This window comes from Taudactylus pleione, unplaced genomic scaffold, assembly GCF_031769625.1.
Source record: "Taudactylus pleione unplaced genomic scaffold, aTauple2 ptg001150l, whole genome shotgun sequence".
Classification (NCBI taxonomy): domain Eukaryota; kingdom Metazoa; phylum Chordata; class Amphibia; order Anura; family Myobatrachidae; genus Taudactylus; species Taudactylus pleione.
This window is the reverse complement of record NW_028285551.1, coordinates 1,030,916-1,103,004: the sequence shown is the minus strand read 5'-3', so window position 1 is coordinate 1,103,004 and position 72,089 is coordinate 1,030,916. Positions and strand designations below refer to the sequence as shown.

Genomic DNA, 72,089 nt, shown 5'->3' with positions numbered 1-72,089 from the left:
ATCATTTCAGCGCCAGGGTCTGCCACACAACTGTGGCTGAAATGATTGGTTCGCTTGGGCCCCCACAAAACAAGCTGGCAATTAATCTGTCCCTGCACAAACTGGCTCTACGGAGGCAAGATGTCATCCTCATCCTCCTCATCCACCGATTCCTCACCCTCTTCAGTGTGTACATCCTCATCCTCACAAAGTATTAACTCGTCCCCACTTGAATCCACCACCACAGGTCCCTCTGTACGTTCTGGAGGCTGGTCTCCCTGGAAGAGCTGATAATTCATTTTGATGAACATCATCTTCTCCACATTCTGTGGAAGCAACCTCCTACGCCTTTCGCTGACAAGGTTCCCGGCTGCACTAAACAGTCTTTCGGAGTACACACTGGAGGGGGGGCAACTCAGGTAAAATAGAGCCAGTTTGTACAGGGGCCTCAAAATTGCCTCTTTTTCCTGCCAGTACAGGTATGGACTGTCTGACATGCCTACTTGGATGCTGTCACCGATGTAATCCTCCACCATTCTGTCAATGGTGACAGTATCATATGCAGTGACAGTAGACATGTCAGAAATTGTTGCCAGGTCCTTCAGTCCGGACCAGATGTCCAAACCTGGTCCTGCCTGCCCTGCATCACCGCCAGCGGGTTGCTTAGGATACCTAAGTTTTTTCCTGGCAGCCCCAGTTGCGGGAGAAAATGAAGAAGGAGCTGTTGACGTGTCACGTTCCGCTTCAGCTGACAGTGTGTTCACCAGCAGGTCTTTGCACCTCTGCAGGCTTGTGTCGGCCGGAAAGAGAGACACCACATAGGCTTTAAACCTAGGATCGAGCATGGTGGCCAAAATGTAGTGGTCTGATTTCAACAGATTGACCACCCTGGAATCCTGGCAAAGCGAATGAAGGGCTTCATCCACAAGTCCCACAAGCCGAGCGGAATCGCTCCGTCTTAGCTCCTCCTTCACTTTCTCCAGCTGCTTCTGCAAAAGCCTGATGAGGGGAATGACCTGACTCAAGCTGGCAGTGTCTGAACTGACTTCACGTGTGGCAAGTTCGAAGGGCTGGAGAACCTTGCACAACACGGAAATCATTCTCCACTGCGCTTGAGTCAGGTGCATACCCCCTCCTTTGCCTATGTCATAGGTGGATGTATAGGCTTGTATGGCCTTTTGCTGCTCCTCCATCCTCTGAAGCATATAGAGGGTTGAGTTCCACCGCGTCACAACCTCTTGCTTCAGGTGATGGTGGGGCAGGTTTCAAGAGCGTTTGCTGGTGCTCCAGTCTTTGGCAAAGCGTCTCCTGCACTCCCCTGTCGCTTTTCAGAAAATTCTGCACCACCAAGTTTATTGTGTGAGCAAAACATGGGACGTGCTGGAATTTGCCCAGATGTAATGCCCGCACAATATTGGTGGCGTTGTCAGATATCACAAATCCCCAGGAGTCTAAGTGGGGTAAGCCACTGGGCGATGATTTCCCTCAGTTTCTCTAAGAGGTTGTCGGCGGTGTGCCTCTTACTGAAACCGGTGATACACAGCGTAGCCTGCCTTGGAACGAGCTGGCGTTTCTGAAATGCTGCTACTGGTGACGCTGCTGCTGTTGCTGCATAAGGTGATACATCTACCCAGTGGGCTGTCACAGTCATATAGTCCTTAGTCTGCCCTGTTCCACTTGTCCACATGTCCGTGGTTAAGTGGACATTGTGTACAATGGCATTTTTCAGGACACTGAGGACACTTTTTCTGACGTTTCTGTACAGTCTCGGTATAGCCTGCCTAGTGAAGTGGAATCTAGATGGGATTTGGAACCGGGGACACACTACCTCCATCAATTGTCTAAATCCCACAGCACTAATGGCGGATACCGGATGCACGTCTTACACCAACATAGCAGTCAAGGCCTCAGTTATACGTTTTGCTTCAGGATGACTGCTGTCGTACTTCATCCTCCTCGCTAAGGACTGTTAGAGGGTCAATTGTTTAGTAAAAGTAGTGGTGTTCCTACTTCCTCTCTGGGATGATGAACGACTCCCAGCAGCAGCAACAGCAGCAGCGGCAGCAGTAGGCGTAGCAATGCAGGATCCTCCGGAGGAACCCCGGATAGGAGAGTCAGTCATGCCAGTGACATGGCCTGCAGGACTACTTCCGATCCTGACTAAGGAGGAAATTGACGAGGAGGGAGTTGACGGTGTGGTTTGCAGGTGCTTGGATACAACAGGACAACGGGATTTAGGTGTCCCTGGACTGCTTACGGTCTTAGCCAAAGTTTCTGAACTTGACAGTAACTTTTTATGAACGCGCTGCAGGTGGCATATAAGGGAGGATGTTCCTAGGTGGTTGACGTCCCTACCCCTACTTATTTCACCTTTACATATGGTACATATGGCATGATAGTTGTTGTCCGGATTTGGATAGAAATATTGCCAGACCAAAGAGGTGGAATGTTTGGTCTTCTGCCCAGGCATGACCGTGATGGGCTTTTTCATCCCACGGACAACAACTGTCTCCCCCGGAGCCTGATTTAAACAAACCACATCACCATCAGAATCCTCCTCGCCAACTTCCTCCTCAGCACCAGCTACACCAGTATCCTCATCCTGTTGTACTTCAACAGTGACATCTTCAATTTGCATATCAGCAAGTGGACTGTGGGTGCTCCTTTCAGCACTTGCAGGGGGCGTGCAAATGGTGGAAAGAGCCACCTCTTCCCGTCCAGTGCTGGGAAGGTCAGGCATCGCAACCACCACCACACTTGGACTCTCCTTGGGGATTTGTGATATCTTCTTAGAAAGCACAGTTCTTCGCTGTGCTTTTGCCAGCTTAACTCTTTTGATTTTTTTAGTGGGAGGAGGGCTTCCATCGTCATGTGAAGCTGAACCGCTAGTCATGAACATACTAGGGATCGACCTTAGCCGTTCCTTGCCACTCCGTGTCGTAAATGGCATATTGGCAAGTTTACGTTTCTCTTCAGCTGATTTAAATGTTTTTTTCAAGGTCATTTTCCTGAACTTTGTCATTTGGGATTGAATGTGCCCTCTATTATGACATTGGGCATCGGCCTTGGCAGACGACGTTGATGGCATGTTATCGTCTATGTCATGACTAGTGGCAGCAGCTTCAGCACTAGGAGGAAGTGGTTCTTGATCTTTCTCTATTTTATTTTTATCTGAGAAAGTTTGGTCCTCCATTTATGTTATATCGATTTGATATATACGTGCGGCTAAACACAGAAAATATTTTTTTATTTTTGCTGGAGAGTAGTGCACTTTGAGGGTTACACCAGCCTTTAAGAAATGAGCCAGCCGGCTCTTTACTTATGGGACACAGGCGCACGCTTGGCGCTGCTCCTTTGTTGATGCACGTGCGGCTACTGCGCACACAATTCACAAACACAGAAAATATTTTTTTTTTGGTTTGGACTGGAGTGTACTTTGGGGGTTACAGCACCCATTAACGGTCAAGCCAGCCGGCCCTTTACTTATGACACAGGCGCACGCTTGGCACTACTTTGTTGATGCACGTGCGGCTACTGCGCACACAATTCACAAACACAGAAAAAATATTTTGTTATTTGGACTGGAGTGTACTTTGGGGGTTACAGCACCCTTTAACGGTCAAGCCAGCCGGCCCTTTACTTATGACACAGGCGCACGCTTGGCACTACTTTGTTGATGCACGTGCGGCTACTGCGCACACAATTCACAAACACAGAAAAAATATTTTGTTATTTGGTTTGGAGTGTACTTTGGGGGTTACAGCACCCTTTAACGGTCAAGCCAGCTGGCCCTTTACTTATGACACAGGCGCACGCTTGGCACTACTTTGTTGATGCACGTGCGGCTACTGCGCACACAATTCACAAACACAGAAAATAATTTTTTTTTTGGTTTGGACTGGTGTCCACAGTCAAGTGAGAAAATGGCGCCGACGCGGGTACCTTATATAGGACCCAAAACCCGTGAGACCCGGAAGGCGGGATGATGACGTTTTGCCTCGATTTCAGATCCGAGTCAGGCGGGAAAAGTCGAGCCTGACTCGGATCGGCCTCGGATCGGGGGGGCTCGAGGGGGTTCGGATTCCAGAAATCCGAACCCGCTCACCCCTAGTTTCAATATGTGCCTCCCACTTTTTAAGGGGCCAATAGTAATGGGACTATCAACTCAAAAGCTATTTCATGGACAGGTGTGGGCTATTCCCTCGTTATTTCATTATCAATTAAGCAGGTAAAAGGTCTGGAGTTGATTCTAGGTGTGGCATTTGCAATCAGTTGCTGTCGACTCTCAATATGAGATCCAAAGAGCTGTCACTATCAGTGAAGCAAGCCATCATTAGGCTGAAAAATCAAAACAAACCCATCAGAGAGACAGCAAAAACATTAGGTGTGGCCAAATCAACTGTTTGGAACATTCTTAAAAAGAAAGAACGCACCGGAGAGCTCAGCAACACCAAAAGACCCGGAAGACCATGAAAAACAACTGTGGTGGATGACAGAAGAATTATTTCTCTGGTGAAGAAAAACCCCTTCACGACAGTTGGCCAAATCAAGAACACTCTCCAGGAGGTAGATGTATAGGTGTCAAAGTCAACAATGAAGAGAAGAGTTCACAAGAGTGAATATAGAGGGTTCACCACAAGATGTAAACCATTGGTGAGCCACAAAAACAGGAAGACCAGATTAGAGTTTGCCAAACAACATCTAAAAAAGCCATTACAGTTCTGGAACAACATCCTATGGACAGATGAGACAAAGATCAACTTGTACCAGAGTGATGGGAAGAGAAGAGAAGGAAAGGAACTGCTCATGATCCAAAACATACCACCTCATCAGTGAAGCATGGTGTTGGTAGTGTCATGGCGTGGGCATGTATGGCTGCCAATGGAACTGGTTCCCTTGTATTTATTAATGATGTGACTGCTGACAAAAGCAGCAGAATGAATTCTGAAGTGTTTCGGGCAATATTATATGCTCATATTCAGTCAAATGCCTCAGAACTCATTGGATGGCGCTTCACAGTGCAGATGGACAATGACCCGAAGCATACTGCAAAAGCAACCAAAGCGTTTTTTAAGGCTAAAAAGTGGGATGTTATGCAATGGCCAAGTCAATCCCCTGACCTGAATCCGATTGAGCATGCATTTCACTTGATGAAGACAAAACTGAAGGGAAAATGCCCCAAGAACAAGCAGGAACTGAAGACATTTGCAGTAGAGGCCTGGCAGAGCATCACCAAGGATGAAACCCAGCATCTGGTGATGTCTATGCGTTCCAGACTTCAGGCTGTAATTGCCTGCAAAGGATTTGCAACAAAGTATTAAAAAGTGAAAGTTAGATTTAGGATTGTTTAGTTTGTCCCATTACTTTTGGCCCCTTTAAAAATTGGGAGGCACATATAGAAACCGTTGTAATTCCTACACCGTTCACCTGATTTGGATGTAATTACCCTCAAATGAAATCTGAAAGTCTGCAGTTAAAGCACATCTTGTTTGTTTCATTTCAAAGCCATTGTGGGGGTGAATAGAAGCCAAAATCTGAAAATTCTGTTAATGTCCCAATATTTATGGACCTGACTGTATCTATGTAATGTTTATGCTCACCTCAGCATAGCCCTCACTTGTGTCTGACATGCCCTCAGTATACTCTGCCTATGGTTGTCACCCAGCTACACCCAATCAGCCACAAGTGGAGATGTGACTGACTTGCCTACTACTTGTGTTGTCTGCAAAATGTCCTTCAGTGCAACGTTGCATCGGCCCAGCTGTGTTTGTGTGGGTGAGGGGATACATACGGGAGTGAGGGCCTGATTCAGCAAGTGTATGCATACTCGGCCGCTGTGAATAAATGCTAATCAATTCATACGCACGGCAACCGCAGCATAAGATGCAGACGCCCAGCACTATATACTGCCGCCCACTTCCCTTTACTCAAAGCCTGAGTAGTCCGCAAGATATCGGTAACATCGGAAACATACGCACAGTAGAGGATGACCTGATCTCGTGCAGGATTTTGGCCACTTCCTGCGCGCAGCGTGTTGTCTGGCTGTGTATGCCACCGCACTGCCTTAATTATGCACGCCCCTATAACGGCGTCCCAACGCACAGGCATGCCTGCATTTGCCCGACCGCCCCCCTGTCACCACCCGCAAACGGCACTTCCTATCGATCAATATCGGTTGGGTCTGTGTACCCTTACCTGATCGCACTGGCTAGTTCGCGCATGCGCAGTGCGATGCATGGTGGAGGAAATATCTACAGCTGCCGAACCAGTGACACCACCCCCCAGTATAATACAGTATGTCTCCTGGAATGCTGGCTACGACTCCTGTGCATGCAAGCCATACCCGTTGCATAGTTACCGCAGGCTTGCCTACCCTCCCGATTTTCGGGTGCCGCTCCTGGCCCCCGGAAAGGCAGGCAAGCCTCCCGGAGGCCACCAACCCTCCTGACCTCCCCCTCCCCCCCCAGATTAAACTAGAAACCCCTGCAGCAGGGGGGCCAGTGACGCGATTCGCGCTGAATCGTGTCATCATGGCCCCGCCCCCTGCTTCACAATGCCGAAAATAACAGCATTATGAAGAGGGGATGGGGGCCACGATGACGTGCTCGTGTGGCCCCGCCCCTGGAAGGAGGGAGCTGATTGTCGGCAAGTATGTGTTACTGTCAGGGCTGTAACTAGACTTTTTGGTGCCCTGTGCCAGAAAGAGCATTAGCGCCCCCCCCTATTTTTTAAATCAGGAGATAACGCACCAGAAAAAGGGCCAGGGAAGAGACAGGGGATGCCAGGAGAAGCTGGGGATAAAATAAGAGGAAGCTACAAGTAAGAATGATAATAAACAGAAAATTGAAAGGCCCAAACAGCACCCTCAGCCCTGTGGTGCCCTGTGCCATGGCACAGGTTGCGCCACCCTAGTTATGGCCCTGGTTACCGTGTCCTTCTCCTCCGGTGACCATACCGTGTGCCCTCTCCAGTCACCATATCCTCCTGTCACACAGATGTCCAAGACAGAAATAAGGACTTTTTTTCTCTGACAATAAAAGAAATGAAAAAATGGTGCAATTCACACTCCTTTATCAATTATGTTGTCACAATTACAGTAATTGCATTAAGACCTTTTGTTTACACACCGCTTCCCATGTTGAGCTAATTAGTTCCTTTGTCCTTCAATGCAACCTGTATGCCAATGATGCCCAATTTTATTTCTCTTTCCCCGATCTATCTCCTTCTGTCCTCTCCCATCTCACCTCCTGTCTGTCAGCCATCTCATACTGGCTATATGTGAGTCGCACACAAAATGGCTGTGGCTGTGGACAACCGGGTAAACCTGGTTTACTACCTTATGCTACTTTGAGCATCCATAGGACTAATGCGGGGTTTATGGATCTGCAAGCGGGAAACCTTGCCACCCATTGATTTTTATACCGGTTGCCACAGCTACCATTATTAGTATCTGCACTTTCTTCTTCAAGGTCCATAGGGGTCCACAGTGATACCATGGGGTGTAGGTGGTGTATAAGGACTGGACAAGAAACAGTTAAGCTTTTATCTACCAGGATGCAATGGTCCCTCCCCTGAGGCAAATCAGTTTGCTTGGTGTCTGGCAGGAGCTCGGATCACCTTGTATAACAGTGGCCTTATGCAGCCCAAAACTTTATTTTTATGATTTCTATTTTTTTTTTATTTATCTTTATTACTGAGTGCTCAGCATCAGACTGTCCTTAGGACGTCTGTGCTACCACTCCATCACCCCTCCGGATGCCACAACTCCATAGCATTACTTGGTACTTTCGGCAGAGCTCACGGGGACCTTGCTCGCCAACCCTGTAGAGGACCCCAGGCTGCAACTCGGACACAGGGGACAGGTAAGGCGTGTTACCGATTGCGGAAGGCTGGGGAGTGTTACCTCCGGTCTCGGGACAGACCAGAGGTGCTGAGAGTGAACACCGGCCTTGACCGCATGATCCACTAGACCACCATGGTACATATGGTGCAGGAATCCAGCGTCCCGATGGTCAAAAATCAGCCTGGGGAGGTCAGCTTTCCTTATTACAGCGGCCCCTCCCCCACCTCAAGGCGCCATTCCACCGCAGTCTGGACGCTCTGCTCCTAGGACCCCGCCCCCTCAGAGGTCTCCAGCAGCCATTTTCTACAGCTCAGCCACAGCTCTCTGGAAAACGCCGGGTCCGGTCTCCATACATGCCTCTCCCAGGAGTCAGGTTATGTAGCGCTATAGCCTACCAAACACTGCGTCTGAGTAGTTGAATGTAGCGCACTTTTGCAGTTAGTGTTTTTCTGCATAGTATGTGACTTTTGCTAGCGCTGTCTGTATGTATGATTTTTCTAATCTGCCAGCCTATGCCTTTCCCTTTCCTCTCACTATAACCCTATCATACCGGTGTATTCAGGGTCTACTATACTTCACTTTTACTTATAAATGTGAAGGCTGTCACATACCGTTTAGTTGCACTCTACACAGTACCATATTATGTGCTGTGCTCTCCTGCAGCTTATTTAAGCATAGGCAGGATCACTATAATGCATATCCATTTGTATACACTGTTGCATATTAGCGTCTGCATACCCATTTGTATTTGGTGTATTCTGTCGCATATTAGTGTATACATTGCATTTTTGCTGCTCAGTTGCCGCCCTAAAACGCCCAATTTCCCTGAAAGAAAGATCCGGCCAAGTTCTGTCCAACTCGGAATAGGATGGGCATAGGCAAAGATCTAACAGAGCCGGAATCTCTCCACTGACATCACTCGTGATGTCAGTTGGGCCGCCCCCAAATGGTAGGCGTTCTCATGGGAATGCCTCCGTTTGGGCAGCCACCCCCCCGGCCCGCCCACCAAAGGGGGCGAGCTGTCACTCAACATCGACAGCTCGCCCCCTTTGGTGCGAGACCCGGCGCGATGGATTGCCCGTCGCTAGCCAGGTCTCGTGCAGGCGCACGACGGAGCCGGCTCCGTCGTGCACATGCGCTGTGGGCTACCATCGACCCAGTTGCGAGCGATCAGCGCTTGCGACCGGGTCAGAATCAGGCCCAATGATCCATCTGATTCAAACAGCCCCGTTGCCCCCTGAAACTCAATATTTAAGAAAGTCTTTCACCCAGCCAATGCCCCTCTACTCCCGTCCTCTCCCTCTCTGCTGACCATATCTTACTATCCTCCATTCCCCAAGTCCAATGTCTGGGTGTCACTCTTCACTTCTCCCCTCACACCCACTCTTTCCCAATCTTTCCATATCCACCTTCACGATATTTGCAGAATCAGGGCCTTCCTCACCCTGAAAGCTATTAGAACTCTCATTCATGCCCTTATTTCCTGTCTTGATTACAGTAATCTGCTTCTCTATGGCCTTCCAAACACTAAGAGCCGGCCCAGGCCCCATTACTGTCAGGGGGCGTGGCCTGACTGTAGAAGGTGTGACCACGCCCCCTTAAAAAATAAAAATAAAAAACCCTATTTGCAGCACTGCACACTGGGGAGGCGGCTCTATTATCCCCTCAGCCTGGTGCAAATCCAGGGGGGGGGGGTGATCCTGCCAAAATTTTCTCTCTCATTCATCTACCATGACTGCCCCCCCTGCCAGTCACTCCACCAGCTGCTCATACCACTCAGCAGAATAAAATTCACACTTCTTTCTCTCACCATCACCACTCCTCCCTGTGTCTCTAGACTGATTTCCACACATACTCTCTCCTGCACTCTTACCTCTGCTAATGGTGGCCGCCTCACCACCTCCTCCCTGATCACCACTTCCCACTCTTCCTGCGCTACTCCTAACCACAGGAACGCCCTACCTCGCTCCATTAGACTTTCATCCAGCCTCACAGCCTTCAAGGCTGCCCTTTAAAACTATTTTTTTCTTTTCATTCTAGCTTACCATCCCTCCTCCTAACTCTGCAGTCTCTCCCCTCCACTGCCGCCTTCTTACTATTGTAATCCCATACCGATTGTAACCTCTCCCCTTTGTCATGTTTACATAATTATGCTAGTTGCACATTGTATTTATGTATCGATGTGAATTTGGGTACTTGTCTGTATTAGTCTGTACTAACCTTTGCAGCACCTTATAAATAATAATAATAATGATAAACCGTGGTCTTAGGGCCTGATTCAGCACGGATCGCACTGATGTATTCGAACGCACCCGCTAGCTGCAAAAATATGGTAATGAATGCAATCACATGGCAACCGCAGCACTATACCAAAACGCCCATCACTGTATAAAGCCACCCACTTCCCATGACATGCATCCGCAAGTCAGCCAAAACATCGGTAACATCGGAACCATTCGCACAGTTGTGGTTGACCTGATCCTACCTCACAAACCGCTAAACTTCCTGTCACCATCTAGACCTCTGCCAGCGTAAACAATTGCAGGGGCTAAATTATGCACGCCCCCTGTAACGGCGTTCAAATGCACAGGCACGCCTGCATTCCACCGACCACCACCCTCCACCGCTAAATGGTTACTTCATGTCAATCACTGTGCTATTGGACTGCGTGCTCACTGCTGCACTGCGATGCATGCGCAGAGCACAAACATCGACCGGCTGCCTGCGAACACCGCCGTGCGATCCAACCTGTATAAGGCCCTTAATACCACCGGCAGCAATTTTTCCAAATAAGCGCATGGCTCCAGAAGTCTAGTTAACTTGTGTCTTTCAATTGTTTTTTTGTTTTTTTTATTTTCCACTGAAATCAATTCTGTAGTTATTCAAATACATTTATACCAGCGGCTCCCAAAATGATTTTCCCAGATTTCATTCATATAAATATCAAAGCAGCTGCAGTACAAAAAGAAAGAAATTAACTTTTTAACTGCACCGGAAAATTATCTTTCTTGCAAAACAAACAAACTTTATTGACACAAACAGAAAACAGAGTATGGAGTTCAAATTGATCTAAATAGATCAACATTGATGTGTTTCTGTCTGTTAGTAAATGTGTGATTTAGCCCCAAAAACATAACATCATTGTTGATCTATTCAGACCACAGGTTCTCAAACTCTGGGGTCAATTCAGAGCCGGACACTAAGCTGCGCTCTCTCGCTGCCAAAAGGAGCCGGGTATGTAAATTCCGCCATCGCACTGTCTGGTGTAAGGACACCCTCTATGTCTTTGAGAGCGACGGCAGAGCGCATGTCATCTCCAGGAAGTGTATGATTAATCAGAACCATCGATAGTCATCGGAGCTGCACGCAGCGCTTGAGGTAGACCCTACCCCGCCGCAAGCACTGCGATCACTGCAGGCTGAAATACAACTGAGTGACGTGTACAAAGACGCTTCCATGCTAATTATGCACACCCATAAGACGCCATTTTGACGCCCAGACACGCCTGCATTCGCGGCACCACTCCCCCGTTTACACAAGCACCTTCCCCTGTTACTACCCACAAACAGCGCTGTCACTCAAAGTAGCGTCCAGTCTTTGTACTACGAGCGCACGATTCCCGATCGCAATGACTGGTGCGCACACTGCGATACAGAGAGTGCTCCTGGGGTGTGGTAGTTACTGGCTGGTCCCTGCCACTTTCTAGCCCTGGGACCTGGGGGACAAATTCTCTCTCCCTCCCTCTCCCTTGTGAGGCAGTGGGTCTTAGGTGACCACAAATGACCCCTTGGTTTGTTGGATCATGCCTGTCCCCTGGATGTGATCTCTACATCTTACAATATTTTGCAGCACCTGCCCTTATCACTCTTGCTGCGCTATTATTAACCCCAGATATTGGGCAGGCATTAACCACTGCTATATACATTGTATATTTTTCCCCTTATGGGAGACCTGGTTTAATAGAGCTGTAAGCTTTCTTTTTTTGTGCTCCAGGCTCCCTCTTGTGGTTGGTCATTGTAACCACTCTGCGTTGTAAAAACCATGGCTTCAATTCTATGAATGAGCTGGCTTAATACTATTTTTAACTATAATTCCTAAGACCCAAGCTCCCTCTTGTGGCTGTCCTCTGACACTACACTACACAAAAGACGGTGATTATTACAACTAATTTTCAAGACAGTTATTCAACATTTTTCTCATTTATCGCACTTCTACCTATAAAGCTATACGGCGATATGTGAACCCAACAAGCCCTCTTGCTACAATATTATGTTTCTATAATTTGCCTCGCTATGATCTGACTGCTTCCCTGATGACTGCCAGAGTTCACAAGGGGGATGGTGGAGGGTGTGAGGTGTGGGCCTCCCTGGACCCAGGGGCCCGTGTGCACCGCTCACCCTGCACCCATTATAGGTACGCCCCTGGATTAGTGAAATCCTTGCTCATGTTGGATCACTTCCTACAAAACAAAACTTTCAGACTCTGGAAAACTAGCTTCAGTCTACTATTCGCCAAGAAGTGGCTACCATGCAATCTGACATGGCAGACCTTGCAAATCGGATAGATAGTCTAGAGCAGGGGTCTTCACCCTTGGCCTTCGAGCTGCTTTGGAACTATACATCTCAGCATGCACTGCCATAGTTTTAGCATGCTGTTATATCAAAAAGGTGGCAGTGCATGCTGGGATGTGTAGTTCCACAGCAGCTGGAGGGCCAAGGTTGAAGACCCCTGGTCTAGAGGATCACAGAGAGGCGTCTGCCGATACCTTTCTTCAATTCTTTAAAATCACACATGGATGACTTAGATAATCGGGGTCGACGCAAGAACTTCAGAGTTTGAGTCCTCCCTGAAGACCTTTCCCAAACCAATCTCACAGATGTTCTCATGAAGATTTTTGGTGAAATGCTTGACCTAGACCCCAGTAGTAAAACCCTATTTGATAGAGCCCATTGTGCCCTCCGTCCTAGAGGTGTACCTACTGACAAGCCTCATTATGTCATCTGCCATCTACATTATCACACCAAAAAAGAAGCTATCCTACGGAAAGTCCGAAATTGACTTTAATGGCAAAAAGTTAAACTTTTCCTGGACTTATAATAACAAAGGAAAACCTTGAGACCATGAACAGACGAGCTTCGCAAGCACTCCCTATGATACTGCTGGGGTTTTCCATTCTACTTACAAGTTACCCACAATGGGAAAAATGTACCTCCTTATACGACCACAGACCTCCCTTCTTTCTTTACAGCTCTAGGTATACAACCAGTGGCTCTTCCTGACTGGGAGGCTATTCACTGCCCACCAACGTTGTCTTCCTTGGCCCCAGAAGGAGAGCGGTGGCAATGTTTATCCAGTACAAAGTAGGGATGTGCAGGCTCGGATAGGTTCGAGTTTGCACGTGGAGTTCGGATTTTTCCCTCCAAAAAAACGGAACTCAGAACGAGGCAAAACGTCATCTTACATGGACGAACATCATCATTCCTGGTCTTTTGTCCAGGAATGATGATGTTCGTCCATGTAAGATGACGTTTTGCCTCGTTCTGAGTTCCGTTTTTTTGGAGGGAAAAATCCGAACTCCACGTGCAAACTCGAACCTATCCGAGCCTGCACATCCCTAGTACAAAGCGGAAGGCGAGACGTCTGTCTATCCCGGCTCCTTCAGAAGTGACTTGAACGTTTCAGCCAGTGTCAGAGACTGGTGAGATTGTTCCTGTTACTTCCCTTTTTTGCTAGGGCCAAGGACTTATTCCTACTACATGCTGAAAAGTTGGCTTTTTCCTTTTTCTCCCACCATAGGTGACTAATCACTGTAGTTTCCATAGTGGAATTTGCTCTCTTGTACCTGTTAAAATTAGGAGTGTGCACCGGCCACTTTTCGTGTTTTGGTTTTGGATCTGGATCTTTCTTCGTGTTTTGGATCTGGATTGGTTTTGCCAAAACCACCCTTCCGTGTTTTGGGTTCTGGGTTTTGTGTTTTGGATCTGGATTTTTTTTTTAAAAAGCATAAAAACAGCTAAAATCAAAGAATTTGTGGGGTTTTCTGCTCCTATGCTATTATTAACCTCAATAACCTTAATTTCCACTCATTTCCAGTCTATTCTGAACACCTCACACCTCACAATAGTGTTTTTATGTCCAAAAAGTTGCACCGAGTTAGCTGGATGACTATGCGAAGCGATACGAGTGGGCGGCACAAACACGTGGCCCATCTAGGAGTGACACTGCAGTGGCAGACAGGATGGCAGTTTGAAAAACTAGACCCCAAACAGTACATAATGCAAAGAGAAAAAAGAGGTGCAAGATGGAATTGTCCTTGGGCCCTCCCACCCACCCTTATGTTGTATAAACAGGACATGCACACTTTAACAAACCAATAATTTCAGCGCCAGGGTCTGCCAGACGACTGTGGCTGAAATTATTGGTTCGTTTGGGCCCCCACAAAACAAGCTGGCAATTAATCTGTCCCTGCACAAACTGGCTCTATGGAGGCAAGATGTCGTCCTCATCCTCCTCATCCACCGATTCTTCACCCTCTTCAGTGTTGTGTACATCCTCATCCTCACAGAGTATTAATTTGTCCCTGCTGGAATCCACCACCACAGGTCCCTCTGTACGTTCTGGAGGCTGGTCTCCCTGGAAGAGTTGATAATTCATTTTTATGAACATCATCATTTTGTTGAAGCAACCTCCTACGCCTTTCGCTGACAAGGTTCCTGGCTGCACTAAACATTCTTTCGGAGTACACACTGGAGGGGGGGCAACTCAGGTAAAATAGAGCCAGTTTGTACAGGGGCCTCCATATTGCCTCTTTTTCCTGCCAGTACAGGTACGGACTGTCTGACATCCCTACTTGGATGCTGTCACCAATGTAATCCTCCACCATTCTGTCAGTGGTGACAGTATCATATGCAGTGACAGTAGACATGTCAGAAATTGTTGGCACGTCCTTCAGTCCGGACCAGATGGCCGAACCGGCCCTTGACTTATGACACAGGCGCACACTTGGCGCTGCTACTGTGTTGATGCACGTGTGGCTACAGTGCACACAAGTCACAAACGCAGAAAAAAAATAGTTTTTTATTTTTGGAGCACTTTGGGGTTATACCACCCTTCAACAGACGAGCCAGCTGGCCCTTGATTTATGACACAGGCGCATGCTTGGCACTGCTACTTAGTTGATGCACGTGCGGCTACAGCGCACACAATTCACAACACAGAAAAGAAGAATTGTTTATTTTTTGTGGAGCGCACTTTGGGGGTTACACCACCCTTTAACAGACAGACGCACGCTTGGCGCTGCTGCTTTGAGGATGCATGTACAGAGCACACAATTCACAAACACAGAAGAAAAAATATATTTTTTTTGGAGTGCACTTTGGGGGTTACAGCACCCTTTAACGGATGAGCCAGCTGGCCCTTTACTTATGACACAGGCGCACACTTGGCGCTACTTTGTTGATGCACATGTGGCTACTGTGCGCACAATTCACAAACACAGAAAAAAATATATTTTTTTTTGCTCTTGGGGGGAGCACCCCTGATGGACAGAGCACCCCCTGGACAACACTACAGCACCCTTTTAGGACTGGGACACTGCACAACACAGCCCAGCCAGCCCCTATAGACTTTGGAGTGGACACAGCCCCTATGAAAAACTGACTGCACAACACAGCCCAGCCAGCCCCTGTGGACTATGGAGGAGTGGACACAGCCCCTATGGACAACAGCAGCACAGCACAACACAGCCAGCCCCTATGGACTTTGGGGGAGTGGACACAGCCCCTATGGACAACAGCAGCACAGCACAGCACAGCACAGCACAACACTACATTGCACTACACTACACTACACTATACAGCCCAGCCAGCCCCTGTGGACTTTGGAGGAGTGGACACAGCCCCTATGGACAACAGCAGCACAGCACAACACAGCACAGCACAACACTACTCTGCACTACACTACACTACACTACACAGGCCAGCCAGCCCTAACTCCCACCCTCCCTCTTCACTGTCCACAGCCGAGTGAGAAAATGGCGCCGACGCGGGTACCTTTTATAGAATCCAAAACCCGCGAGATCCGACAGCGTGATGAGGACGTTTTGCCTCGATTTCAGATCTGAGTCAGGCGGGAAAAGTCGAGCCTGACTCGGATACGATTCGGATCGGGGGGGCTCGGGGGGATTCGGATTTCAGAAATCCGAATCCGCTCACCCCTAGTTAAAATCGAAGTTAGTAAAAGCGATTTTGCTACTCCTTCAGATGGAGCTTATTCAACCTAATATTGAGTTTTCTATGGGTTGTTACTGTTACCGTTCCCCTGACCTCCTCCCCCCTTCAGTACTGCATACCCTAATACCCTGATATGGAGCAGACCTGGCTGTTCAGATGCAGCTCTTAGTTATTTACATTTTTATTGTTATTTTCTGTTCACTAAACTTTATGTATGTTATGTGTTTATAATTTAGTTTTTTTGCTTCCTCTTCCCTTTCCCCTCCTTCCTCCCTCTTCCCTTCCCACTCCTCCCCTGCTCTCTCAGTGGAAGTCGCCTTTGGTGGATGGCTTCAAGCTTGTTTGGTTGGGTTGATTTTCCGGGATGTAGTTATGAGACCGGCGTCCCCATGGCTGCCGGTCTCAATCCCGACACAGGTATCCAGGCAAGGGACTGAACATAGGCGTGGAAATACCGACGCCTATGTTAATCCCGGTGCTGGAATGCCGAGAGGATGCCAGACCGATCATCCTCAGCCGGGGGTAAGTATAAACTTAGCTGGGGATGGGGGGGTAGGTTTAGGGACCCCTGGGGGAACTTAGGGTTAGGCACCCCCCCTCTCGGGGAAGGTTAGGGTTAGGCTAGAGGAAAGGGGGTTAGGTTTAGGCACTAGGGGGAGAAGTTAGGGTCCGGCAACCCCCCGGTAGGGTTAGATTTAGGGTGCGGGGAGGGGGGTTAGGTTTAGGCACTAACGGGGGGAGTTAAGGGATAGGCACTGTGAAGGAGGTTAAGGTTAGGCACCCCTAAGGGAGGGTTAGGGGGAGGAGAGGGGTAGGGATAGTATACTTACCTGTGCTGCCGGGATTTTGAACCATCGAGCTGCCGTCATCGGGATTTGAACCGCCGCGCTGTAGTCCGGCGGTCATTCATACCGATTTTCATTTTCCTGCACATATCTACATGTTTGGTCGGAATCTTGTCTTACGGATTGTAACCAACATACCTCTATCTTCTATCAGTGGAAATATCAGTAATCGTAGGTGTCGTACAAACAAAATAGCTACACCTAAAGTCTTAGCGGCAGAGTTGTCACAAGAAAATGCGTGTTGGCAGTAGTCATTCTCTAAAAAGGGGTGTGCATAATTTAAAATTGTGTTTCCTGTAGTAGGGCTATATCTACTTTATCTCTGCGGAAAGACCTAAGCATTTGAGATCTTTTTTCCGATATGTTCAACCCTTTAGCATTTATTGTGACAATCCATAAGACAGGATTCCAAATTCCTCCTTATTGACAAACCCGTAGTACTGGCCATATACATACTTCCAAAGGTACAGAAGTGTCAGGACTGATGTTGATTGACCTCGGTTGTGGGTGCAGTGGCCAGTGGGCTTGGGTGAGTTGATGGTAATAAACAAGGCAATATGTAAGTCTTCCTCATAGGCTACTCTAAGATGTTGATGAGACCTACTCTGAGGTGCGGAGTCTAATCCACTTGATGGTATTCACCAGTGGCCCCTCCAAGCGGGATATGGGTTTCGCTGCACCAAGTGAACAGGTTGCAGCCCCCAGAGTAGGTATCTGAGAGAAGTGAGAAGACAAGGGGCAGAACTAGGAATGTACTAGAGTACTGTATCTACTATGATGAATCAGACACTGATTAGCGATGGGGACAACTCCGGAGATCCAGACACTGTTTGTCACAAGTAGATGTACTGGGAACTTAGATGCTGCTTCGGTGATCCTGAAGCTGTATAGTAAAGGATAGGTAACTAGGTATCCAAATGCTAAAAAAGGATGGGTAACAGCGCCGATGATCCTGATACCGTATAGCAAAGGATAGGCAACTGGGTATCCAGATGCTGAAAAGCGATGGGTAACACAAGGAATGATTTCTGATAGAGAACACTGAAGAATAGTGTGGAGCCTAGGACATACTGTAGTCTCAGCAAATAGTCACTAGAGAAGCAAAGTTGCACAAGCGATTTCCTGTTCACAAAGCTGGACTTAAATACCCTTAGGTAGCTGGTCATTGGATGCAGAGATTAGCTGAGTGACTGCAAAACTACCTTTGGATAGGCCTAATCAGATGACACAGACTAACATAGCTGCACCCATGAATGTGATAGCAACACAGAGACGCAGTATGGAAGTCCTAGCAGACCCTGGGTAGAATACTCAGTCCACTACTCTCCCACACACCTGGTGTCTGACTGCCTTAGAGATCAAAGATGCCGGTACATAAGTGAGAGGCAGATGATCACAAGCTGCAACCTGACAATAAGGATTCTATCCATCCCATGGGTAGACCTATTGTGCCGGGCATCAAATCCATAATGGTGAACCTGTCCAAATTCATTGATTTTTATCTCCAACTGTTAGTCCTTCTAAATAAATCACACCTTAAAGATACTAGAGATATTTTAAACAAACTTAAAGGCCTACAATGGGAAGATGACTACATTATGATAAGTGCTGATGTAAGTTCACTCTACACCATAATTGAATATGAACAGGGTGTAGAGGATGTTAGATCTACCTTACACAAGTCAACCCTAGACCTAAGATTACAGGAATTTTTATTACAAGGGATTGATTTTATTTTATGGCATAATTATATTAATTTTAAAGAGGATTTTTACTTGCTGCACATTGGGACCGCTATGGACACTAGGTTTGCCCCAATCTATGCCAATATTATTATGGGGATGTGGGAGGATTAAATGGTTTGGAATAATAACCCCCATGGGGTAAACCTAGTACCCTGGTCCAGATATATACAGTAGATGACATATTTTTTACCTGGAAGGGGGAGAGGGCATCTTTAGATTTCTATTTATCCCTAAACACCAATACAAGGAAGATGAAGTCAAGAAGGGTTTGAAAATAGCAGAAGAAACATACTGAGATGATTTACTTATCTCTAAGCCCAAATGACTAAAGAACGAGAAGTTTCAGTGGGTGTTTGTCAGACTTCAACTTCGAGCAGATTTTTAAGAGATATTGGTTCATATTACGGAGAGACCCTATTTTAGGAAAAATCATTCCGTCCAAACCTACATGTACTGTATACCATGGGTCTTCAACCTTTGGCCCTCCAGCTGCTGTGGAACTACAGATCCCAGGATGCCCTGCCACAGTTTTAGCATGCTGTTATATCAAAATGCTGGCAGGGCATGCTGGGATGTGTAGTTCCACAGCAGCTGGAGGGCCAAAGGTTGAAGACCCCTGCTGTATACATAGGAAGGCAGCTAATCTTAACACCAAATTAATAAGAAGCACACATCTGGGCTCCGGGCACAACTCTATGACAACTAGATCTATTGGGTTTTTAGATGTGGACTGTGCCTGGGATGTAGAAACATAAATAATTCAAATAACAGGAAAAATTACTGAAAATTAATTTTAATGGGAAATAACATAAAATACAAGACTTTATAACGTGCAATACAAAGAATGTTATTTATGCCATCGAATGTAATTGCAATAAGTTTTCCATTGGCCGTACTGCAAGGAATTTGAAAACCCGAATTGGGGAACATCTTTAGAACATTGAAAAGGTTTTGGACTCACATTCCCTATCCGCACACTTCAAAAGTACTCATAATTGCTCTACGGCGGATGAGTTAAAAAAAATTTCTTTGGTATAAAGTTGTTAGGGACTCAGTAAGATGCAATTACAATACATCAGCACCTTTAGGACTTAATAAGGACTTTGAAATTAAGTGGTTCCTATAAGCGTCCCTATTGATTTCATATATATATATATATATATATATATATATATATATATATATAGACCAGTGGTAAAACAGGCGGCACTCACAGGACTCCAAAAAGACGTTTAAAGACTGTTTTTATTCCAACGTTTCAATCTCCTATATTGGAGATTTTCCTCAGGGATACAATACATACAAACAAACACATATAAATAGGTACCTTAACACACCCAAGTGATTGATTATCTGTTGCAGCTGTCGAAGGGGGTGATCGTCATCCACACGCGCCGATATACAAGCAGCATGTCCAGCCTGCGTTACATAGCGGTAACCATAGGAACCGCAAAGCCGGCATCAGGGGATGACGTCGATGGAGAACATGCGTCTCCAAACCACCCCTCCCACATACACACCAGCTGAGTTGCCATAGTGACAAGACCCCGCACCATAATTAAAAACAAAGATTCTGCATAGCTAATAATTGAATAATGGAGAAACAAAAATTGAATGATGGCGCTGCTTACTTTATAAAGTAAGCAGCGCCATCCTTCAATTTTTGTTTCTCCACTATTTATTTAGATCTTTTAGGGAAGATTGTTTTGAAGGGGCTGCAGCTTACATAGAAGCGCCAACAGTTTATCTGATCACTCGATTTGTTTAAAATAATTGAATAATGGTTTAGGGTAGATATTGTGTATCTATATGAACTGTCCCATACGCCTTGAAAAAGATCTGAGGTTTCTTTTTGATTTTATTTAACTTTTTTTATTACAAATAGTCACACAATTATTCTTTGTTTCATCTTTTAACCCTTATTTCACTGGATTATGTTCCTGCTGGAACTTTTTAATGTATACGTAATAAAGAAATATTTTTATCATCATTTCCAGTTTGTGCGCCATATAGAAAGTCAAAACTTTTCTTTCTCTCTTCTTATGAATATTAAAAGATCTGAGGTAGCAGATTGAAACGCGTTGGTGATAGGACCTGGAACCCATATAGACTTTCTTACTGCTGCAATTTGATACTGCCTATTGTGGATGGTGGGATTCCCGGACCTCATTATCACATAAACAGGTTGTTTTTTCCATCTCATTTCTCATGTAGCAGTAGTAGCCATTGAAGTCTGTAGTCTACTTATATGTTTAATAAAATTCACCATATTTATACAAGTTCCATTCCTGTTATATGTGATTTCAAATCACACATGGGGAGGATGTTTATATGAATGTATTGGTGAGACACTAAATAAACCTTAGAGACCCTGCATGTAAGTAGGGTACGTATTGTTCATCTTCTGTTCCCTTTCTCTTTGTTGGGTAGAATTTTTTACGATTACTGGAGGAGGATAAAGATACCTTTTTAGAAGTTTGATTACACTTATTATATTGTGAGTCAGGTACGCCTCCCTTTTATCAACTAGGAACATCACAGCTTTATAGTGTGTCTCTTTCAACAATGTTTTGTACAGAGCATCCACCAAGAATTGTTTTTGTTTTATGTGTTTATCTTATATGTAATGTGGAGGATATCTGGATGAATTGAATTTCACACAGAGGACTTCATTTACCTTGACTCAGCATACACTTTGAAGCACCATAAAGGACTGAGGGGTCTATTTACTAAGCCTTGGATAGCGATGAAATGAATGGGGATAAGGTACCAGCCAATCAGCTCCTAACTGCCATGTCACATGCTGTGTTTGAAAAATGGCAGTTAGCTGATTGGCTGGCACCTTGTTGATGTTATCTCCATCAAAGGCTTAGCAAATAGACCTCTGAGTATTCTATTGTATTTTAACATGTGTTACACTCATTATACCCAGCGCCATCTCATGTCAGAGTTTTTTTGTAGTATTTGACTTGTAAGTATCGTGACGCTTTTTTACTGAACAGTGGGTAAGCAGCAGGTTTAGCCCACCAATTTGGTCTTTTTCCTTTGTTTGGCACCCTACTAGACTTAAATACTTGGGAGTATATTTAGCTAAGAATCTTTTCCAATTGTTCTTGAGTAATTTCACTCCTTTATTACAGTCCATTCGTAATGACTATAACAGGTGGTTCTCCAAACGTTTATCCTGTATTGGCAGAATAAACATGGTTAAGATTAATTCTCTACTTCAAATTTTGTACTTAATGCAAACGCTCCCAATCCATATTCCCCCAACATGGTTATCTGAAATTCAATGCCTCATTCAACGATTGGTTTGGGGTTGTTCCACATCGCGTTTTAAGCATGATATCCTATTTCGATAAAAACATGATGGTGGTTTACAGCTCCCTCACATCACCAGCTGTTATCATGCTCTAATACTAAATCACGTCCTTTAATGGACTCGAGCAAAGGATTCCAAACAATGGATTGCGGTAGAGGAAAGTGGTTTAGATCATGATATAAGAATCATTCCATGGATACCCAACCTTCTTAAAGTAAACCATCCCACTTTTACCACCACCTTATGTTGCTGGAAGAAATTAAGACTGCTCCCTCACATCTCATCTATTGCTTCCCCCCTTACATCCTTCCTTTGCAATCCTGAATTTTCACCGGGCCTCCAGGATTCCTCCTCCAAAAAATGGTCAGCAACAGGACTTTTCCGGTTGGGCCAGTTGGCGTGTACATCTGGGATCCGCCCATTCACAGAGCTTCAGTTATCAGTCAGAATTTTGGAAATACAGGTTGAGTCTCCCATATCCAAATATTCTGAAATACAGAATTTTGTTTAGCATGACTGAGATAATGAAAACTTTTGCTTTTTGATGGTTCAATGTACACAAACTTTGTTTAAGGCACAAAATTATTAAAAATATTGTATAAAATGACCTTCAGGCTGTGTGTATAAGGTGTATATAAAACATAAATGCATTCTCTGTTTTATATTTGGGTCCCATTCCCAAGATATTTCAGTATAATATGCAAATATTCCAAAATACGGAATATTCCGATATCCAAAATAACCCTGGTGCCAAGCATTTTAGATATGGGAGACTCAGCCTGTACCTCCAAATTTTGACATTTCATTACCTCCTCCTGTAAACTAACTGACCTCCTCTAGGGTCCCCACCTTATTTGCATCTTTATGTTCTGCCTCTCAGACACCACCTCACACTACATCCACTTTATACTCTTTAATTTTTTTAAATGTTTTTGATTCGCCTCCTTCTTTTAGAAAAGCTTGGGAAAAAGAACTACACGATAAGGTACAAGATATTGACTGGGAGATCGTTTTTCACAATACCGTTGCCAGTTCATCATGTTCGGCTAGCTACATAGTTATCTCCCGCTGGTTTAGATACCAGTTACTTTTAAACCAAATATACCCAGGAGTTACAAAGGATTGCTGGAGATGTAACATGACTCCCGGTACTCTCCTCCACATTTGGTGGCATTGTCCTTCCCTCATTCCTTTCTGGTTAAACATTTTGAAGTCCTCCGAATCAATCCTTGGAGTGGTAGTTCCTAGAGATCCAGCCTAAATATCACATCAACTTCCTATAAAAATCTCTTTTAAGGCTTCTAAATAATGCAGCTAAGGCTGTCATAGCAGTCTTATTGAAATCTACTCCCCCTCCCCTCCACTAAGTATTGGTTCAGGAAGATTGACTATTACATGGATATGGAAGATATCATATCCTCTTCTAGAAGCACACTTACTGATTTTACTGCCATCTGGTTCCCATGATTGGCTTTCAAAGAATTTCCATTGTGGTCTTAAGGAGTTACACACTTCTCCTGATACTCTCCCACCTTAACTGCTCAACCTTAGAGCAAATGAACACTATAAGATATCGATGTCGACCTCTTTTTACGACAACATAGCAGTGTTCCTCCCTACCTAAATCTTCCTTTCTTTCCTTCTGACTTCCCCTCCTCTTTCTTATTTTTCATATATGTGCTTTCTTTGATCTCCTGCTTAATGTCTTATTGTTCAAAATTCATACGATATGTTTTTACTCTAATGTGTTTGTATTATGCCCTCCTGGAATACTATATAGCGTTGTTCTTATTTACGCTTCTTTTGTATGTATTCCCTCTTGTGCTCCCCTTCAGTAAAGGGTGTGCTGATCTCACCCTACTGAGGTCAGCAGGTCCACCTGACCAGGTGAGCTTTGTGTGTGTTTTTTGTATAAGGGTCGGAGACGTCTCACCTCTGCTTTTGTTGTTACAACAATTGGCCCATGTTGTTGTTGTCGTTCAAAGAGAACTTGCCTCCAATTCAATACAGGTGGCTACAGCATTGTTGCCCCATAGCTCCACAGGCAGGTGCTATGGGGTAACAATAGTACCACCTCCAGGGCCCTGCACTCTGTGCAATGGCTCTGCTGACACACACCTAGTTACGGCCCTAAATGGCTCCACTGATCAGATAAAAGTAATGTGGTACAGCGCTACTTCTAGGGAGGTGTAGGATGAAAATATCCCAGCACACAGTTAAATTTTTTCTTTCTTGTATGACCTTTGACAAGATCAGAGAGGAGAGAAAAAACACACTTTCTGTGTAGTAATCGCTGAAAAGGTTGTTAGGTGATGTATTTGGTCCTACTCTCAAAGTAATGACTTGTCTCACTGCATATTCCTCACCAGAAAAAGACGGCTTCAAATAAAATAAATACTACTTCTCATAGCATAGCCGTTTCAATTTATTAAATACATAAAACAATAGAAAATCCATCATCATTGGCTGGGGTCCTTGCCAGATCCATGTGACCATTGGAGCCTTGCAATGCATTCCATTGCTTCGATCCCGGTGGGTAACTCAATCTTCAGGTGGTGTTACTCAATAGAAGCCTTTGGGCTTCTTATCAGGACGCCCCCTGAGAGGGACCCGATCAGATCACTCCCATCTCCCCCCCCCCCCTCGATGGCGCTAGCGTCCTCCTGAGCATGCGCAGAAGGACGCCAAAGGGGCTTCTGGGTGTTTAAACCTGGAAATCCTCTATCCAAGGGTATCGCAAAGGACAGATCTTATCAGGAGAGCTGTCCTTTGTGGTTTTATTTGCATTTCTAAGTACACACCGTGGTTGATTAGAGGCGGGATGTATCATATGCTTAGTACATCCCGGTGTTAGTCCCAGTTGTAAATTAGACCCTCCTTCATGGGCAAGATCAGGTAGGCCTCTGGATTCCAGCTCCTGTTCACCTAATCACAGTCCAAGTCACCAGCTACTCCCGCAAATGCGTAATACTATTTTATTTAAATAATAAAGCTGACCAATTTTCACGTCTCTCGTGTCATTATTTATATTGATATATTGTATTTATATAATGTTTAGGCCTAATGGTTCTTCATTATGCATTTGGAGCAGAAGCTGCCATCATCCGCTAGGGGTGGAACATAAAATAAATATGCCAGCACTCAAAACTACCTATCTTGCAGTATACCCAGTAGCAGCTGAATGGCAATAATGCCATATGTAAATACAAAATAGAAAAACAATTGATGCCCGCGCTAGTCACCACTACAAATCTGTGGCTATGTAGCAAAGTGAAAGCATGAGGAATTAGTTCATTTTAGGGCCAAATACAATTAGCCGCAGTAGTTATGGGTTCCATATCGAGCACTTCTCTGGCACTCCTGCCAATTGTGTAATGCTATTGTAAAAGCTATTTGAAGCACTCATGGCAATGTCGTGCGGTAAATCTACATGGTGCGACCTGGGGAAGTGCACGAAAAAGTGGGGAGATCACACTGAACCCCACAACGCTGCCTAAAGTGATTGGATAACAGTACAGAAGACTATTAGTGACCACAAGCACAGTGTTTGAGGTGCTAATCCCGTCGCGACCTGCATCTTTTTATGCAGATACTGCGAGATTATACGCGAATGTCACAGCTGTTAGGATATGAATTGAGACGTCCACCGGCAGCTTTGCATATTCAAGCAACTGCGTAAAAAGTCTCAGCATCTGAGCGATCAGACAATCATTGGCCTTCTGAGTAACCATATGGCCGAAGGAACTAAGACACCGGCAAAAAAGATGCAATCGCTGTATCCGACACGCCTATAAAACAGTTGCGACACACCCGCGCTTTTCAAACCAACCCTCCACTACCATCCATTATAACCCACAAATGGTTCCTAACGGTCAATTACTCTCTGTCTAATTTCTCCCTGTGAGCGGCATTGCAGATGGGACGCAAGCGCTGTGCGACTTAGACACATGCCCTGTAATAACAACATCGGCCAACTGCGCACATATCAACCTAGCGTACGACACTGAATCAAGCCCATACTGTAGGACCTGAAGGTTTACTTGTTTTAATCAAAATATGAACTAATTTCCTGATATTTGACGTTACCGGATACATGTATGTTTGCAGTGGTGAAATGCAACAACAAAAATTCATTTTCTCCTTTAACAAATGTAACAGAGGGCCGGTCTTAGGTAAAAATCATAGTTTACAGCCGCAAGAACTTCTAATGTTAATAGAATTTGGGGACAGCAGACTTCGGCCTATATTCAATTTGAGGCGAAAAGTCCGGATCTGCGATACTGTTTTGCTTTTACCCCGTATTCAATTTGAAAGACTTTCCGCATAGGTGGAAAGTCAATGCAATGTAATAGGCGAAAAAGTTTCGCCTATGAATAGCAGGCGGATGAAAGTGCAGAATTGGGGTTTTGGGGTGCAACGTTGTGGGAACCCCCCTGCAGCCTCAGACAGTCCCCCAAAGGTAAACGGTGTCAAAAAAATGTAAAAAAAACACTTCAGGACACCCCAAAAAATGATTTTGAAACAGGGGGCGAAAAAAAAAATGTTGGGGTACAAAGTTAAAAACTAGCGAACTTGACTCTGGGAGGGTCCCCAAGTATGCCCCAGGTGTTTTTTTCATTGCAGGGGCTTGTGGCAGGTGGATTTTTCATGATTTTTTCAACTTCACTTTAGCAACTTTTAAATATGCTGACCCCCATTTTCAAGTACCGCAAATTTTCTGGGATAACTTATTTTCTGGAAAAAATACTCCTGAATACTATACTGCACCACGTATAGAAAAACGCTATTTAGTAGCTATTGAGCCCAATTAAAAATACCAAATACCTTCAGCAAGCCAAATCGGGGGCTACCATAGTGAACCCCCATGTCAGAGCATCTTTTGGGGGATGTCAGGCTGATTTCCCCAAATCTAACAGGAGTTTCCGCCTGTTCAAGTTTCACCGGGTCCCGTTTTTGCCTACTTTCAAATTAAATACGGGCACGCGCGTGATACTTTTCCGCCTACAAAACAGGAGAAGTAGGCGAAAAGTCCGGGCTGCGAAAAAGTATCACGGCTCAACTCAACTTGAATAAGGCTCTTAATTTTAGAGTAAGATTAGTTACTTTACTGTAGCTGGGAAAAGTTTGAAAATGATTTTACAATTCTCTTTATAGGTCCATTTTTACACCTATTTTAGTTTCTATCAGGCTCAATGTCTAATGTTATACATTGATTTTTCATGGCACAACTCACAATAGGGGTTCTCCATTTATTTCCCATAAGTCTTCTCTCGTCCTCCTACTCTGGTGTCGCGTTAGCAGAGTGTGACACAGGAGATCTCTGGCTCGCTGTGTTATAGGGCGTCTATTTCTGGTAGGAATGGTCATCTGTGCTCGTCCTTGTCAGATGACACCGGGAGGACGAAGAGAGCAGAAAGTAAAAGATCAGTCTGCAGCATGAGGAATTTTTGGGTATGTAATAAGCCCACTTTATTATATAGTATCAATTTAAACTGTTTATCATATTTATCAAACAATAAAATGAGCGATTAGCGCAGTCTTTGGGGTCTACGTACTGAAACTTGGAGACAGAGAAAGTGGACGGAGATAAAAGTACCAACCAATCAGCTCCTGTCACTTTACAGACAGTTTGAAAAATTATAGTTAGGAGCTGATTGGTTGGAACATTAACTCCGTCCACTTTCTCTCTCTCTCCAAGACTTAGTACAAAGACCCCCTTTATCACTCAAAATATCACTTAAAGAATAACACACCAATCAGTGTTAAAATGAAAGACTACACCATGTAGTTAAGGTTTAATGCAGAGTATTTCATTATGAAGTTATCTCTGATGTCTCACTGCAAAGGAGCGTATTGTACATTATGAATGCAGAAGACTATAAAGCCCTTGTCCCCTCCACCATGCAATCGCAGCTTGCGGCATTGTGGTTAGGAGTGGGCTGGGACGTGAAAGCATTCCTGCTGGGCAATGTGCATCATCCATCCAGTTAGTTACCTGCAACTACCCGGCTTTGGGTCTTATTCAGGTGTGGTCGCTAATGCATTAGCAGCTGCGATTTTGTACTCAGCTGCCATGCGCAAATATGCTAATGCTACAGTCGCCTGGCAATTTATTGAGATGTCCACCGGGGTCCACGCAGTTCCAAGCAACTGCGTACAAATACACAACAGGAATAGCAGGTCCTTCGATAATCCACAATCTGCTTAACCCTACGGTCACGCAGATTGGCCACAGCCATATTTTCTGCTTACGTGATACACGGGACATGTAATACACCACAACACTCCCACATTTTTGCAGCCACTCCCTGTTACCTCCCACAAAACGGCCTCTGTCTGTCACTCATTTGCCAATAAATCCTCACTACAACCGTAGTCACATTTGATTGCAATTCAATCGTCGTGCGTGCGCACTGCGGCTAAGACGCATATGCGCAGTCCACCGATAATCAGAATACTGTCCACATCTGAATCAGGCCGTCAGTCCAGTTACCTTTACAAATAATTCAAGCGCTGGCATATGAGAGAGATGTATTTGTACTTTATGTACTAAGCCTTGGAGAGCGATAAATTGGATGGACATAAAGAACCAACCAATCAGCTCCTAACTGTAATTTTTCAAATACAGCCTGTAAAGTGTCAGTTAGGAGTTGATTGGTTGGTACTTAATCTATCTCCAAAGCCTGATACATCTAGCCCAAAGTGGACAAATTGTCCAGAGCAACCACTCAGCGTTTACCTGCTATTTCAAAGAATGTGCTTTATAAATGACAATTAGGGGTATATTTACTAAAGTGAGAGTTTTCAGAAGTGGTGATGTTGCCCATAGCAACCAATCAGGTTCTAGCTATTATCTTCTAGAAGGTGCTATTTAAATGTTAAGTAGAATCTGATTAGAAGTGGAGATGTTGCCCATAGCAACCAAACAGTCTCACTTTAGTAAATATACCCCCTAGAATCTAATTGGTTGATTTGGGTGAATTCTCCACTTTATCACTCTCCAAAGTTTGATACATCTCCCTAAAGAATAGGGGATAAGTACCAGAGGTAGAGGCTCCGAGGAATATCCCACACCAGTGGTGTCAAACTCGGGCCCTTCAGCTGCAGTTGAACTACACATCCCAGCATGCACTGCCAGAGTTTTGCTATTAGGGCATGCTAAAACTGTGGCAGGGCATGATGGGATATGTAGTCCCACAGCAGCTGGAGGGCCCGAGTTTGACACCGCTGTCCCACACCATAATACTAGTCAGGGATGCTCTAGTCTATGTAATAAAAATGTGGCTGCAGTTCTCAACCATGTAGGTGGGAAATGTTGGTGTAAAACCTAAAGTGTAGGATACTGTATGGGGCCAGCGTCGAACACGGCAGCGTCCATGAATGCATCTTGTGACGGTATTGCTACCGCAACTTAACGTAAGCGTCACTACAAGCCCTTCCCTGGTGTAGAGCCGTGTGTCTGCCTGTGCAAGGACTAGGACGCCCACTATGATCATCTTCAGACACTCAAATACCGATTAGTGCATCTAAAGACTCAGAAACAACAATATCAGTTGCACAATAAAAACTTATGCCAGCCCCACGCTAGGTGCAGATTCTCCATCTGAATACGGCCTCCAATGTGAGAGTTTATGCAGCTCTGAGCTCAACCACTATCAGCAACACACCTGCAATGCTCCCATAACACGCCTAAGAGACATATCATCTCTGTGCGTCCGCCAAGTCCCCTCCCTGTCACAGGCTAGGAACACTCAATACAGTTTCAACCATTTCGGAGGCTGTAGACTTCCCTTGAGCATCAATCGCAGCCCTGACACTACCTGGACTCATGAGCAGAAAAAAATTTAAATTGCTCCGCTGCGTCCGACTTAGAATCAGGCCCATGTGCTAAGTTGGCCTGAGAAACAGACCTACAGTGCATCCGGAAAGTATTCACAGCACTTCACATTTTCCACATTTTGTTATGTTACAGCCTTATTCCAAAATGAAATAAATTCATTTTTGTCCTCAAAATTCTACACACAATACCCCAAAATGACAACGTGTAAAAAGATTTTTTAGATTTTTGCAAATTTAATAAAAAAAAAACTAAGAAATCTCATGTACATAAGTATTCACAGCCTTTGCCATGAAGCTCAAAATTGAACTCAGGTGCATCCTGCTTCCACTGATCATCCTTGAGATGTTCCTACAGTTTAATTGGAGTCCACCTGTGGTAAATTCAGTTGATTGGACATGATTTTGAAAGGCATACACCTGTCTATATAAGGTCCCACACATGACCGTGCATGTCAGAGCACAAACCAAGCATGAAGTCCAAGGAATTGTCTGTAGACCTCTGAGACAGGATTGTCTCAAGGCACAAATCTGGGGAAGGGTACAGAAAAATATCTGCTGCTTTGAAGTTCCCAATGAGTACAGTGGCCTCCATCATCCGTAAATGGAAGAAGTTCGGAACCACCAGGACTCTTCCTAGAGTTTGCCGGCCGTCTAAACTGAGCGATCGGGGGAGAAGGGCCCTAGTCAGGGAGGTGACCAAGAACCCGATGGTCACTCTGTCAGTGCATTCCTCTGTGGAGAGAGGAGAACCTTCCAGAAGGACAGCCATCTCTGCAGCAATCCACCAATCAGGCCTGTATGGTAGAGTGGCCAGCCGGAAGCCACTCCTTAGTAAAAAGCACATGGCAGCCCACCTGGAGTTTGCCAAAATGCACCTGAAGGACAAAAATTCTCTGGTCTGATGAGACAAAGATTGAACTCTTTGGTGTGAATGCCAGGCATTATGTTTGGAGGAAACCAGGCACCGCTCATCACCAGGCCAATACCATCCCTACATTGTTGTGGCAGCATCATGCCGTGGGGATGTTTTACAGCGGAAGGAACTGGGAGACTAGTCAGGATAGAGGGAAAGATGAATGCAGCAATGTACAGAGACATCCTGGATGAAAACTTGCTCCATAGTGCTCTTGACCTCAGACTGGGCTGACGGTTCATCTTTCAGCAGGACAACGACCCTAAGCACACAGCCAAGATATCAAAGGAGTGGCTTCAGGACAACTCTGTGAATGTCTTGAGTGGCCCAGCCAGAGCCCAGACTTGAATCCAATTGAACATCTCTGGAGAGATCTGAAAATGGCTGTGCACCGACGCTTCCCATCCAACCTGATGGAGCTTGAGAGGTGCTGCAAAGAGGAATGGGTGAAACTGCCCAAAGATAAGTGTGCCAAGCTTGTGGCATCATATTCAAAAAGACTTGAGGCTGTAATTGCTGCCAAAGGTGCATCAACAAAGTATTGTGCAAAGGCTGTGAATACTTATGTACATGTGATCTTATTTTAATTTTTTTTTATTATTATTACATTTGCAAGAATCTCAAAAAAAATTTGTACAAGTTGTCATTATGGGGTATTGTGTGTAGAATTTTGAGGACAAAAATGAATTTATTCTATTTTGGAATAAGGCTGTAACATAACAAAATGTTGAAAAAGTGAAGCGCTGTGAATACTTTCCGGATGCACTGTATATTCTGTATATGGGCTGGAGGGCACTAGGTATTCTCTATGACCCAATATTGCACCTGCACCTGCGGGGAACCCATAGTTGAAAGAGGGTAGTCCCAGCTTTCAAATTATTTGGCACCCTAGAATCTATTGTTTGGTGATCACCAGACAATGTTACCCTGCGCTACGGAAAACATATATATATTCTGTATATGGGCTGGAGGGAATGGTGTGCCCTATCATACCCATGAGTACACCTGGACAGGTGGGGGCATCCACATATCAAAGAGGGGAGACACCTCTTTAAAATGATGTGGGCCCATAGCAGAAATTATTTGCTGACTACTTGTAATCGCCAGAAATATATCGCCCAGCACTATGAAAAAGCAAAAACAGTTTCCATTGATGGGGACATTGTACCCTATCTCCCCCATACTGACCCGCACAGATATGGGGATACAAATGTTTAAAAGAGGGAAGTCTCGGACGAGCAAGAGAAGCAGACGTGCTTGGCAGGAGCTCCCGCTAAACACTCCCTATTTTAGCGAATTCTGCCTCTATTACAGCCCACCTGTGCAGTCTCCTTACCCCAGCTTGCCTGCTTCAAATCTGGGGGGTTGTGCCGCGGAATTGGAGGGTACTAGGTATCCCTGCGGATTGCACCCTTCCCGCCCCATCCAAGCCGGAGACTCAATTTAGACCCGCAAGCCGACGGAGGCATCTTTGACTCGGGACGTATTTCCGCCCCGCGGGTACCTGTGCAGCTGCTCTCCCCCACTGGAGTCGCCTGCTCCTGCTGCCCAACGATTGTCTCTCCTGGTGAGGTGAGATCCCCGGCTGTTGTTTCCGAGGCAGCCATTGCTCCAGCGGCTTCCCTGTTACCAGCGGCACCTGGGTGGTCGGCTGGTCCACTCCTGGGGGCCTCTGCTTGGAATACACTTTCTGCAGCCTGCTGGGTTCCTCCTACTCTGCCTGGCTGGCAGTGGTGAGCATTTGGGGACGCTAGTGTCTCTGCTTCATTCAGCATTGTTTTCCATTGCCTGCCTCACACTCTCAGAGTATGGTACCAACACCAATACTGCTTACTACTCCATTTGAGCCCTATTACCTAACACTCCTACCTGATAAGCCTGATCATCCTATTAAGCAAGCAATATCTGCATTTTGTTCCCCTTATTAAAATATTTTGTATCAGGTGGTTCATAGTGTTGAAAGTAATTACTTTTATTTTCTAGGCTCTGGCTCCCTCTAGTGGTTGCTTGACATAGTTCTCTATAATAAAGTATATTGCTTTAGCAATTTTTCTGTCCTTAAGAAGCCATAATCACATAGCTTGCTGATAAGCTAATATTGGCTGTCCCTTCGATACCATGACCAAACCTTATTTAACTGTACATATTTGATACATTACCGCCTTTTATATGGCTCCCTAGTTACCTAGCCTTTTACCCTCTTGGAGTCAATTAACTGGCCCCTTTACTTTATCCTACCTTCTTGTTTATCTCATGCTATTGGTGATTCCTTCTATCAACCATGAGTAAAACCAGTGCAAGAACCAAAAAATCAGTGGGCGGTGACATCACTCAACATTTCTCAAGAAACTACAAAATGTCTCAATCGCAAAATCCTCCCTCTCCGTCACTACTACCCTCAGATGAGGACGGCCCTTCCTCTCCTGCCCCTTCCACTAAGGAAGACATACTAGCCCTGCGGTCACTAATTACTGACTTTAAGGAATCCCTGGAGACTAAATTCGACAAGGTCGTTACATCTATCAGGTCCGATATCTCCTCCCTAGCCTCTAGAACAACTAAACTGGAATCCCGTCAGGACATTCTCCACAAAGCTCAGATGAATACCCATAGAGATCTAGATCATATTGCTCAGGAACTCTCTGATCTCCGCGCGAAAAATGAAGATCTTGAAAATCGAGAGAGGAGAAATAACCTTCGAATTTGCAATGTTCCTGAATTCATTGCGCCGGACTCTTTAGAACCCTATTTACACAGATTGTTTTCCTTTCTTCTCCCTGACCTGGGTTCTCATCAACTGCCATTGGAAAGGGCACATCGGGCTCTTCGACCCAAACCTCGGGAGGGTGATCCCCCAGAGATGTCATCATGAGATTCCTTAGCTTCAAAGATAGAGAAGCTGTCCTAGCTCCGACCCGTGGCAAGCCTCATATTCTCTACGAAAACACTAAGCTTCAATTTTATCAAGATCTAGCACCCACGACGAGTATTAAACAAAGAGAACTTCGGGATTTGACAGAGGCCCTACGCGACCGCGGAATACGTTACCGTTGGGGGTTTCCATTCAAGCTTATAGTTGATCTTCATGGCAAAACTATCATTATACAGGACCCTAGAGAGGTCCTGACACACTTAGAACAATCAGGTCCCCCTGCCAATTCTTCTAGAGATAACCCTTGAATCTCCCCACTCTTTATTGAAGGAGACCTTATACCTACCCCAAGGGCCTTGTTACTTTTATCGCCGCAAATACAATACCATCTGTTATTATTGATTATTCCTTGCAGGTTTTATTGATAGTATTGTACTACTACAGAAATTTTAAACCTGTCATATTTTTCCTATATATGTTGATTGTTGACATCACTCGTGGAATTTATATATTTAACTGTTTCTTGTTTATAATCAGACAAGTGGGATATAGGCTAGGAATACAAATTATTATTTATTCATAGGCAATACACCACTTGCTTACCTTTATTTTTTGTTTCATTTATTAGATTTATTCGATATCACTAATTGCAACTATTGTGTTATGTCTTATGTTGATATCACCATTTTTTAGCATTATTTTTTATTTTTAATATGTGTATATTTCTACTATTCAAGGCCTTGCAATGTTTAAAATGTTGGTACACACCCAGAGGGTTGAAGACCTATTTTGCTCTACCTAGTTCTGATTTGTATTTTTTTTTTATGCTCTATTTCAGATTATTTAATACATAATAACATAGCTGTATATTTTTCTTTTTTTTACTTTTCATGTTTAATTATAGACATTATTTTCTATTTTCCTAGAGGTTAAGCAGATCAAGCCCTGTTTACCTCTTTGGACTCTATGGATTCCGCATTCAAACTCCGTTCTTATTTTTCCTTTTTCTTTATTCTGGTCTCTCCCCCCCAAGGCCCCCCCCCCCTTTTTTTTTTCTTCTTCTTCTCTTCTCCTGAGCGAGTCGGGATTTTAGTTTTTCTTTTCGTTTACTGTTTATTTTTATTTCATTCCCTTTTAATGTGGTCCATTGAAATTTTCAAGATGCCCTTGATTGTTGTTTCCATGAATGTTAAGGGTCTTAATACCACTCAAAAACGTTCATTACTTTTCGCACTGTTCGTGGCCTTAAAGCCGGAATAGTACTACTACGAGAAACCCATTTCCGTGCTCCATGCCACCCATCTCTTCGATCTAAGACCTTCTCCACTGTGTTATATTCTTCAAGCCCAAGCAAACATAATGGTGTAGCAATTCTAATTAATAATAACTTCCTTTCACTCAACACTCTGTTTTTACCGACTTGGACGGTAGATTTGTTATTTTAACTGGAAAACTGGGGCACTTAGAGGTGACAATAGCTAATGTCTATGCTCCCAACACGGGTCAGATTTCGTTTTTTAACTCCTTTTTTCGGTTTTAAATAAACGGAGAGCGGGATATCTCATAGTGGGTGGAGACTTCAATGCTGTTCTTAATCCAGACCTAGATAAGTCACATTCTTTAAATAGTACCCATTTAAATCGGCTTGCTAAATCCCTTAATAAGCATATTCGGGACTTGGGACTCTTTGACACCTGGCGTGCATTCAATCCATCTTCTCGAGACTATACCTTTTTCTCCTCCCCCCATCATACATATTCTAGGATCGATTTGTTTCTCTGTTGTACTCAAGCTTCCAAACATCTCCTAGACTCAACTATTACACCTAATTCATGGTCAGACCATTCTATCCTCACAACCTCTTACGATCTTCTTCATATGCCTGCATCTAGGCCATCTTGGCGATTAAATGAAACCCTCCTGAAGATCCCACAATTTCAGACTAAGATTAGATCTGCATTAGCTGACTATTTCTCTACTAATTCGGCGGAATCTCCTTGCTCACCCTTGGTTTGGGAGGCCCACAAATCGGTAATCCGCGGAAACATTATTAGCTATGCCTCTTTTAGGAATAAGGAGCGTAAAATTAAACTGACTCTTCTGACTGATGAAGTCAAACTTTTAGAAACCTCCCATAAACATAATCCATCCCCCCTTATTTATAAAAAACTCACATCTGTCAGAAATGACCTTAGTGCCATTTTATCTGAAAAGACTGAAAAATCCCTCCACTGTCTCAATCAATGCTTTTATGAAAAAAGTAATAAAGCAGACACGCTATTGGCCAATAGATTAAAATCCCAGAAGGCTAGAACAGCCATACAGGCCATACAAGATAGAAATGGCATCCCTCAATATAACCCAGCTACCATAAATAGCATCTTTCGGACATACTATGACCAATTATATAATCTTGCAGATGCAACCAATGCGGATCCTAGCATTAATTCACGAACCATTGACTACCTTTCCTCCTGTTTTCTTCCTTGTATTGACGCGCAAATGACAGAAATGCTGGGACTTCCTATTACCGTGGAAGAAACACGCCTTGCTCTTAAAACCCAAAAACCTTCAAAGGCACCTGGCCTTGATGGCTATCCCATATCCTACTATAAAACATTCCAAGACTCCTTAGTCCCACACTTAACTAAGATGTTTAATCAAATTTTAGATGGTAAAACCTTTCACCCATCTACTACTAAAGCTTCCATCACAGTTATTCCCAAATCAAATAAGGATCCTCTCATCGATTCTAATTACCGACCCATATCACTACTTAATGCCGACTTAAACATTTTTGCAAAAATATTTGCAACTAGGCTTAATCCCATATTACCCGACCATATTCACCCTGATCAGGTGGGCTTTGTCCCGTCTAGGCAAGCACTTGACAACACCAGACGAACAGTGGATATTATTCACTATATTAATACACACCAACTTCCCTCTCTTGTGCTTGCTCTGGACGCAAAGAAGGCCTTTGATAGGGTCGCCTGGCCATTTATGATGCACACGCTCTCCGCCTTTGGTTTTACAGGTAAATTCTTACAAGCCATTAAAGCCCTATATTATAACTCTACTGCTTCTGTTCTTGCTTGGGGACTGCTTTCAGACCCATTCACCATAACCAATGGAACGCGGCAAGGGTCCCCATTGTCGCCTCTTATTTTTGCGCTGATCATAGAACCACTTGCTAGAAGGATACGTATTAATCCCGATATTACTGGTGTGACTGTTGGGACCTCTCAATATACTCTCTCATTATTTGCGGACAATATCCTTCTTACCTTGACTAAACCGCTTATCTCACTAACAAATTTGTTTTGTGAACTATCTATCTATGGAGATTTATCAAGCTACAAAATTAATAATAGCAAATCGGAAGCTCTTCCTCTTCATCTCCCGAGAGATCTGAGACAACTGCTACAGCTGAATTTTGCATTCAATTGGAGAAAAGACTCCTTGTCATATCTTGTGGTTAATATCACTAAAACATATGATCGTCTGTATCAGGCTAATTACCCTCCACTGTTTAAGTCTATTGAACATGACTTACTACAGTGGAAGACCTACTTTATATCATGGATTGGCCGTATAAACGCTATTAAATTGAACGTTTTACCTAAGTTGTTGTATTTGTTTCAGACGCTCCCGGTCACAGTACCGACCCGAGTTCTTTATCACCTTCAATCTTTGTACTGTAATTTTGTATGGAATAATAAAAAACCTTGAACAAGAAGGGAAGTCTTAGCTAGACGATCATCGAATGGGGGACTCAGATTACTGATGCTCCTATGGTACTATAACGCCTCTCGTTTAAGCCAAATGGTGACTTGCCCCTATTTTCACTAAACGATGGGTAGACCTAGAAGGAGCTTTGGTGTGGGTGGACTTAATTTCATACTTACCCTGGCTACCACGTAAACACCGACCTAGGTCCATCCTTTCAGCCCCGGCAGTAGCTTTAACACTCTCTACATGGGTCACTCTTAACAAAAAATTTGCTCTTTCCAAGTACCCTTCTCCTCAGACCCCCCTGTGGCACAATCCTTCCTTTACACCGGGGCTCTCATCTGCTGTAGCATCTATCTGGTCTGCAGCAGGTATCACACACATCCGTCATATTGTGGGACAATTTGCTCCACAAAACTTTGGTGATTTTCAGGAGACATATAACATCCCTGACTCCTCTCACTACCAATATCTACAACTCCGACACTTTGCTACGTCAGCGCTTTCTACCCTCCAGCCTCGTACACCGTCCCCAATAGAAAAACTTTGTATATACCGACCTACTGATAGGGGCACTATATCCTTTCTCTACCATTCTGTTTTGGCATTGGAGTCCCCCTCACTCTCTATACATGAACTCGCATGGGAAGCAGACCTGGGACAACCACTGGGAGACGATACCTGGGAAATAATACGTCTCGCTATCTCCAAATGTTCTCTTAGTGTAGCTCTCAAAGAAAATTCATATAATGTTTTTACCAGATGGTATCTAGTCCCAGAGTGCCTTCATCAAATGTTTCCTAACACTTCTGACCTGTGTTGGAGACAATGCGGCCACATTGGCACATTTTTTCATACTTGGTGAACATGTCCAAAAATTATTCCATTCTGGAACATGGTCCGTACCCTTATATCATCAGTTGTAAATATACCTTTCTCTCTATCACCTGCCAACCTGTTACTGTGTGCTCCGGTAGACCAGGTTTCTAAAAATACGAACAAATTGATTGTTCACATCTCATGTGCAGCTAAATATCAGATAGCACGTAACTGGAAAAAACCTGATACTCCAACTCATCAAGAACTCTTGAATAGAATTTGGTTTATATCTAAAATGGAGTACACTACCAGTCTTTTGAATAACTCAGTGGAGAGGTTTCACTCTATTTGGTCCTCCTGGTACTCCACTCAGGCAGTTACCGTTCCTGGCCTCACGAGAACTATGATTCATAATTTTGACCTGGTTTCATTATTTTCTCTTTATTTATTCATTATTTTTTATTTGATTTATTTAAATTTTTTCCATTATTATTTATACCTTATATTTTTTCTCCCTTCCCCATCTTTTCCCTTTTTTTTAGTCACCCTATTTTTCTGCTTTATCTCTTTACCTTTTTCTTTTACTATATTACAGTTATTCTACTATAGCTTTATTGCAATTTATGAGGTTGCTTTTTTTTCAATTATTACAACATAGAAGAACCTTTCTTTCTCTTGTTGTTATTATATTTTTTGATATGTACAATTGTTATGTATTAGAGATTTATTGTTTATCTCTAGATTCTATGTCTATTGAGATGTAATACTATTTTATATATCTAGTTCTATAAAACTAATAAACGATTTAAAAAAAAATAGGGAAGTTTCCTCTTTTAAACAATGTGCCCCTTTAGTAGTTATTGTCTGGTGACCAGACAATAACTGAAACAGTACACACAAAATTTAATTTTCCATAGATGGGCGGCGGGGGCGGGGGATTTTAAAGCCTCATTTTGTATGCAATAAAAAAATAAGTTGTCCCTTATTTAATGCGGTAGGTTTTCTAGTTTTAAAAAAAAAAATAGGCCTTGTTCGGCTACCGTGTTCTTTTTACACATAGCATTAGTGGATGCAGGATGCACCTGAACTCAATTTTGAGCTTCATGGCAAAGGCTGTGAATACTTATGTACATGAGATTTCTTAGTTTTTTTCTTTTATTACATTTGCACATTGGCATTATGTGGTATTGTGTGTAGAATTTTGAGGCCAAAAATGAATTTATTCCATTTTGGAATAAGGCTGTAACATAACAAAATGTGGAAAAAGTGAAGAGCTGTGAATACTTTTCGGATGCACTGTATATATTGCAAAAAGTGAAACATTCCATTGATTTTTTTTTTTTAATCTCTACAGGTTTTAGGACAAAGGATCTCAAGAACCTTCTCCAGCTCCAGCCGAGTCCATGTCCAGAACAAAGTTGCAGAGAATCAGAAGATATTCCAGGTATTACTATGGAGGGGACTTTCTTAAATTCATGAACATTTCCCTAAATAACCTTTACCTTCTCTTAGCGTATGTGCTTGAGACGTCTACTCACACAGTACTAACAATGTGACTACAAGTACATATTCGGATGTCCGTATAAATGTAGTTCTTCAGTTCAAATAGTGTTAAAACCAGATGGTGTCCTAAGCAGTACTTTAGGCCAACCTATAGCAGAGTTGGACTGGTCCACCGGTGTACAGGAGAGATCCCCAGTGGGCCCCACTGCCTGATATCTCAGCCTGCTCCTCTAGGGTTCAGGTTCCAGACCATGCACTGAAATTATACGTTGTTATTCTACAAATTGTTCAGTAACGTGGTGGAGCAGAACCATGGATGAACTTGGATGCTTGGTATCATAACTTAGCAGCCACCATAGATGCCCATAAAGGCTGCTTTTATGATTGCAAATGGAGGGACCACTGCAGATATCTCCAAAATGGGTAGGTGGGTAAGTGGAGCAATTGGGGCAGGTGAGGGTCCTTTTTTGCAGAATGGTGGCAATATGTCTGTCGCCACAGGGGGGTCCATGTGTTTGGTGGGCAGTATCCAGGTGTTAGACAGACACCATACAGGAATATACAGAGTGCTTGTGCATGTGTATGTATATGTATATATATATATATATATATATATATATAATACAGAAAAGCCAGGGGGACCGTCACTCCTCTGTCATAATTCAACTTGCTCCAGTACCCTCAGCGGTGGGGTGGAATAAGAAGAGAACACAAACTGCGGCATTCGGAGGTTGATATTAGATAATTATATTGAATGTGTCACATAAATCTCCAACGTTTCAGAGCTCTAAGCTCCTTTGTCACACCTTGACAAAGGAGCTCAGAGCTCCGAAACATTGGAGATTTATGTGACACATTCAATATAATTATCTAATATCAGCCTCCAAGTGCCGCAGTTTTGTTCTTTATATATATATATATATATATATATATATATATATATATAAAAATAAAACAACAGGCTTTGGAACCAACATTCCTTGTATTTAAAGGAGTTGCAGTTTGAAAAGCATATGAGTGCCGAGTTTGTATGATATATATACACTCGAGTAAATTTTAGTATGAGCACTAAGAGCCATAATAATATGGTTACAATATTTCTATAGTCTTAAGAACGGACAGTCTAAATAAGCATAAGTAAGGACTAATGGAGAAACTTTAGGCATAATTTACTAATGAGGTTCAATAATTGAAATAAATGGTAACCTACATCAAACAGTTGTGCATTGGCTTAGGGTGATCTAGTGTTCCTAATGGAATTATTAAATAAGTTGATCAAATCAATATTGTAAAATATTTTCAGTGAGATATAATTCCTTATGACATTACTGTCTCTCTTATCTAGGCTGACAATGGTTTACCTGTTCACCTAAAGGGCGGCACAGGGGATCTCATCCTGTACCGAATTACGATGGGCATCACCATTGCAGGTAAACAACAGCTATGCAATATAAGCAGTAATGGTTGACATACATGTATATATAGATATATATAATAACTTCATACTTTTAGTATATAGAGCCAGGGGCTGGCTGGCAATTTTCAGCCTGGGGGCAAACATAAGAAAGTGGCCCCGGCTTTTCTACCATTATGAAACTCTCCAGAGCTTGGACCCGTTAGGGTAATGCCCAGCCAAAACTCCTGGACCTAGAAACATAATGGCCGGCGAAAAAAATCTTGGAGCCCGGCACACTGAAAGTTCTGGGCCCCCCACTCAACAATCGACCCCCCCATTGACACATCCCTCCTTTGCATGTGCCAATAGCCTGTTAAATCTATTGCAACGCTAGCAGTGTCCGTGGCTATGCATACTTGAAAACACATCAGCAGTGTAACAACATTCCGGCCGAACTTCCGGTGAACGGAACCGTCGCTGAGAACAAAAGAGCACTCCAGATTGGGATGCAGTCAAGATGCCAACGGTCGAACTAAGGTAAGCCGGGAGCAGACAGCCGCGGGGGGGGGGGGGGGGGTAGGGTTAGGTTAGGGGCTGGGACTTAGGGTTAGGCATCTGCGCGGGAGTGTTAGGGTAGGGCTAGGGGAAGGGAGGGTTAGGGTCAGGCACCACCGCCGGGGGGAGGTTAGGGTTAGGCACCCCCCCCCGGGAGGGTTAGGTTTAGGGTGCGGGGAGTGGGGGGTTAGGTTTAGGCACCTATGGGGGGAGGTTAGGGTTAGGCACTAGGGGGCGAGGTTAGGAATAGGCACCCCTAAAGGCGGGTTAGGGTTAGGGGGGAGAGGGTTAGGGATAGCCTAGTTACTTACCTGTCGGGATCTTCACAGCTGCCGATCTTCTGATGTCGGGATTTGAACCACGTGCATAGGTGCGGTGGTCATTCATACTGATTCACTCCATATTATCAATAAGACACTCAACTCAGTGTTATTGCTTCAACCTTTCATTACTTTATTCCGGGAACCAGCAAAAAAGCTTACAATATTAACTAAAGGGCAAACAAATGGCTGAAATTAAGAAACAATATATATATATTAGGTAAACAAGAGTGCACTTACTAGACTTAGGCCCTGATTCAGAGTCGGACGCTATTTGAGGTCGTTCGTTCTCAAAAAGGGGTGGCTATTCAAATGAACTGTTAGCTCATTGCGGTCTGTTCACGCCTATAAGTCTGAACGAGCGAACAAAACTTGGGTCGAAATTTTGAAAAAGACGCCCCCTGGCCGCTCGCACCATACGTCATGTCCGCTATTTATTAGATTAATCGAGTACATCGAACAGCGTATGAACTGCTCGCTATTCTTGTGGTTGGTTTTTCCTAGCACTATATTGCGAGCAGTTCTGACTATTAAAAAACCAAGTGACGTGGTCAATGACGCTGCTTGATTTATTATGCACACCCATAAAACGCCCGTTTTGACCTTTAAGCACGCCTGCGTTCTGAATTCCACTCCCCGTTTTCAAGCACCTTCCCGTTACCACCCACATACGCCTCCTCCTGTCACTCAAAATAGCAGGCATTCGCTATATTACGAACAAACGATTGTCGGCAGCACTGACTGGTTCGCGCATGCGTATTATAAACCGTACGCATGCGCAGATGTGCGAACATCGCTTGGAACGAGCGTACTGCCGCTTACGAGCGGCTCTGAATCAGGGCCTTAGTCCAAAAGAGAGAGATATACTCAACACTCTAATCTTTGCATCTGTATAAAAGACAGTTGTTTTTGGTCGACGTTTTGGTCCACGCAGGGACCTTTCTCAACACCCACAACCTGCCACACAATATTCTGGCTTCTTCATCAGAGTAGCCTGAGTTTGGCACTCGCGCAGATGCGTTATGACAAGTGAGTGCTACTATGCTCCCTACAAAAATATATATATACTTAGAAGAGAACAGTGCGGCACTCGTGGCATGTATACATAAAAGACGAAAAGCGGTGGCTGGTTTCAACGTTTCAGTTCAATCCGAACTTTTTTCAAGATGTTCGGATTGAACTGAAACATTGAAACCAGCCACCGCTTTTCGTCTTTTATGTATACATGCCACGAGTGCCGCACTGTTCTCTTCTACATTGTCTTGTTGTGAGGGTACCGGCAGCAGTTATCTAACGTTATTCGGAGTGCCAGTCCACACCAGCATATATATAAATATATATATATATATGACATATACATATATATATATATATATATATATATATATATATATATATATATATATTAGGGGTGTGCACCGGCCACTTTTCGTGTTTTGTGCTTTGGTTTTGGTTTTGGATCTGGATCTTTCTTCGTGTTTTGGATCTGGATTGGTTTTGCCAAAACCACCCTTCCGTGTTTTGGGTTCTGGGTTTTGTGTTTTGGATCTGTATTTTTTTGAAAAAAAGCATAAAAACAGCTAAAATCACAGAATTTGTTGGTTTTTCTGCTCCTATGCTATTATTAACCTTAATAACCTTAATTTCCACTCATTTCCAGTCTATTCTGAACACCTCACACCTCACAATAGTGTTTTTATGTCCAAAAGGTTGCACCGAGGTAGCTGGATGACTATGCTAAGCGACAAGAGTGGGCGGCACAAACACGTGACCCATCTAGGCGTGAAACTGCAGTGGCAGACAGGATGGCAGTTTGAAAAACTAGGCCCCAAACTGTACATAATGCAAAGAAAAAAAAGAGGTGCAAGATGGAATTGTCCTTGGGCCCTCCCACCCACCCTTATGTTGTATAAACAGGACATGCACACTTTAACAAACCAATCATTTCAGCGCCAGGGTCTGCCACACAACTGTGGCTGAAATGATTGGTTCGTTTGGGCCCCCACAAAACAAGCTGGCAATGAATCTGTCCCTGCACAAACTGGCTCTACGGGGGCAAGATGTCATCCTCATCCTCCTCATCCACCGATTCCTCACCCTCTTCAGTGTGTACATCCTCATCCTCACAGAGTATTAATTCGTCCCTGCTGGAACCACAGGTCCCTCTGTACGTTCTGGAGGCTGGTCTCCCTGGAAGAGTTGATAATTCATTTTATGAACATCATCTTCTCCACATTTTGTGGAAGCAACCTCCTACGCCTTTCGCTGACAAGGTTCCCGGCTGCACTAAACACTCTTTCGGAGTACACACTGGAGGGGGGGTAACAGGTAAAATAGAGCCAGTTTGTACAGGGACCTCCAAATTGCTTCTTTTTCCTGCCAGTACAGGTACGGACTGTCTGACATGCCTACTTGGATGCTGTCACCGATGTAATCCTTTAACAGACAGACGCACGTTTGTCGCTGCTGCTTTGAGGATGCAAGTGCGGCTACAGCCCACACAATTCACAAAGACAGAAAAAAAAAAAAGAATATTTTTATTGTTTGTGGAGCGCACTTTGAGGGTTACACCACCCTTTAACAGACAGACGCACGCTTGTCGCTGCTGCTTTGAGGATGCAAGTGCGGCTACAGCCCACACAATTCACAAAGACAGAAAAAAGAAGAATATTTTAATTGTTTGTGTAGCACACTTTGAGGGTGTCACCACCCTTTAACAGACAGACGTACGCTTGTCGCTGCTGCTTTAAGGATGCAGGTGCGGCTACAGCCCACACATTTCACAAAGACCGAAAAAAAAAGAACAATATTTTAATTGTTTGTGTAGCACACTTTGAGGGTGTCACCACCCTTTAACAGACAGGCGCACGCTTGTCGCTGCTGCTTTAAGGATGCAGGTGCGGCTACAGCCCACACAATTCACAAAGACAGAAAAAAGAAGAATATTTTTATTGTTTGTGTAGCACACTTTGAGGGTGTCACCACCCTTTAACAGACAGACGCACGCTTGTCGCTGCTGCTTTGAGGATGCAAGTGCGGCTACATCGCACACAAGTCACAAACACATTAAAAAAATAGTTTTTTATTTTTTGGAGCACTTTGAGAGTTACACCACCCTTTAACAGACAGACGCACACTTGTCGCTGCTGCTTTAAGGATGCAGGTGCGGCTACAGCCCACACATTTCACAAAGACCGAAAAAAAAAGAACAATATTTTAATTGTTTGTGTAGCACACTTTGAGGGTGTCACCACCCTTTAACAGACAGACGCACGCTTGTCGCTGCTGCTTTAAGGATGCAGGTGCGGCTACAGCCCACACAATTCACAAAGACAGAAAAAAGAAGAATATTTTTATTGTTTGTGTAGCACACTTTGAGGGTGTCACCACCCTTTAACAGACAGACGCACGCTTGTCGCTGCTGTTTTGAGGATGCAAGTGCGGCTACATCGCACACAAGTCACAAACACATTAAAAAAATTTTTTTTTTTTTGGGAGCACTTTGAGAGTTACAACACCCTTTAACAGACAGACGCACGCTTGTCGCTGCTGCTTTGAGGATGCAAGTGCGGCTACAGCCCACACAATTCACAAAGACAGAAAAAAAAAGAACAATATTTTAATTGTTTGTGTAGCACACTTTGAGGGTGTCACCACCCTTTAACAGACAGACGCACGCTTGTCGCTGCTGCTTTAAGGATGCAGGTGCAGCTACAGCCCACACATTTCACAAAGACAGAAAAAAAAAGAACAATATTTTAATTGTTTGTGTAGCACACTTTGAGGGTGTCACCACCCTTTAACAGACAGACGTACGCTTGTCGCTGCTGCTTTGAGGATGCAGGTGGAATCTAGACGGGATTTGGAACCGAGGACACACTACCTCCATCAATTGTCTAAATCCCACTGCACTAATGGCGGATACCGGACGCACGTCTAACACCAACATAGCAGTCAAGGCCTCAGTTATACGTTTTGCTTCAGGATGACTGCTGTCGTACTTCATCCTCATCGCTAGGGACTGTTGGAGGGTCAATTGTTTAGTAAAAGTAGTGATGTTCTTACTTCCTCTCTGGGATGATGAACAACTCCCAGCAGCAGCAACAGCACTAGGAGGAAGTGGTTCTTGATCTTTCCCTATTTTATTTTTATCGGAGAAAGTTTGGTCCTCCATTTATGTTATATTGATATATACGTGCGGCTAAAGCGCACACAAACACAGAAAATATTTTTTTATTTTTGCTGGAGAGTAGTGCACTTTGTGGGTTACACCACCCTTTAAGAAATGAGCCAGCCGGCTCTTTACTTATGGGACACAGGCGCACGCTTGGCGCTGCTCCTTTGTTGATGCACGTGCAGCCACAGTGCACACAAGTCACAAACACAGAAAATATATATTTTTTTGTTTTGGAGTGTACTTTGGGGGTTACAGAACCCTTTAACGGTCAAGCCAGCCGGCCCTTTACTTATGACACAGGCGCACGCTTGGCACTACTTTGTTGATGCACGTGCGGCTACTGCGCACACAATTCACAAACACAGAAAATACATTTTGTTTTGGTTTGGACTGGAGTGTACTTTCAGGGGTTACAGCACCCTTAACGGTCAAGCCAGCCGGCCCTTTACTTATGACACAGGCGCACGCTTGGCACTACTTTGTTGATGCACGTGCGGCTACTGCGCACACAATTCACAAACACAGAAAATATTTTTTTTTTTGGTTTGGACTGGAGTGTACTTTCGGGGGTTACAGCACCCTTTAACGGTCAAGCCAGCCGGCCCTTTACTTATGACACAGGCACACGCTTGGCACTACTTTGTTGATGCACGTGCGGCTACAGCGCACACAATTCACAAACACAGAAAATATATTTTTTTTTGGTTTGGACTGGAGTGTACTTTCGGGGGTTACAGCACCCTTAACGGTCAAGCCAGCCGGCCCTTTACTTATGACACAGGCGCACGCTTGGCACTACTTTGTTGATGCACATGCGGCTACTGCGCACACATTTCACAAACACAGAAAATAATTTTTTTTTTGGTTTGGACTGGAGTGTACTTTGGGGGTTACAGCACCCTTTAACGGTCAAGCCAGCCGGCCCTTTACTTATGACACAGGCGCACGCTTGGCACTACTTTGTTGATGCACGTGCGGCTACTGCGCACACAATTCACAAACACAGAAAATAATTTTTTTTTTGGTTTGGACTGAAGTGTACTTTGGGGGTTACAGCACCCTTTAACGGTCAAGCCAGCCGGCCCTTTACTTATGACACAGGCGCACGCTTGGCACTACTTTGTTGATGCACGTGCGGCTACTGCGCACACAATTCACAAACACAGAAAATATATTATTTTTTTAGCACTTGGGGGGAGCACCCCTGATGGACAGAGCACCCCCTGGCCAACACTACAGCACCCCTTTAGGACTGGGACACTGCACAGGACTTTGGAGTGGACACAGCCCCTATGGAGAACTGACTGCACAACACAGTCCAGCCAGCCCCTATGGACTTTGAAGTAGTGGACACAGCCCCTATTAACAACAGCAGCACAGCACAACACAGCCAGCCCCTATGGACTTTGAAGTAGTGGACAACAGCAGCATTACACTACACTACACTACACAGCCCTAACTCCCACCCTCCCTCTTCACTGTCCACAGCCGAGTGAGAAAATGGCGCCGACGTGGGTACCTTATATAGGATCCAAAACCCGCGAGACTCGGAAGGCGGGATGATGACGTTTTGCCTCGATTTCAGATCCGAGTCAGGCGGGAAAAGTCGAGCCTGACTCGAATCGAATCGGACTCGGACTCGGGGGGGTTCGGATTTCAGAAATCCGAACCCGCTCACCCCTAATATATATATATATATATATATATATATATATATATATATATATATATACAGTATGCATCATATACATATAAGCAGCAGCAAAAAATACACTGTCATCTACTTGCTGCCAGTCAGTCTGCCTCATTCAATAACTGGGTCTGGGGGGTGGATTTTGTAGAGGGATCGGTGCCATGATGCTGCTGACATTGTAATCAGTGGCGGTTCCGTTCCGCTCACCACTTGCCAGGCTGCCTGTTGTTCCTTTCTTATCTTGGTGGCCACGGCGACAGGGCAGACCAGGAAAGGGCCGGCGCAGCGTCATGTGTCATACACGTTGTTGCCAAATCATGTGGTGGGGTTGCTGGAGGGGTGTAACTGGAAGCGGTGCTGTCGCTCCTCAATGGCCAACGGGAGGAGCTGTGGTTGGGCATGCGCTGCAGCCCTCCCACGGCCATTTCCATGTCATGTATTATGGATGAGCTGCTCTTGGCCACTTCGATCACGTTAGCGGCCATTAGGGGCGCCGGTAAGTCTGCAAAGCGGCAGCGGCACAGCAAAGGGGAGAGGGGACCAGTGGCGGATCTAGACTTATCTGTTAGGGGGGGCGGCTTACCGTTTAGTCCCAATTCCTCCTCTCTCCAGCCCCCCCCCCCAATGTAATCAGCAGGAGTGAGGGTGAGCTCGGGAGAATATGACAGCAAGCCCCATTAGTTAGCTGCAGTGTTAGGCTCACTCCCCAGGGGTGGGCATGGCATTTGAGGGTATCTATAAGACCCTGATATGAGATACCAGGGAGTGTGGAGCCCCTATAGCTGTGAGCCCAGTACAAGGATCCTCCACCCCAGAAGTCATTACTCCTTTCATTTAATGTGCCACTTACCCCAAAGCCCCAGCAGCAGGCAGGTGCCCCACCAGACCTCATCCACAGGGTGCACTGACCCCACCGCCTGACATCCGGGTATGATAATGCTAGTCTGGGTGATCGGGTAAGATGGGTTCACAGCCCGGGGTCCCCACTGCCATATGCCTGTGTAGTCTGCACTCTGCCCGCCTGCCGCTGTCTCCAGTGCCCTGCAGCCACACGTATTCCTCCATCGACAGAGTCATCTCCCGGTAACTGGGGCCGCTGCCTCCCCTGTGCCTGGCCGGCTCCTACCTGCATTCTGTGCACACTGCAGCTCGGAGGGAGGTGCCGCATCGGGATGAGGGCAGCCCTGTCAGCCAATAGGGTAACTGGGGATTAGCTGGAGGAGGGACCTGTGATACGCTGCAGCGTGTACCTGAGCCCGGTGCCACGGTACACAGCTGAGCTGACAGGAGAGAGCGTCTGTAACATACACTCCCGGGACACTGTAAGTGCATCCTGTCGCAGTCACACTGGAAGCAGCAGTGTGCTAGGGGTGGCGATCGCCCCCCCCTGGATCCGTCACTGGAGGGGACTGGCTGTCACTGGTATATACACACAGAGTGCAGCAGCGGCCCTAGTGCTGCACAATTGTACCGGCCCGGGGGGCAGCTGGCACCCTGCCCCCCGGCCCAGTCCGCCACTGTATAGAGCAATACTGAGCAATGGAATTTATGCATTAGGTTGTTAAAATTTCACAATAGATATCTATACTGTGTATCTCACATTATCTTTAATGATGTATATAGGAAAGGTTGCTGGACTGCACACCCTGAATATATATAGTAGGAGGTGCTATCTGATGAGACTAATTGCAGGCACAGAAACAGACAAATCTCAGGTGCACAACTCCAAATTATTGATAATCTATAAATGCAATAACATTTTGCAATCAATAGAGGTTTTTAGCATAATCATGGCCAAGGTTATGGGCCTACCCACCATATCCAGGTAACCTCTTTAGGGTAGGTTCCTAACATACTAGGGTTCAAATCCAGAGCGCAGGACACCCCCAAACTGGCCCAGCCAAGCCGCCCCAGGGCACCACCATAGTAAGAAAAGTGCAGTGTAAAAAAGATAGTTAAGAGCAGCCACAGCTGCATATAAAGAATGAAAGTAAAAAAGTGAAGTACGTGTATAATAAACAAACAGTGAAGGGTTAAAATGTGTTATGAAAGAAAAATATGTTATAATGCAGTGCCCTGAAACAGATCAACCAAAGCAATCCAGGGGGACCCACGCCCCAAAAATGAACCAAAGTTGCACTACAGTATATAACTTGCAGGACTTACCTAGAATTGTGCCTAATACCAGTGTGCATATACATTATCAGACTCCATGCTTTTAAACCAACAAGGATGGGGTGCTAATCCAGACTGAGGGCGTCTCCTTTCCCTCTAATGTGCAATAAAGCAGATTAAATGGAGTATATAGGAAAGGTTCCTGGACTGCACACCCTGAATATATATATAATGGGAGGTGCTACCTGATGAGACTAATTGCAGGAACAGAAACAGACAAATCTCAGGTGCACAACTCCAAATTATTGATAATATATAAATGCAATAAAATTTTGCAATCAATAGAGGTTTTAGCATAATCATGGCCTACCCACCATATCCAGGTAACTTCTTTAGGGTAGGTCCCTAACATACTAGGGTTCAAATCCAGAGCGCAGGACACCCCCAAACTGGCCCAGCCAAGCCGCCCCAGGGCACCACCATAGTAAGAAAAGTGCAGTGTAAAAGAGATAGTTAAGAGCAGCCACAGCTGCATATAAAGGGTAGGCCCATAACCTTGGCCATGATTATGCTAAAAACCTCTATTGATTGCAAAATTTTATTGCATTTATATATTATCAATAATTTGGAGTTGTGCACCTGAGATTTGTCTGTTTCTGTTCCTGCAATTAGTCTCATCAGGTAGCACCTCCCATTATATATATATTCAGGGTGTGCAGTCCAGGAACCTTTCCTATGTACTCCATTTAATCTGCTTTATTGCACATTAGAGGGAAAGGAGACGCCTTCAGTCTGGATTAGCACCCCATCCTTGTTGGTTTAAAAGCATGGAGTCCGGTATAGTATATGCACACTGGTATTAGGCACAATTCTAGGTAAGTCCTGCAAGTTATATACTGTAGTGCAACTTTGGTTCATTTTTGGGGCGTGGGTCCCCCTGGATTGCTTTGGTTGATCTGTTTCAGGGCACTGCATTATAACATATTTTTCTTTCATAACACATTTTAACCCTTCACTGTTTGTTTATTATACATGTACTTCACTTTTTTACTTTCATTCTTTATATGCAGCTGTGGCTGCTCTTAACTATCTTTTTTACACTGCACTTTTCTTATTATGGTGGTGCCCTGGGGCGGCTTGGCTGGGCCAGTTTGGGGGTGTCCTGCGCTCTGGATTTGAACCCTAGTATGTTAGGAACCTACCCTAAAGAGGTTACCTGGATATGGTGGGTAGGCCCATAACCTTGGCCATGATTATGCTAAAAACCTCTATTGATTGCAAAATTTTATTGCATTTATATATTATCTTTAATGATGCATGAATTGTGTTCTCCACGACCTCATCTATACTATGCATTAATGAGATCTGGACATTTACCCCTTTCAGACTTAAGCCTGCTTGCTAGCAGGGTTTTTCCCGGGACTTGCAACTTAGGTCAACGACCCAGCTCAAGTGTGAAAGATGCAACTCGGGTCTTGATAACCCGGGTCACATCTGAAAGAAATTGACTGACCAGGGATAGTGGCGTTTGGAGATGAGACCATGTTCAAGCGCCCACTGGATGCTGGAAGACCTGGGTCACTGCAAGACCTGGACCAGTGTGAAGGGTGACAACCTGGGAATGAGCCGGGTCATCCCCTTAAAGGTGCCTACACACTTGGCGATGTGCTCACAATCAGACATTGTGTACGATTTCCCTTGAACTATCCCCCGGCAGCTCTCCGGCAGTCCTGCACATGATTTGGTGTAAAAAGTGTCCAATGTGACAAACAATCTATCCTGCATTCCAGTGCATCGTGTCCCTGATTGGTAAATCTGCCCTACAGCACGGCAGATATGAAGATGCGATGTACGACGAGGGGGGAAGCGCATCATGACCGTGAGAGGACTCATGATATGGGCATATTTTACACGATTTGTCGTCACGATGCATCGGAATTGGGCGAATCGTGTAAAATATCGCCAAGTGTATAGGCACCTTAAGTGTAAAAGAGGTAGCCCGGCTTCAACCCGTGGTCGTTGTCTCGGGTCTGAGCCAGGTTGAAGCCAGGAGTCACAATAATTAAAAAATAAAAAGAAGGGCCCTCACCTGCCTCCTTAATAATTGTTAATATTGAACATTGTCTTTACCTAATGTCTTCATTAGATGATCCAAAAAGAGCGAGTGATATAAAAAAAATATATATATTGATAAAAAAATAATAAAATATGCAGAAAGAAAACTTAAAGAGTAAAACAATTAAAAAATATAGATTCATAACCAAGAGACCCAGTCTAAGGGGAGTATTCACTTAGGTTCGGGAATAGCAAATATCCTGCACCTGTGGGGTTTTTCCTGCAGGTGCAGGGGTTTTGCTATTCAATTAGGTGCAGGGTGTTTCAGTCTTTGAGCGACAGGAGGTTTTCTTTTAGCACCACCAGAGCGCGGCTAATTTTTCCTAAAATGTTCGGGAAATACTCTGGGACCCTGGCGGCACCCTCCTAATAACTAATTAAGCAATTGGAAGTTTCCAATTAGCTTAGTCATTAATTACTCACCTTCTGCAGCGCTGCTTTCTCCTCCGGTTCTTCTCTCCAGCGTCGCAGACAGCTTCCAGGGACCGGCCAGGCACAGGACAGGTATGAACTACCCCTTCAACATCTTCCCTGCACACTACCCCCGCTACCCTGCACCCCTCCCCACACACACACTACTGCATTCTTCTGCAGGGGAGCGCATGAGCCGGTCCAGCCGTTGGAGGATACAGCAGCCAGGCTCAGATAGCAGCAGACGTCCGGAGCAGGGGAGTGTTTTTTGTTTGTTTGTTTTTTTTAATCACGCACCGCAGGGTTTTCAAAGCTGAAAACCCTGCGTGCATTATTTTTTATTGGATACAGCGGGTATCGGGAGAGCAATTGGTTGCAAGGTCCGCGTGATTTTTTGCAGTCAAAACCTCACGGCCAATTGGATATGCCCCTCAATGTCTCGATAGGATCCCTCTCAGGGTTCCCCGCAGCCCACACATGCGCAGAAGGACTCACAGGTCACTTAGAAATCCCCACACCGCAAATGACAGGTCTTATCAGAAGAGCCGTCCTTTGCTTAAATCTACTTGTATACGGCTTTAATAAGCACCGCTATGCGTGCAATCTGTGGCGGAATGCATTGCGTCCAAAATGCGATTCTTAATGCATCCCACACTTAATCTTACGTAGGCAGTGCAGTATGACACAGACCTTTAATCTTCTTTTACTTTAACACTCATGGTCTCACTAATTGATTGTATGCAGTCAAAAAACTGTTTATAAAAAAAAGATGAAACGCGTCGCTGAGGTCTACGAGAGCACCTTGCACCATACGGCCATTCGGCTGCAGATGTACTTGAATGAGATTCCTAAACTAAAATGGATTTATCTTTTATTTACAGCCCAAAAACAGCTGAAAAAAAACTGGATTGTTGGGCTATCAAACCTGTCCAATTTACCTGACCGTCATTCAGACAACTTCTTACTGTGAATGGTGATATATTAAGAAGTGTATGGAGGCACTCTGATTATTGGGCCATTGCTCGTACCCTCCTCTGTGTCCGCTGCACTGTCTTGGAGCCTATGGTCAGTTTACATCTGTGTTGCTGACCATAGATTACTGACTGCAATGACCAATTAGTCGGACATGAGTTTCAAAATAAAAGACTAGCTTATTAATATATCCGTGTACGTGAAGAGACACATTGTCAGGGGAACATTTACACTGGGACATATGTGGTATTACCTGCATTAGGTTTTTGCTACATAGCACGGATACTTAAAATCATGCTGAAACTGCCTTTTCCACAGTAAGTAACAAATAGGTTTTAATATCGTCACGGACTATGACAAATTGGGCCAGTAACACAGCACATGTATCTACATAACGATTAGCATGATAGAGACTGACCCAATCAAAATCCTTCTGCTCATTTTTCATCCCGTGCGCAAATGCAGACGGTAGACGACCTCTGCCGCCTTTGTGCGCGGTTACCTGCGAATGACATTGACAGTCCCCAATGCGATGCGATCGCTCAGTACTTGGGAGTCCAGTCACAGTGTCGACAGTTACCATTTCCACATTCATAATGTCGACACCGCAATGTCGACGTTAGAATGTCGAAATGGTTCTACATGTCCACAATGTCGACCCCTAAACCTTTGACATGTGAAATGTCGACAGTCTCAGAATGCCAACGGTTAGGTGCTGCCAGGAGGGTTAGGTTTAGGCTGCGGGGGCAGGTGGGGGGGCAGTTAGGCACTAAGGGGAGAGTTAAGGTTATGGGTAAAATACTCACCAGAACGTCGCTCCGTGAGAAGTGCTGGTCACATGGCCACTGGGACCAAGAAGACGACGCTAGAGACGCACTGCCGTCAGGACCAGGTGAGTGGCCAGTGGGCCACCAGGCATGTCAGGTCATCAGGTTGACGTCAGGTAGAGAGAGCTAAGCATTCTGATCCAACCAAGAGAACCTGTAAAGTGACAGTTAGGAGCTGATTGGTTGGTACTTCATCTCTCTCCAAGGCTTGATACATCTCCTCCCCTACCCTTCCCCAAGTGTGTTGCCATACTGAGAATGGCTTACCCTACACTAGCTGGTGTGTGGCCAGCTTTAGAATCAGCAAGGACGGCAAGCGAGGGAGGGTTTAGCTCTCAGGCGTATTATTGTAGACTGAATTAACTATTGTCAATAAATCAGCCCAACAGCTCAATTTTCATTGAAGTGTTCCTCAAATATTTTAGAAAAAAAAAAAAAAAAGTACCCTTCATGTTTAAAGCACAACAATATCATGTAAACGTGTTTATTGTTCTTTTTCATCATTTCTTCATTGTGTTTCTAACAATAACTCTTTTTAACTATAATATTTAGCATTTCCATTTAGCTGATGCCCAAATCTCTGAGGTTGAAACGTCCAAACTATGCCATGATCGATTGGGTAAAGAGATACATTTATTATCCAAGTCAAATACGATCATTAACCGGTGCATGAGTAAAGGGGCCTAGCCGCCTATCCATCAGCAGATCTTACTGAAAGACAAAAGATTTATCTTTTGAAAACTCCTGCGGCTGCTGTGACAGATATTTACAATAGACGAACGACGAACGATATTGGATGACATCATTCTTTGAGTGGATTTTTTTTTTTACGTTTCTATTCATTTACATTAAAAAATCGTTCGTCGTTTACCGTGACAGATATTTGTGATATCTATAATGAGGCACACCCCGGACATCAAAGAAAAAAGATAAGGTATGTATAGAGGTCATATATCTGAAACACAAAATACTCAGCACGTCAGCTGGGGGATCCCAGTGCGCACTGAGGACCCCTTCACCTTACACCCACTTTGGAGAGTCTGTCTTACAGGTGCTGCTTTATCTCCTTTCCTGCTCTCTCATTGGTTGCCTGTGTTGTGAGTTTCTGCGCTGCCTAGAGCAACAGGGACATCACTAACACTTTGGCACGAACAGCAGAAGCAGCCTGCACTGTTTCTATGTGTGCCGTGTGACAGTGAAACTCATTCCACGTCCTCTGGGTCTCACGACGTGGAACAGCAGCATCTGACCTGTAAGAGCATACATTCTGCTTTTCATATCTATTATGACATTATACATTTCTCTACTCTCCAATTTGTTATAGAGGGACGCCTCTTATAATTATATCCCAGAATTTGTCTGGTTATTGTATTGGTGCGGTATATAGCTTTTTAAACATTGTCTTGTACCTTTGTTACACTGTTATGTTATGTCTTATTTTCGCCTTGTATATGAGGATTGATCCTCTATGACCATTATTACTCTCATCTATTCAATTTTTTCATATTTACTATCGTGTTATAGCATTTATTCTATTGGTCACCTGATTATATTATTTTTGCACATTTCTGTAAACCACTTTACACCATGCTATTATGCACAGGACATTTAGACCTTTTTTGGTTACTAGATTCTATTAGGTGCATGTGCATTATTATATCTGCAGTCAGTGACTGGATTGGTTTTTTGTTAGGGTACTAATAGATTCATTACGGTACACGATTTTTGATATATAGCAACAGCATTATTCATTACTGTTGTCTTTTGGCTGTCTCTAAGTTATGTGTTGCATGTGTGTCTGTCCTTTGAATCTTGCTTATTGGTTTTTTTGCTGAATTTTAGATTAATGTAATGAAGTATTTTGTGTTTTAGATATTTGACCTCTATACATACCTTATCTTTTTTCTTTGATGTCCGGGGTGTGCCTCATTATAGGAGTTTCTTTTTTCTCTTTACTCTTTTCTACCATACTGACGACTCCAGGGAGCACCCCCTGATTTCCTAATATCCCTATTGACTTATTGATTTGTACATCAACATTTTTCCTGTGCAATTGCTCCCTCTTTCCACCCTTTTTCCCATTATACGATATTTCTAACATCTGTCAGCGATAAACGATAATTGACCAACATGTTGGAGAGACAAAAAGACCAAATTTGTCGTCCGCGGGAGTGTGCATTTTTATCGTTTAGAGCCTATTCAGTAGCAGATAAATTGAACGACTGAACAATAAATCGTTCATCTTTCACATTTATCAGCTAATGGATAGGCCCCTTTATGCTGCTTTTACAGCTAAATTCCGGGTCTGACCTGGAGGTTGGAACAGGGTCCCAATCCGGATCAGACCCGGATTTTAGCTGGCTCAGACCCGGCTTTTCCGGCATTGAAGTGCCACTGTAGCCGGTCAATCAGCAGGCAAGCGGCACGATCCAGGTCACCGGCACGATCTAGGTCACCATGACCCGGATCGCGGGTTTACACTGCAGGGTTTCACAAGTTATTCCCCTGTTAAACCCTGCAAGTTACCTGGGTTAGATTTCCGGGTCACTCGACCTGGCAATCCAACCCAGTCCCCTTTTACACCAAGGAGCTACCCGGGTTTTAGCACTGGTGTAAAAGGCATATTAGTAAATCTTCAAAACCCATTCTTGCTTATTTCTGATTAATCTAAAGAGCTCTTTGAGTTGTGATGCTGATAATCCAGTATATCCCTGCTATCCGGTGATGATCCCGCTCTCTCATTGTCCCTCTTTATATTACAGGAAGCTGCATGTCGCTCTATCACATTATCATGGCTTGTATGCCAAAGAAGAAATGAGTCCGCTGGCGGAAACAGCAATGGCTGAGGAAAGACGCTAAAATAAAAGCCGTGGTGTGTACTATTTGTCAGTGTGATCTGTCATCAGGTGCCCTTTACCGTATAGAACACTTACTTATTATACACAAGACCACTAAGTAGCAACATGGGCAGGTTTCAGCAATCAGCAGACCTATAATACAGGATGATCACACTTCAGCAGGTATTACGTATCATTCAGGAATGTATATGCGTAGGTATGGGATCATGCACAATGTATACTGTCAGGACAGAGCCCACGTAGATCCCAAATCCTGATGTATGGAAGGTGGTTACTGTAATATAGATACTTACTGTACCTAGTGTATATACATAATAACACTCCACTAGGTAAGTGCCCTAATCACCCAATAGCCTGCAGGTCCCCCAAATCTCTTTTGTTACAATTGCGCAATCTCTGCGACACTGTCACTTATTTAGTCTCACTGTCACAATAATATATAATATCGTTATAAAGCTGTTTAAGTGATCAACAACTTCTCCGCAGACTATGGTTCCAGTGCAGTATGCAGTCACGAGGTCTACACTTGCTATGTTGTCCTCACAATGCAGGTATTGCTCATCCAGAACAGTGACATCTACAGGTTGAAAGATGGTACTACACTTTGCAAAAATAATGGGGATCAAAATAATAAACTTGCTATGTTGTCCTCACAATGCAGGTATTGCTCATCCAGAACTGCAGTGCTGTCACCTCTTGTGACATCCTTAGATGCACCTCCCCAACAGAGAACTCAGAAACTTCTAGCGAAAAGTGGCGACTATATAGTCCTGTCAGCGGCCTCACTGCACTGGAGGCTGCTATTTAAAAAGACTAATAATTTGGTTTACCGACCATCCAGTATCAGCCATTTCTTCACCATCAGACAGGACATTTAATGTATACCTCCCAAACACTTCTGACTCAAAGATTTGGGGACATTTTGACCATGCACATTATGCCCCTATCCACAACTACAGCCCACACAGCTGCACCTGCACTTCCATGCTACAGCGAGCACACAAACTCTAGAAGCCCCAGATCTTCCAACCACCAGGACTGTCGCACCAAAATCAGCCATAATCAGGGTAGGTTAAAGCCATTGGTAATGTTAATACACCACACATCAGTGGCAAACGCAGGATTTCTAGAGGGAGATTTCCAAATGCTTAATTTTAAAGCAAGTGTGGCCAGTCCATGGAGAGGGCATAATCAGCACTAAACAACCTATATTATATGTCATACAAAGCATAGTGCATGCAATAATTCCAGCATATATGGACCAGCGATCACAGAAAGCCATTAGATGCGGCAGTAGGGCCATCCTGCCGGAGCTGAATAGTTTAATTTCAGTTGTGGGCACCATTCCAGATCATTTGAGTAAAGGCCCCCATACATCAGCAATCTGAAAACCACAATTGAACAATTTGAAGATTTATTGCCCGATCTTAGGATTTCCCAATCGAGCAATCTGCGCCCATACATTACAGATCTTTTTCAGTGATTTGCAGATCGATTGCAGCAAACACAGATCTGGCAATCTTGAAAGGCCCATCATTTTGCTAGAAACGGTCTGCAAATCTGCTGATCATGTCCATACACTAGCAATCTACAGCCCCAATCCATCTGTGAAATCCAGCATGTTGGACAATCTGATCTAACAATTCCAATCACTTTTTGGTTGCAATCTGCGATCTGTGAAGCCCATACATTGCAGATTTTTATACACAATCGATTGCAAATTGCACGATTGCTGCAATCCATCTCTGATGTATGGGGGCCTTAAGTCTGGGAGCCTGGGGGAGCAGCAGAAGAACCTAGCACTGACCTGGACATATATGTACATATGGGTTTCCTTATGCACTGAATAGTGTATTATTATACAGTATTAATTATTATTTAACCAAAAAGTGATTGGAATTGTTAGATCAGATTGTCCAACATGTTGGATTTCACAGATGGATTGGGGCTGTAGATTGCTAGTGTATGGAGATGATCAGCAGATTTGCACACCGTTACTAGTAAAATAATGGAGCCTTTCAAGATTGGCAGATCTGTGTTTGCTGCAATCAATCAGCAAATCACTGAAAAAGATCTGCAATGTATGGGCGCAGATTTCTAGATTGGGAAATCCTAAAATCGGGCAATATATTTTCAAATTGTTCAATTGTGGTTTTCAGATTGCTGATGTATGGGGGCCTTTAAGGCCCCCATACATCAGAGATGGATTGCAGCAATCATGCAATTTGCAATCGATTGTGTATAAAAATCTGCAATGTATGGGCTTCACAGATCGCAAATTGCAACCAAAAAGTGATTGGAATTGTTAAATCTGATTGTCCTACATGTTGGATTTCACAGATCGATTGGGGCTGTAGATTGCTAGTGTATGGCCATGATCAGCAGATTTGCAGACTGTTACCAGTAAAGTGATGGGCCTTTCAAGATTGTCCGATCTGTGTTTTCTGCAATCGATCTGCAAATCACTGAAAAAGATCTGTAATGTATGGGCGCAGATTGCTCGATTGGGAAATCCTAAGATCAGGCAATAAATCTTCAAATTGTTCAATTGTGGTTTTCAGATTGCTGATGTATGGGGGCCTTTACACATTTTAAAAGATCAACAGGTGGTGCTAATTATTTAATTTGCAACACTGAGGGTATCCTAAAAAACATGCTACTTTAGTATTATATACCATTTATATTGTTGTCATCAAGATGTGGGCTGGGGAAGGGGGTTTCCAGGCAACCGGAAACCCCCACCTGCGTTTGCCTGTGCAATGCGAAAGCATGCACCCACACATACTATATTAACCGGGCTGGAATGATGATTGAGTATTTAGGATTCCATCATTTTATTGTGCAAAAATACAAAGAAAATACCTAAAACATAATGGGGTAGATTCTGAGTTTGCACCTGGACAAACCATGTTGCAATGCAAGGGGTGCAAACACTGAGAGACATTTTTAACACTGCAATATAGATTTTAGTTTGGACATGCCCCTTCCAAATGTAAATCTCTGTTCACATTTTAAAAGCTGCTCCACCTGCAGTGCAGCATGGTTTCACCAAGGTTGTTACTTTTTTTTTTCCTTTGTTCCCAACTCAGAATCTGTATTATTATCTGCATCAAACTCCACAATAAAAAAAACCCTATGCATATAGTACCTCCCACCCCCACACAAGGCACAAGCAATAAGTTCATACGTCAATGTGGACCTCAATGTCAGGAGATGACAGGTGTAATCAGTGATCATTAACAGTGACATCTAGAGGTTGAAAGACGGTACTACACTTTGCAAAAAGAATGGGGGTCAAAACAATAAACAAAGTACTGCTACTTTATACTGTGAGATTTAAGCACGTCCAAAACTGCCATTTTAGTAAGGGGGAGTGGAATCTAGGGCAGAGCATATACAATAACTGGGGTAACAGAGCATGGCATTATAAAAAAGGAGCATGGAGCATTGAGTAGAATAGGATTGGCTTGATTTTTATCAAAAACATGTAAACCTGGACAGCAAAGAGCAAGGGTGCCGGCTGCTGGCATCCATCGACCAAATACATCACCCGTTACTGAAGCTGGGAAGACCATGTCAAGGTCGCTTAGGGCACAAGTAAAGGGTTTGTTAGCTTGGCACGGAAGAGTTGTGGGTTTCCCTACCAGCTGAGTAGATGCCTAATGCAATCAGTGAACAAGATTCATTTGTTTGTTGCTCAAATTGAGGTGATGACTAAACAAATTGATAACTACATTTTCATCCATCACTCCTAAAGATATTGGTATAGGAAGAGCTGTATGGATACAGGAGATCACGGGGGGGATTTCACTGCAGAATATAGAGTGCGGGCTTTCTAAGAGGGGAACGTCCTAGACACTCTTAAGAATCTTCTTGGCTTTAGTATTAGCTTCTTGTATTCGATCTTCATTCACTACAACCTGGAACAGAGAAGACAATGTTGTCAGATTGTTTTTTGATTTGCAAGAACAGATTAAAAAATATATACAGGTATATATGCATCCTTTTTGGCACATTTAGGATGGACCTTTTTTTCTTCCCTACATTTTGCTGCCCCATCTCTTTCTGCCTGAGACTACTGCCCGTCTCAGCTGTCCCATTCTAGGCAAAACCTGAAAGCAGCTTCTCCATCTGACCCAGCGTCCCTCACTCACCTTCTCCATGATTTTCTCCACTTGCTTGTTCTGGGTGTCGATTTCATTCCCGACATCCAGAGCCATGCTGCGGAGATTGCCCAGAACGCTCCCGACTTGAGTTAAATTTTCCTCCATTTCATCCTCACGGGAATCCCTAGTCACCCTACAGGAAAAGGCCATCATCAATGGGTTTGGGCGGTGGGATTTGACCCTGGTATGCATGACAGGGACTTGGAAGGATAAGCGCGGCAGGCAGTGAATGAATAAGGTGGATGAAAGTGGTGGTGGCTGCGGCTGCAGATCGGTTTGGCATATACGGGAATAAAGAGACGGTCGGGATGAACATAACTCATGAAGCCGGTATTGGTCTTAGGACATTTTACCTTCGAATGTAACTTCCACTCATCCGCATTCGCTCTCTCTCATCAGCAACATGAGAAGGCTGAGCGGAGACAATGTCATCATTCGCTTTTCCCCAGGATGCTCTGTAGGTTGAACTGTTGACCAGTCTGGGAAAGGAGTGTGCACAAAAAAGTGAAACAGTGAAAGATGGAGGGACATGAGGATACTATATAGAATACTATAAAGTAATAGGACAGGGATCGGCCTTGTAACTTTGCCAGGTTTCCGCAAAACAAATGTTTATCTTGTTATAATCACACAAGTAGTAAATACAGTTTTAGGACATTGACAGGGTTCTCATAACAATCTTTACTATCTTAGGTTGAACTTGTCTATCTGCCAATCCTCGCGCTGTTCCGTTTCAGCTTAGTCCCCTACTCCCCAACCTGCATGGTAACAGAATTCCCAGGTCTGCAGGCCGCAGTTTTCCTGCAAGTGTCAGGCACACCTGATGCACTGTAACATTCTACAGAGAGGCAGCTGAGTGGCACAGAAACCAGGGTCTACTGACCAGTGAATCCCCCAACATGCGGGTACGGGCAGGGACATTACTGTTACTCTGACTGCACTCTGCTTGATCAGCATAGAAATTGCAGAGTAAAACATTAATGAACATTGCTGGGGGAAGGTTATAATAAGGTGGATGGAAAAGAAAACTATCTGAATGAAGAACACCTTTCAAAATTAGGAGGGAGAACCTAACATGTGCCAGCCTTTACAGGGCCATCGAGAGCTCAGATGGGCCCAGGTACTAGGGGAGCATGGCCAAATCTGGGAGACGTGTATGTGTGTAAGAAACTTCTATGTGTAGTCTCACCGCTCAGCACCGGGGGGGCGGCGGCTTGAGGGAAGCGATCAGTGCCATCGCCTCCACCTGTAACACTTCTCCTCTCTGCCCACTACCACTGGCCGCGCCTGTATAGCAGCACAGCCACAGCGGCGCATCGGGAAGTGAGAGAGTGGAGAGTGTTGCTGCAGCACTCTGCTCTCTCACTGTCACTGCCCGATGTGCCGCTGGCGCAGCTATACAGGTGCGGGCAATTGTAGTGGGCAGAGCAATGGGTGGGCGGATGCTAACCTGGGCTCCTCAAACCGGCCCAGACCTGGGTAAGTAGTACCTGCTCTCCTCTAATACGCCCTCACCCACCCCCTATCGGCTCCCCTTGTTCTCTTATAAGGTTCAGGGGTTAATTTGCCAGTTCATAATCAGGGAAGGTTCCAGAGGGGTTGGTTTGGAGCCCTTACATTTGATATCAAGAGATGTGTGTACAGAGTAATATAATTGGGTAGGTAGTTGACTCACCATGTGCACAGTAAGTATCAGGCATAAGCGGTTACCTGTGACAGGAGCACAGTGCACAGCATTTCCCCATATCAGTCAGGTTTTTCTCTGCTTCTCTCATATCCTGATTTATATGGTTCAAACCCTTGTCAATCCGCTCCAACTGTTCTACAGGTATAACATTGGGAAGATGAGATAGAGGATAGATAGATAGATACTACAACAGTATATTCAAAATATCATTAATCTGATCAAAGCGTCATTTAATTTTCTACCACTAGAGGTCGCTGGTCGATAATATATAAAGTGACTTTTTAACACCATATTGAGCCAACAAAACCACAATTGACATTCATAATAGACAGGTGAATTCAATTAGCACACGTAAATTGATTTATTTATGATTCGTCATGTTTAACTCTTTCGCTGCTGAAGGGTTTTCACCCCTGAGCTGAGGCAATTTTTTGGGATGTTTGTACTCCTTACATGTCAACATCAATATCACTGATTATTTTTTATATTCAAACACACAAATTAAAGCTTCTTTTTTTTCCGGAACACTTTGTATTTTCCGAAAATACCACTAGTCTTTTTGTACATTATAACACGTCAAATAGAATTTATCCAAAATTAACAAAAAAGTGATTTTTTTTTTTTTTTGTTGAAAATTCAAGACAGTGCAATAAAAACAAGGGTGAGTCTTTTTTCTCTTATAAACACCATAAAAAAAAAAAGAACTTTGAGGTTCTTGTTTTGGCATCGAGCCACCTTTCCAATATAGCAAAAAAAAAAAATCGGGATTCTGTGTGTAGGTTTTGACAAAAAAAAAAAAAAAAATCTACACTTGAAATAAAAAAGCATTTTTCTAATTTTTGCCATAACTGATTGTAATGCTATGTGTAAAAAGAACATGGTAGCCGAACAAGGCCTATTATTATTTTTTCAAACTAGAAAACCTACCGCATTAAACAAGGGACCACTTATTTTTTTTATTACATACAAGATGGGGCTTTAAATTCCCCCGCCGCCGCCCATCTATGGAAAACGTAATTTTGTGTGCACTGTTTCAGTTATTGTCTGGTCACCAGACAATGGGGGAGATGTATGAAGCCCAGAAGCGGTATCAGCGCACGGTATGTGCACAGATACCGCTTCTCCCCGATGTATGATGTATGAAACTGATTTTGCTTTTTCATAGCGCTGGGTGATATATTTCTGGCTATTACAAGTGGTCACCAAATCATTTCTGCTATGGGCCCACATCATTTTAAAGAGGTGTCTCACCTCTTTGCTATGTGGATGCCCCCATCTGTCCAGGTGTACCCATGGGTATGATAGGGCACACCATTCCCTCCAGCCCGTATACAGAATATATATATGTTTTCCGTAGCGCAGGGTAACATTGTCTGGTGATCACCAAACAATAGATACTAGGGTGCCAAATAATTTGAAAGCTGGGACTACCCTCTTTCAACTGTGGGTGCCCCGCAGGTGCAGGTACAATATTGGGTGATAGAGAATACCTAGTGCCCTCCAGCCCATATACAGTATATATCAGTGCATCCGGAAAGTATTCACAGCGCTTCCTTTTCCACATTTTGTTATGTTACAGCCTTATTCCAAAAACGAAATAAATTAATTTTTGTCCTCAAAATTCTTAACACAATACCCCATAATGACAACGTGCGTGTAAAAAGTTTTTTTGAGATTTTTGCAAATTTAGTAAAATGGAAGAAGTCCGGAACCACCAGGACTCTTCCTAGAGTTGGCTGGCTGTCTAAACTGAGTGATAAAATAAAAAAAACAAACTAAAATCACATGTACGTAAGTATTCACAGCCTTTTCCATGAAGCTCAAAATTGAGCTCAAGTGCATCCTGTTTCCACTGATCATCCTTGAGATGTTCCTACAGCTTAATTGGAGTCTACCTGTGTTAAATGCAGTGAAAGGCATACACCTGTCTATATAAGGTCCCACACTTGACAGTGCATATCAGAGCACAAACCAAGCATGAAGTCCAAGGAATTGTCTGTAGATCTCCAAGACAGAATTGTCTCGAGGCACAAATCTGGGGAAGGGTACAGAAAAATATCTGCTGCTTTGAAGGTCCCAATGAGCACAGTGGCCTCCATCATCCATAAATGGAAGAAGTTTGGCACCACCAGGACTCTTCCTAGAGTTGGCCAGCTGTCTAAACTGAGCGATCGCGGGAGAAGGGCCCTAGTCAGGGAGGTGACCAAGAACCCAATGGTCACTGTCAGAGCTACAGTATTCCTCTGTGGAGAGAGGAGAACCTTCCAGAAGGACAACCATCTCTGCAGCAATCCAGCAATCAGGCCTGTATGGTAGAGTGGCCAGACGGCAGCCACTCCTTAGTAAAAAAAAAAAAGCACATGGCAGCCCACCTGGAGTTTGCCAAAATGTACCTGAAGGACTCTCAGACCATGAGAAACAAAATTCTCTGGTCTGATGAGACAAAGATTGAACTCTTTGTCGTGAATGCCAGGCGTTATGTTTGGAGGAAACCAGGCACCGCTCATCACCGGGCCAATACCATCCCTACAGTGAAGCATGGTGGTGGCAGCATCATGCTGTGGGGATGTTTTTCAGCGGCAGGAACTGGGAGACTTGTCAGGATAAAGGGAAAGATGAATGCAGCAATGTACAGAGACATCCTGGATGAAAACCTGCTCCAGAGCGCTCTTGACCTAAGACTGGGGCAACGGTTCATCTTTCAGCAGGTCAACGACCCTAAGCACACAGCCAAGATATCAAAGGAGTGGCTTCAGGACAACTCTGTGAATGTCCTTGAGTGGCCCAGCCAGAGCCCAGTCCGATTGAACATCTCTGGAGAGATCAGAAAACGGCTGTGCACTGACGCTTCCCATCCCAGTAGCACACGCAGGGGGGGTTTCTGAGTACCCAGAAACCCCCCGACGGACCAATTTTTTTTTTCAGAGATGGAGACAGCCTGGTCTCCGTCTCTGCACCTGCCGCAGGCTAACCAACACGATTGGAGCTGCCTGGGCACTGCATACAGTCCTCCCAGAGAGAGCTTGGGAGAAGGAGGATCACCCAGCAGCCTGGCACCTAGATGGAGGTGCGCAGCAGAGCAGAGGTGGACACCCTGATTGGGAACTGTGCCACTATGGGGATGCAGTGGACTCGGAGTAGCATTCATGAGGTGCGCTTCAGGTCATAGGCACTGTTAAGTGATATCCTGCGCCAGAGCATCATCAAAGGGGGTGGTCTAAAATGGTGCCATGGCAGAGTGACAGGCAGTGTGTTTATATAGACGGAAAGGAGTGACAGCAGCTAAAAGTACCAACAGAAAGGTACAGGGGTGTACTGGGGCTTGAAGGGGCACAGTGGCATATTAAAAGCCCTGGAACCGCTCTTTATAAAAAGTGTAATCGAGTCCATGCTTGCGGTGCCAGAGAATTTACAGCTAGGGCAGCTTAACGCGGCAAATTCAAAAGTGCAGCACTGTATGTGTTCCTGTGACTGACTCAGTAACACAGGCAGCGGCATTCCTCACCCCTACACTGTTCAGTGCTCCAGGGTCCCGATCAGTCAGCAAGCTGACTCCTGATGATTAACTCCTTGGATACAGGAAGTAAGTCATTTGTGCAAAGGTGTGTGTGACAGGGTGTGCTGCTGCTGTGTGTGACAGGGAGTGTGTGCTGCTGCTGTGTGACAGGGAGTGTGGGCTGCTGCTGTGTGTGACAGGGAGTGTGTGCTGCTGCTGTGTGTGACAAGGAGTGTGTGCTGCTGTGTGTGACAGAAATGTGCTGCTGCCGTGCGTGACAGAGGAAGGGATTAATGGGGAATATAATTGCTTTGTTGTTCATGTGCTGTTAAACCCACCTGCTTGGAGCCCGAGTTAGCCACTATCTCTGATTATGAGCTGCTGGGGTTACAAATATATATATATATATATATATATATATATATATATATATATATATATATATATATATTTGCTTTTTTGTTTTTAAATCAACCGTTTGGAAACCCCCCTTTATAATTCCTGCGTTTGCCCCTGCATCCAGCCTGATGGAGCTTGAGAGGTGCTGCAAAGAGGAATGGACGAAACTGCCCAAAGATAGGTGTGCCTTGTGGCATCATATTCAAAGAGACTTGAGACTGTAATTGTTGCCAAAGGTGCATCAGCAAAGTATTGAGCAAAGGCTGTGAATACTTATGCAAGTGTGATTTCTTAGTTGTTTTTTTTTTTTTTTTCAATTAAATTTGCAAAAATCTAAAAAATATGAGATATGGTAAGAACTTACCCTTGTTATCTCTATTTCTACGAAGTCCATAGGGTTCCACAGGATACCTTGGGGTATAGGTGTGACGTCAGTCGCTGGGCACCATAGAGTTAAGCTTTTCAGCCTCCCAGGATGCACTAGGGTCCCCCTCCTATACCCCGCCCCCGAGCCAAGGCACCTCAGTTAGTTATCAAGCCATAGGCCGGAGGAGGAGAAGGAAGAGAGAGAAAAAAGATCTGGACACATACAAGAATCACATTCTCACCAGAGGGAGACGGAAAACCGGTGACCAGAGCAAAGCCCATCTGCAGCACAGGTGCGACAGGGCGGGAGTCCTGTGGAACCCTATGGACTTCGTAGAAATAGAGATAACAAGGGTAAGTTCTTACCATAGCTCATATTTTCTACTTCAGGGTCCATAGGGTATCCACAGGATACCTTGGGGATGTCCCAAAGCAGTATCCTTTAAGGGTGGGGACGCTCCTGTGCAGAAAGGAGAATCCGCCGCCCGAAGGAAGCATCCTGAGAGGCGAAGGTGTCAAACCTGTAATACCTCACGAAGGTATGGACAGAGGACCACGTAGCAGCCTTGCAGATCTGAACTGCCGAGGCACCACGTCGAGCTGCCCACGAAGGACCCACAGACCTAGTGGAATGAGCCTTCAGAGAAGGTGGGACCGGTAGGCCTTCATGAAGATAAGCTTCAGAAATAGCCATACGGATCCAGGCTGCCAAAGTTTGCTTTGAAGCAGGCCAACCCTTTTTACGGAAGCCATAGAGGACAAACAAAGCGTCCGACTTCCTAAACGAAGAAGTGCGGTCAACATAAGTCCTTAAGGCCCGCACAACATCCAAAGAGGCCTCACCCACGGAAAGACCCGGTGAGTTAAAGGCCAGAACAACTATTTCCTCGTTAACATGAAACTGGGAAACAACTTTGGGAAGAAACTCGGGCCGAGTGCGGAGCACTGCCCTGTTCCCATGAAAAACCAAGAAAGGGGGTCTACAAGAAAGAGCCCCTAACTCAGAAACACGTCTGGCCGAAGCAATGGCCAGAAGGAAAACAGTCTTAGCTGTTAGCCATTTAATATCCACTGAGCCCAGTGGTTCAAACGGCGGTCCTTGGAGAGCCCTCAGGACCACAGCCAAATCCCAAGGCGCCACAGGTGGAACAAAGGGCGGCTGAATACGGAGAACACCCTGCATAAAGGTGCGCACATCCGGGATTGTAGCAATCCTACGGTGAAACCAGACAGATAGGGCCGAAACCTGTACCTTCAAAGAAGCAAGGCGAAGCCCATGATCTAGTCCCGCTTGCAGGAAGGCGAGAATCCGAGACAGACGAAACTCCCGCGGTGCATAACCTCTCGGTCGACACCACTGGAAGAACGTATGCCACACGTGATGGTATATCCTCGCGGAAGACGGTTTCCGAGCTCGTAACATGGTACGCATCACAGAGCTGGAAAACCCCCGGGACCTCAGCACGGCCGTCTCAACCGCCACGCCGTCAAAGACAGCCGAGTCAGGTCCGTGTGAAGGCAAGTACCCGGAGACAGAAGGTCCGGTTGTAGCGGCAACCGCAGAGGACTGTCCACGGACAGACCCTGAAGGTCTGAGAACCAGTGCCGTCTGGGCCAAGCGGGAGCTATCAACAGGAGCGTCCCTCCTTCCTGTTTGAATTTCCGGATTACCCGTGGAAGAAGGGAGACCGGAGGGAACAGGTATGCGAACCGGAATGTCCACCGGACAGACAGAGCATCCACCAGAGACGCCCCTTCGTCTCTTGTGCGAGACCCGTACACCGGCAACTTGTTGTTGTGCCGGGACGCCATGAGGTCGATTTCTGGAAGACCCCACCTGTCCACCAGTAGTTGAAAAACGTCCGGGTGCAGGGACCATTCCCCTGGATGAACGTCCTGGCGACTTAGAAAGTCCGCCTCCCAATTTAGCACTCCCGGGATGAAGACCGCTGATATGGCCGGAAGATTGCGCTCCGCCCAAACCAGGATCCGAGAGACCTCTACGAGAGCCGCCCGACTGCGAGTTCCTCCTTGCCTGTTTATGTAGGCCACGGTGGTAGCGTTGTCCGACTGGACCTGCACCGTGTGACCCTGGAGAAACCGCTGTGCCTGCAGGAGAGCATTGAAGACCGCACGGAGTTCCAAGATATTTATTGGAAGCTCCGCTTCTGTCGGCGTCCACCTGCCCTGGAACAAGTGTGGACCCGAAACTGCTCCCCAGCCCCGAAGACTGGCGTCCGTTGTCAACAGGACCCAATTTGGAACCCAGAACGGACGTCCCTTGTTGAGGTGGGTCGTCTGTAACCACCACGCAAGGGACAGGCGAACCTCCGGGGTGAGCACAATCGTCTGGGACTTCAGAGACTGAGGCAGCCCGTTCCACTTGGACAGGATCAGGTGCTGCAGAGGTCTGGAGTGAAACTGGGCGTATTCCACCATGTCGAACACCGACACCATGGAGCCCAGTAACCTCATCGCCGAGTGTAAGGACACCCGGCGGCTGTGCAGGCAACTGCGCACCCTTGACTGTAAAGCAGAGATCTTGTCCTCCGTCACGAAGATCCTTTGCTGTCCCGAGTCCAATAAGGCTCCAAGATGCAGAATCCTCCGAGACGGGATTAGAGTGGACTTCTGCCAGTTGATTAGCCAGCCGTGCCGTTGCAGCAGTGCAATGGTCAGGTCCAAGTGGCGTAACAGGAGCTCTGGAGATCCTGCCACCAATAACAGGTCGTCCAAATACGGCAACATGCGGACTCCCTGCAGCCGCAGAGAAGCCGCCATGACCGCCATCACCTTGGTGAAAACACGTGGTGCTGTTGCCAGGCCAAAAGGTAACGCCCGAAACTGGAAGTGGTCGCTGCGGATTGCAAACCTGAGGAACTGTTGATGGCGCAAAAGAATAGGGACATGCAGGTAAGCGTCCTGTATGTCCAATGACACCATGTAGTCCCCAGGTTCCAGCGCCAGAATGATGGACCGTAGGGTCTCCATCCGAAACTTCGGGACCCGCAAAGACTTGTTGAGTGCTATGAGGTTGAGAATCGGACGATATGACCCATTGGGTTTCTGTACCAAAAATAGATTTGAATAGAAACCCTGGCCCCTCTGGGAGAATGGAACAGGCACTATAACTCCAGCCTGGAGCATAGTGTGCAATACCTTCCGCAGCTCCGTAGCCTTGTTCCGGTCTGATGGTAGACCCGTGGTGAAGAAGCGAGCCGGGGGTCTGTGCCGGAAGGAGAGGGCGTATCCGTGGGAAACCACCTCCAGAACCCAAGTGTCTGTCGTAGTGGTGAGACCAACACTGGGCGAACTGTAGCAGGCGGCCTCCCACCCTGGGATCCCCCAAAGGGAGGCCCGGACCGTCAGGCCGCAGGCTTGTCATCTGGCTTGGGGGCCGGACGTCTGGTACTCCATGCCTGCTTCCGGGGCTTGACCGATTTCTTAGGGCCAGCCTGTCGAGGAAACGACTGTGGTTTGGGCCTGCCCTGGGCCCTAGATGACCGAAAGGACGATGGTCCAGAACCAGAAGGAGCAGCGGCCGACGGGAGACAAGCAGATTTGGCTGCCGCCAGCGTGGCCACAATCTTATCCAGATCCGGACCGAAGAGAACTTCTCCGGTAAACGGCAACGCTTCCAGACCTTTCTTGGAATCTGCGTCCGCCTTCCAGGATCGCAGCCACAAGGTGCGACGAGCAGCTACCGCTGCTGAAGAAATTCTAGACACCAGAGTACTAATGTCTAGAGCCGCCTCGTTGATGTAGGTGGCCGAATCATGGAGATTGCCAATCAACTCCGCCTGTTCGGCCGGACAGTCGGATTCAAAAGAAGCCTCTAATGAATCCGCCCAGCGCTCCATCGCTCTGGCAACCCAGCAAATGGCCATAGCCGGCCGTGCTGCCCCCCCTGCAAGGGAATAAGCGGAGTTCAGGCAGATTTCTACCTTGCGGTCCGTAGCATCCTTAAGGGAGGACATTGATGGCATCGGCAATGTGGCACTACGGACAAGACGGGTCACGTGAGAATCCACCTGTGGAGGGGATTCCCACTTAGCAAGATAATTATCCGCGAACGGATAAGCCACCGCCAGGCGTCTCTGCGGCTGGTATCTTTTGCCAGGTTGTTTCCACGCCTCCTCTAAATGGTCCACCAACTGACCCGAAAGAGGAAAGACTGTGGCATCGCCCTTCACATCTTTGAAAAAGGCATACTTAGATTTAGCCGCTGGGGGAACTTCGTCCTCAATCACCAAGGCTGTGCGGACCGCCCGAATAAGTCCAGGAATATATACTTTGGACTTAGCATCAGCGTCCTTAGTATGGAGAGGTTCCTGATCGTAAGGATCCAGAATCTCCCCATCATCAGACGTCCCTTCGTCATCCTCATAAGGAGCGGACAGAGACGCCACCGGCCTTTTATGAGGCCGCATCACAGACTCCCCTTGCAACACATCCGACAAGTGCTGTACAGAACTCGTCAGGGAGTTAACCCACGCTGGCTCCTGAGAACCCGGGAGCGGGGAAATAGGGAGACTGTGGGGTACCACCAATTGTCGTGGGAACCCCTGCATGGGTGACGACACCACAGACTGCTGGGACAAACCCATCGGAGTAAACGCGGGCTGCGGAGCTAACTGGCCCACTAAAGCTGTTAACGCCTGAGCGAAACAAGCCCAGGGCGGCTCCTGTACCGGTGCTGTAACCGTAATAGGCCGCGCCATGGACAAACACTGCCGGCAAAGGCCCTCCGCGCTACCCTCCCCCTCCGCTAACGGTACTTTGCACGTGGTACACTGTAGCCGGAGGGGAAAATCACTTTCAGACATGATGGCACCACGTATGTGACCTCTCTCACCAATTAAGTATTAAATAGGCGAGAGACCACCCTGCAGC

The 72,089-nt window shown here is 45.1% G+C and overlaps 2 protein-coding genes across 3 annotated transcripts in view; one reads left to right on the top strand and one right to left on the bottom strand.

The window, feature by feature from the left end:
• The first annotated feature begins 27,312 nt into the window (after positions 1 to 27,312).
• On the top strand, positions 27,313 to 57,103 carry LOC148453454 (cytochrome c oxidase subunit 7A2, mitochondrial-like). Its single transcript, XM_088462112.1, has 4 exons — positions 27,313 to 27,416; positions 39,495 to 39,584; positions 40,989 to 41,073; positions 56,987 to 57,103. Exons 1-4 carry the CDS (start codon positions 27,402 to 27,404, stop codon positions 57,040 to 57,042), a joined length of 246 nt encoding a protein of 81 aa, XP_088318238.1. The 5' UTR covers positions 27,313 to 27,401; the 3' UTR covers positions 57,043 to 57,103.
• A 2,849-nt stretch (positions 57,104 to 59,952) lies between these two features.
• LOC148453453 (synaptosomal-associated protein 25-like) overlaps positions 59,953 to 72,089 on the bottom strand; it is a 20,037-nt gene continuing 7,900 nt past the window's right edge. For both annotated transcript variants that reach the window (XM_088462097.1, XM_088462096.1), the window contains exons 5-8: positions 62,959 to 63,070; positions 61,602 to 61,727; positions 61,237 to 61,381; positions 59,953 to 61,002 (exon numbers count right to left, since the gene is read on the bottom strand). In XM_088462097.1, the coding sequence (XP_088318223.1) occupies positions 60,934 to 61,002; positions 61,237 to 61,381; positions 61,602 to 61,727; positions 62,959 to 63,070 (452 nt within the window). In that variant the 3' untranslated portion in view covers positions 59,953 to 60,933. The remainder of the gene's footprint in view (positions 61,003 to 61,236; positions 61,382 to 61,601; positions 61,728 to 62,958; positions 63,071 to 72,089) is intronic.

Excerpts from the sequence above, each read along its gene's own strand:
- LOC148453454 (XM_088462112.1), top strand. Across the intron at positions 39,585-40,988 it reads AGAATCAGAAGATATTCCAG|GCTGACAATGGTTTACCTGT; the intron begins GTATTACTATGG and ends TCTCTTATCTAG. Across the intron at positions 41,074-56,986 it reads GATGGGCATCACCATTGCAG|GAAGCTGCATGTCGCTCTAT; the intron begins GTAAACAACAGC and ends TTTATATTACAG.